The following is a 72,089-nucleotide window of genomic DNA, read 5'->3' on the forward strand; positions in this document are numbered from 1 at the left end:
CCAAAAAGCATCATGACGGACATAGCTGACATGAAAATGGAAGCCTACAAGAAAAGAATACGAGAGGACACCGATCCAGGACTTGTGCAACCCACAATTCCCACTACTACTACCTTCGAGCTTAAGGTACATATCCTTACCGCGCTAAAGGATATTCCATTTTCCAGAAAAGATCATGAAGATGCATACAATCACCTCGATGAAGTCAATGACATAGACGACTATTTCAACATTCCAAATGTCCCTCGAGAGACTGTCTTATTAAGAATGCTTCCGGTTACTTTTAAAGGAGCAGCTAAAGACTGGTTGAAGGCACTTTCACCAGGTTCAATCACCACTTGGGTACAGATGCGTGAAGAATTCCTCTAAAAAATTTTCCCACCATCTAAAGTTTCTAAACTCAAGAAGGCCATTGCTAATTTTGAGCAACAAGTGAGGGAGTCCTTGTATGAGGCTTGGGAAAGATACAAAGGGTTAATAAGAAATTGTCCCCAAAATGATCTAAAGGAGCAACAAGAGGTCTCAATCTTCTACGATGGGGTGAATGTCACGACAAGGCAACTCCTTGATTCTCAAGGACATTTAACAAATAAGAATCTCGTTGAAATTAAAAAATTAATCAAAAAATTTTCAAAGCATTCGCAGGAATATCATAACCCTTGTAATGATGGAGCTAGGGATCGGGAATGGTGCTTCGGAAGATATGGCGACGGTATTGGCAATGTTAAGTAGCATGGATAGAAGAATGACCAAGATGGACCAATCCATACACGTGATACGTGTGGGTTGTGAGAATTGTAATGGTCCACACTTGACGAAAGATTGCCATCTAGACGAAAATGGGAATAGGAAACCTCAAGTGTTCTACTCAAATGGAGACCGCTACGATGAAGATTGGAGAAAGCCGAAAAAGGAATGGTTGCCTTATGATGAGTATAAAAAGCAAAAAGAAGAGAAGTATAGGCAAACAGGCGGGGGCTTTTATCAAAAGGAGCAACCTCAACCCAAGAAAAGAGTGGACATGGAGTCTCTGCTACATAGATTCATGGAAGCTTCTGAAAATGGGCAATTAACTACATTGGTTAACGAGCGGTTACCTCCTATAAATCCCGATAATAAACCGCCGCCAGATGTCATGGCCACCACTACTGAAGAAGACACTATTTTGAGTTCTTAGAAGCCTTGGAAAAAGAGACAAAGCAGCCCGAATCACAACCAAAGCGGATAAAAATCGAAGAGGAAAAAGTTGTTGAGTTATCGACATCACGACGTGGGGATTCAATCCTCACGACGTGGGCTCAGTCTGGGCAGAAAAATTCTTCTGGTGCTCGAGCTTATCAACTTCCTTTACGATTTCCTTCACGAGCCAAAGTTCACCCACCGGAGCAAGAGCATATCAAATTTATGAAGCAAGTAAAGGGTATTCCTACCAATACTCATTCTATTGAATCCTTGGCAAAAGTTCCCGAATATGCCAAATTTCTTCAAGATTTACAAGAAACTTGCCAACAACTGGAAAAGACCTCCAAGGTAGTCCTTACTGAGCAGAGTTTCATGGTTATTATGGAGGGGATACCAAGGAAGATGGGAGATCCTGGATGTCTTACACTTCCATGTGAATTCAGAAACAACATGAAGACACATGCTTTAGCCGATTTTGGACATATTTTCTTTGATTTGCATTTTTAGGATAAAATTTCTTGGTCACTCTCCGTATGTTTTAAAAAATCGAGTGTGGGGTCCTTATCGTATAAGAAAAATATTTTTATGAACAACATTTTTTTAAATAATCATGATTTTCATAAATTAAATACAAGGAAAAAGACTAATTTTTTTATGGAGCATTTTGAATAAATCAATCAAACAATTTAGCCCAACATGCCAACAACCCATAAAGTCGGCCCATACAAGGCCCACGACGTGAGCCCAAAATCACGATGTGAAGTAGTCAAAGTTACGAACTAAGTCAGAACTTCAGCCACTTTCTTTTGAACACATCTTTTTCCAACTTTACGTCGTGAGATAAAGAACTCCCTTCCCCCCCCCCCCCCACACACACACATTGATTTTGGCCAAAAATCTTGTTTTTCTTGCTTCTATATTTTGTTACATCATCAAAGGTATGACTATTAGTTCCATAATCTTTAATTTCCTTCAATTTTTAGGCATTTAGAGTTAGGGTTTGTGTTGAATCCTAAATGTCGAAATTAGTTCAATCTTATGCGATTTAGATGTTTCATGTTACTTGAAAGTACTTAGAATCGAGTCTTAAACAAACCCCAAACTTGGATTTGAGTTCAAATGACTCTGAAAATGACTGATGAACAGATTCATCTCGAACCGACATCATGACGTGGTCTTCGTGACCACGACATGAAAACTGGGTACTTAGTTTCCATAGTTTTCTACTTTTGCTTAACTGTTTGGTGGTTTTGTTGTTTTTCTTGCTGTTAATCTTTTAGGTATCATGGGACCGAGGCGTGCAATTCCGGAAGAACAAGAACACATTGATGTTCCTAGTATACATCCACTATACCGATTCCTACGAAATATTTCACAATCCATGCTCAACAATTATTCAAATAAACTTGGATTGTTATATAATCGAGAGTTCGCATTAGCTCCCATTATCAATTGGTCTTGGTTGAGTAGGGTTGACATGGTGGCGAAATAGGAGCGGTATTGGACAAAGCTATTTATAGGAGACAGTTTTACTTTCCAATGCAATGGGTGGCGTAATTTATTTTCTATTCAAGAACCGGTTTACCAAGAGTTGTCCGTTGAGTTTTTTGCCACAGTTAATTTTGAAGAACGGACAACCGACCTGACTTTCAACCAGACCCTTGCGTTTAGATTGGGAGGTGTTTATTGAGAATGTTTCTTGCGGGAGTTTAGTTGGCGAATGGGGTTATACACGGAAGCGGAAACACAATCACCATACTTTATCGTATTTTTGTAAGGTTGTGTTCAAGACTTCACCACGGGATTGCTTGACGTACAATTTTGGAGAACCATTTCCAACCACGAGAATAGTTCTTGTGACGCTAGCGAAGGACAGATTTGGGCACCTATCTATCGGTTTTTGCACTGCTTGATCACCTTCACCATTAATCACAAACATCATGGTGACAAGGTGCCTTCCTAGAATTTATTCTATCTTTGGAGCATCATCACGTCAGGAGTTTTTTGTGATCTTCCACTCCTACTGGTGGGCCGACATTGTGGCCGTAGACCCACCGCTACTGGAAGGTAACTCGCCTCGCAAGGCTGACTGCTGAAAAGCCGATCGGCAGATGTCTGACTGCTGCTCCGGTGATCCTCCGGCTATAAATCCATAAAACACTTACTCAGACACTGATAACTACTCTTAGGGTAAAATGACTATTTTACCCCTAACCAAGTCAAAGTCAAAGTCAACTTCCAGTTGACCTGACTCGTCGAGTTGGGCCGCCAACTCGTCAAGTCCCTATCCTTTCATCTTCCCTTCTTCACGCCCCTACTCGTCGAGTTTAGCAACGACTCGACGAGTTCTCCTTCTAAAACATCCTCGAATGAACCTTCATCCCACTCGCTGAGTTGTATGAACAACTCGTCGAGTTCATCCCCATCCTATGAACAAGTCTGCCCTTGACTCGCCGAGTTGTATGAACAACTCGTCGAGTTCATCTTCGAACGTTGGGAGATTGCCTTGGACTCGCCGAGTCTGTTCATATACTCGTCGAGTCCTATGTTTCCCAGGTCTATGGCTAAGTCCAATGCGTTGGGTCATTCCCCCGGACCCCTCTAAGACCATTCTAACACTCACTGGGTTCCTTCGAACCATAACAGAAAAGGGAAGTCAAGCCATGGACTCGCCGAGTCCCAAGAACGACTCGCCGAGTCGAGAATGACCAAGTCTTATTTCTCGATTTCTGACGTACAACACTTGACCAAAAGATAGATCTAGGCTTCTAGGATCGATCTAGCACGTAAAGTTGCAAACTTTACGTGCATGCATGGGACTATGAGCTCAAATGGCCCTAAATGAGACTCTTAAGGTGCATGGGGCTCTCTAAGGCTCCAAAATCAATCCCTTTCTGCCTTGTAAACCCTCAAAGACCTTGGATCTGAAGTCTTAGCCCCCAACCATTCTTGCACTCATGATTGGTCACCAAGAATGGCTCCTAAAAGCCCTAAATCACCCCAAAAAGGGATCTAAAACATGAAAGAGCAAGGTATCAGCTTTATACCTCTAAAGAACTGCAGAGGGTGCACAAACGCGAACTCCTCTGGCCTCCTCTTGATTCCTCAAGCCTTTCTCTTCCTTCTTATGTTCCAAAATCACCAAAAACCACCACAAAGGCCTTAGATCTTTACACAAATAATTAGGGTTTGATATGGAGAGTTCTGAGAGCAATAGGGACGAAGGGAGGCTGAATGAGATGCTTAAATAGGGTGCAATCCCTTATATTAGGGTTTTGTCCAGTCAGGGCCTACTCGTCGAGTCTGGCTGCCGACTCGTCGAGTAGGTCATTAAACTCCCAGGTCCAAGTCGCTCCTACTCGTCGAGTTGGCCATCAACTCGCCGAGTTCTAGGCAAAAAAATGAATAATACTTGAACGAAATTCATACCAGGAACCGGGTGCTACAAATCTCCCCCATTTATCTTAGACTTCGTCCTCGAAGTCTACTGCTCGGCCCTGAAAAAAAACTCTGGATAATGCTCCATCATCTCGTCCATCGGCTCCCACGTCCACTCCGAGCCCTTCCGGTGCTGCCATTGCACCTTCACCAGCTCGACCTTCTTGTTCCTCAGATCCTTCGACTTCCGGTCGAGGATCGCCACGGGCCGCTCAATGTAGTTCAGGCTGCCATCAACCTGTATATCCTCCAGGGGCACCACTGCCGAGTCGTCCACCAGACATTTCCGTAGCTGGGAGACGTGGAATGTGTCGTGGATCTGACTGAGTTCTGCTGGCAGATCCAGCTGATATGCCACCTTGCCCACTCGGGCCAAAACCCTGAAAGGCCCGATATACCTGGGGCCCAGCTTGCCCCGCTTCCTGAATCGGATGACGCCTTTCCAAGGCGACACCTTCAGGAGAACCATATCCCCGACCTGAAACTCCAGATCTGAACGACGCTTGTCGGCATAGCTTTTCTGCCGACTCTGTGCAGTCTGAAGCCTGCTCCTGACCTGCTGAATTCTTTCTGTCGTCTTGAGTACCACTTCGGTGCTCCCCATGACTCTCTGGCCAACCTCACCCCAACATATCGGGGTCCTGCACTTCCTCCCGTATAACATCTCAAAGGGAGGACGATCGATACTCGCATGGTAGCTGTTGTTGTAGGAGAATTCAGCCAATGGGAGGTAAGTATCCCACTACCACCGAAATCTAGCACACACGCCCGCAGCATATCTTCCAAAGTCTGGATGGTTCGCTCGCTCTGACCATCCGTCTGCGGGTGAAATGCGATGCTAAAGTGCAGACGAGTACCCAACTCGTCGTGGAATTTCTTCCAGAACCTGGAAGTAAACCGCACATCCCTGTCGGAAATCACGTAGACTGGCACCCCATGCCGAGCCACCACCTCTCGAATGTAAATGTCGGCCAGCTTCTCGGCCGATATACTCTCCTGGATCGGTATAAAATGGGCGCTCTTGGTCAACCGATCCACGATAACCCATATGGAATCCACTCCCCGCGCGGTCCTAGGAAGTTTGGTGATGAAGTCCATGGTAATATCTTGCCATTTCCACATGGGAATATCCAGCGGCTGCATCATGCCGCGTGGCCTCTGGTGCTCGGCCTTGACCTTCCTGCAAGTCAAGCACCGCTCCACATACCATGCTACGTCCCGCTTCATGCAGGGTCACCAATAGTCCAGACGAAGATCCCTATACATCTTCGTCGCCCTGGGATGAATAGAAAACCTGGATTTATGCTCCTCCTCCATCAATATCTGATGCACGCCTCCATGATAGGGGACCCACACCCTACGGTGAAGGGTCAACAACCCTCGGCTATCATAGTCGAAGGAGGAAACTTGTCCCACAATACGCTCGCTCTTCCGGTGTTCCTCCTTCATCGCCTCCTGTTGGGCCTCTCAGATCCGCTCCAACAGCGGAGCCACCATGGTCATCCTCATACAGATACCCCTGATCGGTGCTGCCTTGCGGCTAAGCGCGTCGGCCACAACATTGGCCTTCCCCGGATGGTAGAGGATCTCGCAATCATAATCCTTCACCACATCAAGCCACCGACGTTGCCTCATATTCAGATTCGGCTGGTCCATGAGATACTTCAGGCTCTTGTGGTCCGTGTAGATGGTACAACGAACCCCATAGAGGTAATGACGCCAAATTTTGAGGGCAAAAACAACAGCCCCTAGCTCCAAATCATGTGTCGGATAATTCGCCTCGTGAGGCTTTAGCTGCCTCGAAGCGTAAGCAATAACATGTCCTCTCTGCATCAAAACTGCGCCCAAACCCGAGATGGACGCATCGCAGTATACGACAAAATCCTCCATGCCCTCTGGCAGAGCTAAGATTGGCGCCTCGCACAATCTCTGTCTCAATGTCTCAAATGCAACCTGCTGCTCAGGCCCCCAGCGATAGACCACGGCTTTCCTCGTTAGCCTGGTCAGGGGTACGGCTATCTTGGAGAAATCCTGGATTAATCTCCGATAATAGCCGGCTAATCCTAGGAAACTCCGAATCTCAGATGGAGACCTCGGAACCTCCCATCTCATCACGGCCTCCACTTTGGCCGGGTCAACCGATATCCCGTTCTGGTTGACAAGGTGCCCAATAAACTGCACCTCGCGCAACCAGAACTCACACTTGGAGAACTTAGCATACAAGTTCTCCCTCATCAAAGTATCCAGAACCTCCCGCAAGTGTTCCTCATGCTGCTCTTGCGTCTTGGAATAAACCAAGATGTCATCAATGAAAACTATCACGGACCGATCCAACATCGGTCTGCACACGCGGTTCATGAGATCCATGAACGCGGCAGGAGCATTGGTGAGCCCGAAAGGCATCACCACGAACTCATAGTGACCATAACGCGTCCGAAAGGCAGTCTTCTGTACATCCTCCGCTCTGACCCTCATCTGGTGATAACCTGAACGCAAATCAATCTTTGAGAACCAAGATGCTCCCTGTAGCTGGTCAAAGAGGTCATCGATCCTCGGGAGTGGGTAACGGTTCTTCACCGTTACCTTATTTAGCTCCCGATAATCTATACACATCCGATGCGACCCGTCCTTCTTCTTTACAAACAGAATCGGGGCTCCCCAGGGCGAACTGCTTGGTCTAATGAATCCCTTGTCTAACAGCTCCTGCAGCTGTGTAGACAACTCCTGCATCTCAGGAGGAGCCAACCGATACGGTGCCTTAGCTATCGGAGCCGCACCAGGGACTAGGTCGATCCTGAACTCCACCTGCCTCTTCGGAGGTATCCCAGGCAACTCTTCGGGGAATACATCCGCAAACTCTCGCACTACTGGCACATCACCCACCGTCGCCCTTCCCGTCTCCCGGGTGTCGATAACATAGGCGACGTATGTTGCGCAACCCTACTGAAGGTAGCGCCTAGCCCTCGCTGACGAGCATAAAGCTGGTCCTCGCTGCGGCCTCTCACCCTGAATCACCATCTCTCCCCCACTTGGGGTAGGCCTGGCAATGGAGCGGCTTTTGCCCTGATCCGATCCAAACCCTTAAGAATTATATGGGTTTGGAGCATAGTTTTTAATTCGTTTACCCATTAACGACCCGTACCCGCTAACCCTTTCATTAAAAGGGTTGGGTATGGATCATCACTGATCCGATCCATTTATAACCCGCCCCGTATAAATTTTAGAATTACACGTTTATATTTTATCATGTCTAAAGTTTAACTTTAATTCTAATCGAAAGTCCAAAGGGAAAAAAGCCAAAGACCAAACTATTTTTACATAGGACTCGAGGAGTCAACTTCTAGATGGTCTATTAACAAGAATCATGGTATCATTTCATTAATATTTCATCAAGCAATCACTAATTTCGTTAATAAATCAATAAAGTCATTATCAACCGAAAGAAAGTTTGCAATTGCTACTCTCTATCACCGCATTCAACATTCAAAAATCAATCGGAAGTTACTACAATAGTGAATTTAATTACAACCGAAAGTTATCGAGTATGTAATGCGTTTTCTAAATAAACATTTTTGTTTGGTTATTCAAAAAATCTACGGGTTATGGGGCGGGTTTGGATATCTGTTGATTCGGTGGATGAGGGTATGGGTTTGATTATTCAAAACCCTGCGGGTTACGGAGCGGGTTTGGATTGGATTTTGATATTTTTTAAACGGGTTTGGATCAAGGTCGATTCGCTTCAAACCCGCCCCATTGCCAGGTCTAAATCGGGGTCCTGATCCTAACCAACCGATGCACGCAGTCAATCACTGCCCCATTGGGGCTTAGCCAATCCATACCAATAATAACCTTGTTCCCCCTCAACGGTATGGGAACCAAATCCACTAGATAACGCTCTTCAAACAACCTTAAAACACAATCCCAGAAGACCTCTGATGCTCGCACAGACCGGTCGTCCGCAATCTCGAATAAATCATGGAGAAAGAATCATACCCGTCACCACATCGTTCACATGGCCTCCTCTTGATTCCTAGAGGCTTTTTTCTTCCTTCTTATGTTCCAAAATCACCAAAAACCACCACAAATGCCTTAGATCTTTACACAAACGATTAGGGTTTGATATGGAGAGTTCTGAGAGCAAGAGGGACGAAGGGAGGCTGAATGAGATGCTTAAATAGGGTGCAATCCCTTAGATTAGGGTTTTGTCCAGTCAGGGCCTACTCGTCGAGTCTGGCTGCCGACTCGTCGAGTAGGTCATTAAACTCCCGGGTCCAAGTCGCTCCTACTCGTCGAGTTGGCCATCAACTCGCCGAGTTCTAGGCAAAAAAATGAATAATACTTGAACGAAATTCATACCAGGAACCGGGTGCTACATCAGAAGTCAATTTACATCGACACCACAACATGACTTTTCTTACCATGTCGTGATTTAGTAAAAATGGCATTTTTATTCTACTCTTTCAACCTTTCAATGTGGCGTATTCTTTCCCACATTGACATAGTATACTTTAAAGATCTTATGCTCCACACTTTTTGAAGATGCAAGTTTCTGATTCACATTTTGCCGGCACATTTACATGTCTCGGAAGATCCAAGTTTTAGTCACATACTCAAGGTGTTCAAGTTTTCCACACGCATGCAGAATTCGATCTCGCCACTACTACCCCAGGGGAGTCTGTTCCTTTTTCTCCCTTTTATTGCTTTTAAATTATTTTATGCATACAATTGTATGAAATAAGTGTGGGGTAGGGGGTCAACAAAGTAAATTGCTAGAAAATTCAAAATTTAAAAAATTAAAAATAGATTTGAAATAATAATCTAAAATTTGAATCTAGTGATATTTAAAACTTAAGTTGCTAGTGTTGTGTGTGATGATCCAATGCGAGCTCAAATGTTTAATTGAGCCAACATATGTTATAGTATATTTGTGGCTTCCCAAGTTTTAGTGAAAAGTCATGAGATATGAAAGATAATCTGGTAGTTTATATGGCATAATAAGTTTTGCAACCTGTACCTGAAATCTATCCAGGAGGGCTTATGTAGTCATTGCAGTTAGACTAACACCTCTAACCAATAAATGTTGAAGTTAAGCTCCCTTGCTTAAGCATGTAGGATTTGAGCGAAAAAAGTGAGTTATATATATATATATATATATATATATATATATATATATATATATATATATATATATATATATATATATATATATATATATATATATAACATCCTTAATACTATATGTATAAGAAAAGTCAGTCGAATTAATAGTAGGCCTCATTCATGAAGTCATGATATAAGAGGGGTATAAAGAAATAGCTTATAAAATAATTGTTTAATAGGTGTCCTTTTCACCCACCGCTCCTTTGTGTGGTGGAGGGTCGTTATCCTAATAGATTTGATAGGACAATAAAATTAAAATTATAATAATAAAGCACTAGAACATTTTTCAAAAATTCTCACTCTAGCTACTTTAGGATAAAATGTGAAATGTATCCTAATCCATGAAAACTTACATTATTTCTTTGCAAAGTCGTTAATGGAGCATGCATGGTTAAATAGCACACTAATGAGGGACTACAAAGTGGAAACGATGGCACATAATCGATTTTATGATTATTGATGGAGCGTATGTGGTTCACCAACATGTCAGTGAGAGATCATAAATGACTTCGAGTACGTGATGCGTGGTTGCATGGTTCTCACATCTTGTTTGTGATCCTCGGTATCACAGTCACAAATGGAAGAGCATAATCTGATATTAAACATGCCATTGAAAAGATTCAATAAATCTCAAAATATCTAGGAGTTTCATATTAGATTGAAATTGGAATTGTACCTACCTAAATAAATTCGTAATTAGATTACAATATCCCTCTTCTTATTTTGAAATATATTAGGATCCTAGCCTTGAATATCAATTTGGGTTCAAATATTAAAGGAAATATATCAACTAACTAAAAATATCTCTCTCAACAGATGTATGGAAACAGTGAATATTTTGCTACTCAAAATTCTACTCCAAATTCAAACTTTGCTCTCTTATCAATTATGTTTATGGAAAAGCTCACTGGTCCAAACTATATGGACTGGATGAGAAACTTGAAGATAACTCTTTGTTATGAGAACAAAGAGTATGTTCTCGAGAACCCATTCCTGAGATTAGTGAATTGACTGCTACTCCTGAAGAATTAGCTAGCCATAAACAACATACCAACAACACCACTAAGGTCGCTTGGATAAGGGCTGCAACTATGGTTCCTGAACTACGAAAGTTATATGAGGACTACTAGCGATTAGAGGTGCACAAATACAAGATCTGATCTGATCCGATCTGGTTTTGATTACATCATACAAAATCCGATTCGGTCAAAATCTGATCTGGATCCAGTCAAAATCCGATCTGATTCCAACTCAAATCCGAATCCGATTTCAAACTGGCTTAAACTAATTTTTAGTGGATTTTAGCAAGTTTTGGGGCAGATTTGGATCCATTTTTTAGCAAATACGGTTTACGATTCGGTATCAGATCTGATTTTTTCCATAAGATTAGGATCTGGTTTCAATCTGGTGGATTGGATCCAATCCGATACAGCTTGGTCAAATACGGTTTTGACCAAAACCGGTTTTCAGATCAGATCAGTTTCAAATCGAGGATCCGGTTTTGGTGTGCATCTCTACTACCCATACGAAATGAGCTTGGATCTTGCTGAAAAGTTTCACAAGAAAGCAAGACAGGAAAGGTATGAAGTCGTCAAGTCCCTAATGGCATGTAAGCTAAAGGAAGGAGAGATTGTATGCGCTCATGTGCAAAAAAATGCAGATATATGTAGAGAGATTGGAAAAACTCAATGTCACATTCGACAAGGAGCTAGCCATTGACATGGTCCTTAACTCCACACCTGTTAGTTATGATCATTTTATTTTGACCTATCATTTGAACAACACCGAGACATCATTGAACCAACTCCACAACTTGTTGCAAACTGATGAATCAGGAATAAAGAAGACTCGTGTACCTATCGCGACAAGTGTTCATGTCCCGGCCATTAATCATGGCAGAGGAAAGAAATGGAATGTAAACGCCCAACCCAATTGGAAGCCCAAGCTGGAGCGTCTAGTGGTGGGTCAAAGGGAAAAGCTCATCCTAATATTCTAGATGTTAGTGATCTAAAGGAGGTCACTTGCTTTCACTACAATGAAAAAGGGCATTGGAATAGAAGTTGTTTGAAGTCTCTTCAAGAGTTGAATGAAGGAAAGATCAATCCTTCTTCAGGTATTTATACTATCCAAATCAATAACACACAACTTTCTAATTCTTGGATCCTTGATATAGGATGTGGTTACCAAATTAGTTCTGATTTGAACGTTTACAAGAAAGTGAGGAAGTGGAGCATGGAAGCTTGAACCTAGTCACGGGGAATATATGAACTTCCCCTATCAACAAGATTATGATTTATGAACTTATGCTTGATAGTGGTGTTATAGTAGATTTAGATAATTGTTGTTATGCTTCAGATATGACTAGAAATTTTATTTCGTTTCATGCATTGTTTAGATAAGTATATCGTTTTTCATTTGAAAATGACAATGGTTCTATTTTAGTTTACAAAAATGATGCTTTTATTTTCAAAGATTTTCCTTGTAATGGAGTGTATAAAACTATCGTATGTGTTAATAACTTAGGCAATAGTGTATTCAATATTGATTCGTCTGATGGTGTAGACAAAGCATTATTGTGGCATTTTCGTCTTGAGTACATTAACAAGAAACACATCACCCAACTCCAAAAGGATGGAGTGTTGGAATTATTTGATTTAAGGTCAAATGATGAATGTGAGTCTTGCTTATTGGGCAATGTGACAAAATCACCTTTCACTGGAACATGTGAAAGAGGCGAAGGACTATTAGGTCTAGTCTGTATAGGCGTATGTGGGCCCTTCAGATCTTCTACAAGGGATGCTAATCGATACTACGTGAAATTTATGGACAATTATAGCATATATAGGTATATCTACTTAATCAAACATAAATCAGAAACTTTTGAAAGGTTCAAAGAGTTTAAGAATTATGTCGAGAATAAATTGGGAAAGAAGATAAAGATGCTTCGATTTGATATAGGTGGAGAGTATATTAGTATCGAGTTCAATGAACACCTCAAGGAATGTGGAATTGTTTCATAATTGACACCTCCTAGGACACCACAACTTAATGGTGTGGCTAAGAGGCGTAATTGAACTTTATTGGAAATGGTTCATTCCATGATGAGTCGAGCCCCTCTTCTTATATCATAATGGGGGTATGCCTTATAGAGGCCTCCCATATCCTAAATCTTGTTCCCACAAAGAAGGTTTCCAAAACACCTCGTGAAATGTGGACAAGGAAAGCTCCCTTACTCGCACATATCAAGGTATGGGGTTGTGAGACTCTCGTAAGACGATAAACTCATGACAAGCTTGAAACCAGAGTTGAGAAGTGTATTTTCATTGGTTACCCACAAAAATCCTTTGGATACTTGTTCTATATACCTAGTGAGAACGTGGTCTTTGTAGCTCGAAGATGAGTCTTTCGTGAGAGAGAGCTTGCATTCAAAGAGTATAATGGGAGTGCTATTGACTTGAAGAAATTCCAGAGTCATCCAACAAAGGAACCTTCGATTACCTCATTGTCGATCCGGTACAGTTAGCATGTCACCTGAGTTTTAGGGTTTTCATATGACTACAGATAGAGACACGTTCATATGTGATAATACATTGGTGAATTTGGATGAACCTGCTAACTACAAGGAAGCGATGGCAGGCCCTGAGATTTCCAAATGGAAGGAGGCAATGGATAGTAAGATTCAGTCCATATATGATAATCAAGTATGGATCTTGGTCGATCATGTACCTGGTCGAAAGACAGTGGGATACAAATGGATCTTCAAGAAGAAGACCAACATGGATGGGAACGTACACACTTTCAAAGCTAAGTTGATTGTGAATGGCTTTACTCAAACCCAATGGATTGACTATGATGAGACCTTCTGACCAGTAGCTAAAATAAAATCTATTAGGATAATGCTTGCGATTGCAACCTTTAATAATTATGAAATATGTAAAATTGATTTTAAAACTAATTTCCTAAATGGGAAGTTAACTAAGGACGTCTATATAAGTCAGCCAGAAGGTTTTATACATGAAAAAGTTCTTGATAAAGTGTGTAAGCTTTAGAAATCCATTTATGGATTGAAACAATAATTTTGCAGTTGGAATCTTTGTTTCCATGAGAAAGTCAAAGGGTTTGGATTTTCTAGAAGTGAAGACGAGTCTTGTGTATATGTCAAAGCTAGTGGGAGTGTAGTGACTTACCTAGTGTTGTATGTGGATGACATACTACGTATAGGAAACGACGTCCTAACCTTACAAGAAGTGAAATTTTCGCTTGGGAATGGTTTCGCTTTGAAGGATCTAGGGGAAGCAACATACATTCTTGGGGATAAGGATTTATAGGGATAGAAAGAAACGTCTTATTGGACTTAGTCATAGTACATACCTGGATAAAATATTGAAACATTTCAGTGTGGAAAATTCCAAGAAAGGGGATTTGCCCATTCATCATACTGTTAAATTAAGTAAGACTCAATGTCCCGGTACCGGTGAAGAAATAGATGACATGAGTCGAGTCCCATATGTATCTACTATAGGATCAATCATGTATGTTATGAAATGTACTCGTCCATATGTGTCTTATGCTTTGAGCATGGTTAGTCGATTTCAGGATAATCCAGGCAGAGCCCAATGGACAACAATCAAGAATATTCTAAAGTATTTGCGAAGACCTAAAGAAATGTTGTTAGTTCTTGGTGGCAATGATACATTAAGAGTGAAGCGTTATAGTGACGCTAACTTCCAAATGGATATAGATAACTTTTGTTCACAATCTGGCTGGTTGTTCCTATTGAATGGTGGAGCAGTGACATGGAAGAGTTCCAAGCAGAATATGATGGTTGATTCTACTTGTGAATCAGAGTAAATAGCAGTGAGTGAAGCGTCAAAGGAAGCAGTCTGGTTGAAGAATTTCATTGGGGATCTTGGAAACGTTTCGACTATTGAGGAACCAATGGAAATCTTTTGTGATAACAAAGGCATGGTTGCTTTAACCAAAGAACCAAAAGATCATGGAAGGTCCAAGCACAATGACAGTAAATATCATTACATCAGACACATAGTTGAAGATGGGCATCTCCTGGTGAAGCGAGTGTCATCAGAAGATAATCTTGTAGATCCTTTCACAAAGGCTCCGAGCAAGGCTAAGCACATCCAACATTCTAGGAGCATTGGTTTGAGAGACAACATTAGTTTTAATAATTAGTTGATAGGTTGAAACTTTTAAACTTTTAAACAAGAATAAATTGTAATTTTTTTTGGTGATTAAATAATGGAGATTTATTTATGACTAATTGTACTGCCTTATTCAATTATGTATTAGTGTGTTTCAAAATTCTTAATTCATTCATACTTTTGGAAGTAAGTAGTGAATCAAGGTTGTCATGAACTGTTTGTAGATTTTCTATGGAGATTAGACATTGCATGAGGATTGCTACAATATTCATGAGTTCTTGAAAATGAGGATCTTAAGTATCGGATAAAACCACACTTAGAGATTACTTCATGGACTTTATCATGAGTAATTCTAAGACGATAATATCTTATATTCTTAAAGCGAGATAAATAGTTCCTAGTTTACGAATCAGTTGTGCATTGGTTTACCCAAACACATTTCGAAATTGGATGTTATAAAGAGTAATTTCATGCATGATTTAGTAAGTACAGTGTATGACTATATAGTCAAAGTAATTTTTTCCTTTTTCCTAACACAAAAAGCGATATCATTGGGCCCTCGATGATTTGATGTTGAAATTATAGTGTTCGGCCCAGCCGAGACTTTATTGTTGTGTTCAATAGATAGTCTGATGACGTCATAAAAAATCGGAAATCGGGAAACAGAATCTTGGAAAATGAGATTTATTATAATCCATGTCTCATGTCCATACGATATCATGAAGAAAAAGTAGTAGTTGATCACTTATCTTAGGGCCAATGTTTGATTTGAGTCAGAGTTCGGTAGTGGCTTTAGAAAGCACTCTTTGTTGTTCAAGGATTATAGTAGCAATTGTAGTTATAGACTTATCCAAATGGGAAATTGTTGGATTAAAGTGTTTAATCTCATAACTAAATTGGTATAAACTTGTAATTAGAAGCAAAGTCATTTTTAGGTTGCACTCATAACTAGAAACTGATTAGAATAACATTTGTAGAAAAAGGAAATAATTTATTAGTTTATTATATGATTAATAAATTAACTAGAAATAGATTAAATTAATTAATAACCGGTCATAATTAATTTGGGGTCAATTGGAATTAGTTAGAAGTGCAAGGGCTACTTTATTATTGCTTAATAGTTGAGCAATAGAGAGGTTCTAGAAACCTCATACTATGCACAGTTTTAGAGTGTCTTCCAAGGCAATCTAGAATGCTCCAGCTACTTAAAGGAAATCAGATAATTATCAAGATTTGAAATAATATTATTTTATGTTCAAGTCTGGTTTTTTGGGTTTTCCTAGCAGCTATATAAAGGGGTATTTGGCTTGCAAATTTCGTCCACTCTTCTTAAAGATATTCCAGCCGAACATTTGATCCCTCTCATTTGTCCTTACTTGTGTTCTAGTTTCTAGCTTTGGGTGTGACTCATTAGAGGCATCATCCTTTTGGTGCTAGCTTTCCAAAGGTCTACAAAGGAAGGAATCAAATGTATTGTTTACAATAACAATTTAAAAGGTATGTAACCCTTAACATATAGATTTCGATTATTGTAGGTTTATTCTATGGCTTGTAGTTCATAGTATGTTGCCTTAATGTGAAGACATAGATCCTTAATAGGTTTCATGTACCCTTAATTGTTAAGTGTAATTTTCCGCATTGTACGTGAATTTTATAGCCTAAGAAACCCATCACGAACGACCTTAGTTGTTGTCGACAAATAGAATAACCAATGATAAAAAATGGGTCAACAAACTAAACTCAATGATGTCACACACTACTAAGAAAGGCCAACGCGAAAATACACACATCGACCTCTGAAGTTGATTGACAAATGAACAACTGCCCATCCTTGACCATACATAGCAATATGTACTGCGAGCTAACCAATCTCTCTATATCTGGTACATGACATGCACGACTCAAACATCCTTCATCCATAAGGAACGAGCAAGTTCCTTGACTGACAGCTTCCGATGTGAGTACAACCCACACATCCCTGAACACATAAATCTGATGGCAACTAACTCTATGCTCACAGTCTGACCAAACCTTAATTACGTCGTAACCATGTAGAATTCTGAAGAATCCTTGAGAACGCAACAAGAAACTTCCAAACTCTTAGCACTTTGATGGTAGCCCACCTTCCGTCTCTTATGCCGCAATAATCCTGAACCAAAAATTTAGTATACCTACATAGCAAATTCCTCAGACCCATTGTGATGAAACCATAAAATCAAACCGGCTGATGATCCTCCAAGCAGAATACCCAGTTCTCCCCCACTTACGGTTCGAACCATCATCTACTGGCGTCTACCACATCAAAGCCTCAGACCGGCTCAACCAGATACATACCAACCTTGACTCTCGGAATGCAACATATCATATTACGATCCTTCAAATAATGACCAAACAATCATAAAGAAAACCCTGAACCTCAGATGGATACCTCATAAACTTTCCCCAACATCGTCGCCTCATTGTTAATGAAATCGATCATAATACCATTGGATTAATGAGGCACCTTACAAACTGAACTTCTTGCGACCGAAACTTGCATTAGAAGAATTTATCCACAACTTTATCCTCCTATGAAGCTTCAAGAATCCCTTACAGATGCTCAAATAATAGCTCCGTTAAACTCAACATATCAATAGAACTCTCCTTTCCAAATCAGAAACATCTCGATCCTCCTCAGATACGCCGGATCTTCTCAAAACTGCATCACATATCCGACTCACGACATTGTCTTAACCTAGGCCACCGAACCAAAAGAACCGTCGAGTCTCAAAATATTCCCTTGCTGAAAGACAAAAACGATTCATGGCTGCTTCTCGTCTTGTCATGGCGTTGGTGGTCTTGTATTGAAAGATTTTCAGACTTGAATTCCATACTTATCAGCCATGGCTGCAGCTGCTACTATTGCGAGGTGTTCCTTACTTAGAAATAAATGGGATAGAGTAAAAAAACAATGATATAACAGTTGAAAAAACAGACAAAAAAACATTTTTTAATCAATTAATGTACAGGAAAAACGTAGAGTAAAAAAATAATGATATAACATATCAAAAATCTGTATTTGGCATTTTAACAAAAACTTGGTGGGCATAATTCAGTTAAGGTTTTACTGAGCTTCATAATCGAGAATCAAAAAACCAACTAAATCAAATAAGAAAATAACATACAGAACAACATTCATGATGAGGTCATGCTTCAATACTTTTACCCCATCAATATCTCCAACCTATAATTGCAAATACCAAGGCTTTATATAGCACTTGAAACAGTATATGATGAGACCATATTACTTCTAATGGAATCTGCATATGAGAAATCTTCAACTGAAGTTTTTTTCTCTGAAGCTCCTGCAATAAATGACCAATCAGTATAGACATGGTTGGTAAACATCTTCAAAATATTTCGACACATTTACCTATGAATGGGTTGATTTTTGTATATTCAACACATAGACGCCCAAATCAACCAAACGAACCACATAAATAAACGAGAAGAAGAACTTGATGTCTTTTGGTGATGATTTGAAGCGTAACCAAGAAAAAAGAGAAGAGAAATATGAAGAAATTGAAAAAGAAAACATAATCATCGAAAGTATTTTGGAAAATTGGAGCCTTTTAAGGAGATACAGGAGAGAGTTTGGGAAACAAATCGAAGAGCACACACCCAAATCCGGAGTCGATGAATACTATGACAGAGTAAGAAAATGTAGCCACCAAATGCTTTAGAAGACCATCTGATCGGTTCTAAAGTGCAAATTAGGGCCTAAAAGGGTAGGTTTTTCAAACAGAAAAGCAAAATTGAGCATAGAATGAAAAAAAAAATCAAACCTGGACAAAATGAAATCGACAAATTTTTGACCGATAGAAGTAATATAACTCCATCGGCAAGAGAATCTATGAAGCAAGTTGGAGGAGTCAAAATCCATGCGACGCGTGTATTGAAGATTGACTAATCTGAAAAGAAGGTCGGTCTATTGGAATAAACATTGGGCGTACAGGAGGCGAGCAGGTGGGTTCGTATATTTCCAAGGAATGAAGAACCATTTGATATGCAGATACGAAGATGAGATGGAATTGGGGTGATTTTAGGGATTTTTGCTCATAATAGAGAGAAAGAAGATTAACAAAGATCAATAGTGGGTTCGTATTATTCCAAGGAATGAAGCGGTGGATACGCACACTAATCCCATGGTTATTGGTTAAATTGGCGGTGAAATCAGACAGAGAACACGTTGTTGTTACTGTCAACCACTCTACTGTCCTTAATTAATAAAAAAGAAAAAAATGGACCATTAGGAACAAGTATTGTTCCTAAGGGAAAATCAAATTTATATATATATAAGAAATGGCATATATATGCTATAAAAGTTATTAAGATATGATATGAAAATGCTTTAATTTCAAACATATTTAATTTCTCTTTGAACATATTTGTATTGATTTTCAAATATGTTGACACGTTTTCATTTGAGTTAAATTTACGCATTTCATTTACTTAGATAAGTTAAAAGCATCGTTGAATTATCATCTTAATTTTAACTAGTAAAAACCCTCACACTATGCAGTTTAGTGTGTCGGGAAACTCAAACATGCAAGTTTTATGATTGATGACTTGTCTTTTTGCTAAATATTGGTTGTTTTGTAAAACTTTTGGGTAATAAGGAAAAAAAGATTTTTTTATTTTTATTTTAGGGATTAAAACTGTCAAACCATGCAAAGAAATGTGAGCAAAAGTGGCTAAAAGTAGATGACTAAGAAAATTGAGGTAAAAAAACGGAAAAGACGGATGAATCAGCCATGTAGTCGGAAGTTTATAAATAGAGAAAATACCGGCAATAGTAAAAAAATGGGGGGTATTTTCAAAATTTAGACATGAAAATGGACATTTCCGGGTATAGACATGCATTCCGCGGAGGTAGCTCCGCAGAATCTATTGTAACTCCGCGGAATGGCAAAATCGTAAATAAATTAGTGTATTTAAAAAAAACTCAAGATCCATTCTGCGGAGCAACAGTGGATTCCGCGGAGCTCCGCGGAGGTAGCTCGGAGGAATGGATCTTCAGTTTTTTTTTTTTCAAATCGATTCTTCGAGGTTTATATTCATTCCCCCTAACTAATTATTTTCAAGAAAAGATTATGATAATGTTTGGAATGAATGTGAGGTGGAAAAAAAAATTGGTCTTTTAATTAGAGATCATTACATAAAAGAATCATTTGAGGAGATTTTTTTTTCCTAAAGATCCATTCGTCGGAGCTACCTCCGCGGAATCCACTGTAGCTCCGCGAAATGGATCTTGAGTTTTTTTTTTTTAATTTCCTCATTTATATACGATTTTGCCATTCCGCGGAGCTACAGTGGATTCCGCGGAGCTACCTCCGCAGAATCCATGTCTATATCCGGAAATTCAATTTTTTGTGTCTATATTTTGAAATTCAGCCTCAAATAATGTCTGTACCCAGTATTTTCCCTTATAAATATGGGGGCAAAAAGACAAAAAGAAAATTTTATTATTTGAAGTACTAATTATATATATATATATATATATATATATATATATATATATATATATATATATATATATATATATAATGAAATGAGTGATGGTTAAAAAGTGAAATTGTAATGATATTTATCGGAAAAGTAAATAAAAAGTTACAAATACAAAAATAATTCTTTCAAATGAAGACAAGCTTTAGACATAATGAAAATGTCAAATATTAGTAAGAGATGAATATAAATTCAAAGACGTACCAAGATGAAATATTGAATTTTTTTTTAATTAACTTGAACTGTAACTAAAAGGTGTTTGTGTTTATTTTTTGAAAGTGATATGATCATATTTGAATTTATTTTTTGAAATAGAGGTAACTCTAAAATTTTGTAAATAATCAGGCAAGTTAGGTAATTATGTTTTGTTTCTCAGACCTTCAACTTCGTTATTATTAATTTAAAGTTGATTATTCAAAACTAACTATTTAATGTTAGAATAAAAAAAAAAAAAAAAAACTATGCAAATTTCAAAAAGTTATTATTAAAAATCCAATTAAGCAAACCATAAAGTAGTGCCAAATCCAAATACCATCAACAACTAGGCCCGCCAACGGCCCGATCTAACTTTGGGTTTGGTTTTGGGTACTTTTTAAAAGCGAATTTAATGATAAAATATTTTACGGAATTTGTTTTAAAACTCATAAATGTACTCCAAGTGGGCTCATTGAAAGTTGCTCCATTTCAAAAGGATCTTTTAAACTAGACTAAACTGCATAAATAGTCCCTGTGGTTTGCTCAAAATTATCAGGTCCAAAAAAGTTTGGACTAGCAGCAGAGGTCCAAAACTTTCATGTTGTTGCGTTTTTGGTCCAATCTATTATGTCTTTTTTCAAAATGACAGTATTACCCCTATTAATATGATTTTCTTTTTTTTCTTATTTGCTTTTCTGATTTTCAGATTAAAAAAATTAAAAATAAATATACAGCTAATAACTCTCTCTCTCTCTCTCTCTCTCTCTCTCTCTCTCTCTCTCTCTCTCTCTCTCTCTCTCTCTCGTCAAACCCGTCAGAACAGGAAAGCAAAAGTAGCAGGGCTGCCATTGCCGCCCTCCGTCGCCGCTGTGGAATCCCATCGGACACCACCAACCTCTTGACACCACATGAAGATCCCACATCGATGCATGTTCATACCTCAGCTCGTCGGAACCCTAGTTGTAGGGATGATGAATCTCGCGGGGCTTCATCCCGAAATTCCATGGACATCCCCCAAATTTAAAGTTACATTTGATACTTTTGTGATTTGGGGAGTCATCGGACCTGAGCGAATCTTTGGTTCCCGAGATTTGTATAAAAATTTGATATGGCTTTTTCTAATCGACGGCGTTGGATGCAGGGACGACGTTCATGGGTGTGCTGTTGTTCTTCGCCTTGCAAAACGAAGGGGTTAATTTGAAGTGCCCTACACCCTTCTGTATCTGGTCGGAATCGGCGATGAGCAGCAAGGCGGCGGCGATGAGCAACAAGGCGGCAGCGGCGATCTACTGTGGTGGTCGGATTCTGTTCCAGCGGCTCCGGTTACTATGTATCGGGTCGGAATCGGCGGAGAAAGTGAATGGGTGTGGAGAGGGGCCCGGTGATGGCCGAAATCTATGGTTGCGGGTTGTCTTCGTTGTCGGAAAGTCTCTACCTTCATTGGTGGTTTTCTCAATTCAGAAAAAAACGAAGAAGGGGGAAATAGATTAGAGGTCAGGGGATATTTGATAGTGGTGGGTCACGGTGGCAGTGGGTGGTCGAGGGTGGTAGCCCTTGACTGCCATTGATTCCCTCTTCGATCCTTGACAATAATTCAGTGAGAGGGAGGGAAAAGGAGGCAAGATGGTGAGGTTTTTTCCAACAATGGTGAGAGAGAGAGAGAGAGAGAGATTTATTTTCTTGTTTTAGAGAGAGATTTATTTTTATTTATTTATTTATTTTTTTAAATTAGAAATCAGAAAAACAAATAAGAAAAAAGAGAAAATCATATTGACAGGGGTAGATCTGTCATTTTGAAAATAATCAGAACAGATTGGACCAAAGAAGCAACAAAATGAAAGTTTTGGACCATTGGCGCTAGTCCAAACCTTTTTGGACCAAAGTGGCATTTTTCGACATACCACAGGGACCATTTGTGCAGTTTTGTCTTTAAACTAATGTTTGATGGACTTTAAAGTATAAACGTATAAAGTATGAGCTGGCCCAACTGATTGAACAGCGAGTTTCGTTCAAATCAGATGGAAAAACCGCACATCCCGCGAAAATAGCATCTCCGTCGTCGTTACAAAATTGTTGCGATTCAGAAGGCGGAAAGTTTTACTGATTCATGATTACAAATCTCAAACCTTTTAATCGTTTTCAATGGTTTAACAGGTATGATTTCCTTTTGTTCTTATATCGAATTTACTGTTTTTAGACTGAGGTTATCGACTGTAGATGATATATCGTTAGGAAATGTCATCTACAATTTTATAATGGATCTTATTCTAAATATTGCGTTCATCATGATCGCTGCATTCTATTTAACAGTATAAACTTATGGTTAAATCTATAACAAATTTCGAAAGTAACGGTCCTTTCAGTTGCTTCTGTGCTCGATTTCGTCAAATGATTATAATACTTTGAATTTTATAAACTAGTTGGTAGTGATCACGAATTCATGCACTGAAATATCGAATTAATAGAACATGTATATATTGTTGCATCTTTGAATCTCTGATGACTGATGACTTTGTATTTCTCTCACAATTAGTGTTTATCCCTGATACGTTACTCTAATTATCAAAAAAAAGCGTAAATTTTAGATAGGAGTTAAAAGAACTCTCCTGTGACCTGAAATTGTCATTATCTGAAGTCTTGTTTGGATTAGAGTTATTCATTGTATTGTAGTAGCCAAATTTTGGACCATTTTATTTAATCTTGTGGCACTACCATGTGCATTCATGTTTGCAAGGACAAATCTGTGAAAGCAGGACAATCTCACACTGTCAATTTTGTGTGCAGTCTATGATACTCATGTATGTAATGTATATGTATGAGAGCTTGAGAAGCACTTGAATATGAATAATACTTTTATGGCTCCTATACTATGAGGTAAGTTTATGTTTTCCCATCAAGTTTAGGGCAATATACATAAAAGGCCACTATTTTTTGGCCTTTTGGGACTTTAACCACTGTTTTATTTCGGTCGATGAAATTCTAAAAAGAAAATTTTACTCGATTCCATATTTCTGGTTTAGGTTTAACATGTGTTGAAATTGACAGGGTGAAAAATTAAATATCCTCCTAATAACATGTGAGATTCATTAATTCTCTCTCTTAATCTCCTCTCTTAATTTTGATACTTGTCATGATCTAATGAGTAGAAAGATAGATATGAACAAAAGGTAGGAAGATATTTGATTTCTCTTTTCTCATTTACCTACATGACATCATATGTACTTCATTAAATAGCATCTTACTTCCTAAAAATGCTTTCTTATTTGTTGTTTTAGTAAATTATACACATACCATGTAGATAATTAGAAGTCATTTTAGAAAGTTAGATGTTATTTTAGGATATAAATATGATGTCATGTAAATAAATAAGAAGTCATATCATTCTTAACACCCGCTAAACTTGAAATTAGGGTCATAATTAACTTATGTAAAATATTACGATTAAACCGTAAAAATTAGCAAAATATAATAATTTTTGGGGTAAATTAAATCAGTTGTCCCTGTGGTTTGGGGTAGTCTGCGTGCTTGATCCCTAATACTATTTTTTTAACTCGGACGATCCCTATGATTGAAATTTGTTTCGGTTTTGGTCCCTAAACAAGTTAAAAGACTAAGGTCCCTTTTGATATACATCTTTCCAGGTCCAAACAAATCTTTCTGGTTGAATGGGCTGGAAAGACTGTTTGATTTGAAGAAAAATGGGTCTTTCCCAGTAAGATGTCACAAAGTCCCAAAACCATGTCTTTATGGGTTGAATGAAACTTTGGACAATTGTGTCCTAACAAAAAAGGCACGCTTTTCCCTTTGGAACTGGAAGTACCTGAAAATGTTCAAACCATAAAACCGTAAGCACAAAACTTAGTGAGTTCCCCAAAATACCACATAACATACATATATTGCCATGGGCTACCCTCATGGTCTTGCATACAAGTGCTATGAGCTACCCCTTTGGTCTTTCATACCATTGTCATGGACTACCCCGATGGTTTTTCTTCACATTGTCTTAGCTACCCCATGGCCTTATATACAAGCGTCATGGGCTACCCCATGGTCTTTCATACAAGTGTTATGGGCTACCCCATGGTCTTTCATATAAATGCCTCGGGATATCCCTGGGGTCTTCCATGCAAGTATCACAAAGACAACTAGCATCCAACACAATATAGTAAGAATACTCACCTGTCTCACGATGTCAAATATACCACAACTAACTGCCATGTAACTGGTGCTACAACACACCCATCAATCAAACTAGGTCCAAATTTAGTATATACCTTAGAACTAGCACTTTGACCGAAAGTCAACCCCTGTCAAAAAGACAACGGTCAAAGTCAACTGTCCAAGTTAACTTTAGAGAGTCGCCACATCGTGACCTCCTATTGGTCACGTCGTGGCATAATAAAGACAAAATAGTCGTGTGCCCCTCCCCAGTCACCACGTTGTGACAGTCAAAACGTCACATCGTGAAAACTAGTTTAACGACTTAATGGATTAAGCCATTTTCCATCGATTCCATGAGCTCCAAAGCTCAGATCTGATTCTGACCAATGTCTTAATTGATAAAGTTTCCAACCTTTTCCATTGAGACATCCCTCTAAGCCAAGATCTCAAATCCAAGGTCCTTAATGGCAACTTAATGCATGGTATCAACCATTAAGCACTTAATTTTTAAAGTCTTCAATCTAAAACTTCTAGAAGGATTTTAGGGACCCTAATGATCCCTAAAAATGCAAAGTTTATGGACAAGCATGCCCCATACATGTCGTTTCCCAAATCTAGGTCAAAAGATGTAATATGACCTAAATCCATGCAAAGTCCCCAAATCACAACCACATCCTAGATCTATGAGATATAATGTTCTTCGGACTCAGAGAGATCATAAAGTTGCAAACTTTATCCCATTTACTCATCCCATCTTCACAAATGGGGCAAAATATAACATAAAACCTAGATCTAAGAGGCATACAACAAAAAGATGAGAGTTTGAGGACTTACAAGAAGTCTAGAAGCTACACACAAAGATGATGAGCGGTTGCTTTGAGGAACTAAGCACCAATTCTTCTTCTCCTTCTTTCGAAACCACTACAAACTTGCAAAAGTGAGATCAAAAGCCTCAAGAGGGCTAGGGTTTGGCCAAAGGGGCGTTTGGAGGTGATGGAGGCTGAGGGTGAAGGAAACCTTAGCCCCTAACTTCCTTTAAATAGGGTCCAAGTCTGAAATTAGGGTTTTGCATCTGATTAGATGTCACGTCATAACCCATAAAGGGTCACGTCGTGACACACAACCGAACCATCCTGATTAATACGGCCATGTCACGACGTGACGGTGCTTCCCTCACGTCGTGACCCTCCCATAACTCACATAATACTTCACATTTTTATACCTCAAGGATTTGAGTGTTACAACCAGCACCACACACTCTTCCCTTAAACCCACATATCTATTCTTCCCCCAACCACTAATCTGATCGAAAAAACTCAGTCAACAAACATGCAACATCAATAAGACCTAAATCTGGCATATAAGACTGGGTTTTTAACCTTATTGGCAAAAATGCTTTTGAATCAACACTACAACCCAGAAAAGCCCCAATGAACTAAAACCCCCAAAAATTAAGCAAATTCAAGTGTAATTCAATGAAATTTCTTTTTCTTTGAGCAAATTCAAACATAAACCAAGAAAATATAAGGCTTATGGATTCAAAATCTCCTTTTTACATCACTCTTTGTCGTCGGGGTCTCCTTATTTAGCTTTTAATATGTAGATCAGAGAATAGAGGTATAAGTATGGCATGTCGGAGGCGGTAGTTGGTTTCTGGTGATGATTTTTCTTTACAAAGGGGAAGATAAGATTGAATTATTTTCCCTCGTATTTTTGTATCCTCGTTCAAAAATTTGATCTGAAACTCGAATAAACAAGAAACCTAAATTTGTAGATGGCCACTATACCCTGGTTTAGCCCATCAACATATATGAAGAGAGAGAGAGAGAGAGAGAGAGAGAGAGAGAGAGAATGAGAGTTGTAGATCCGACGAACCTGGTTTTTTCAGTAAGAGGCGGTGTCGATGTTCTTCTAGTAACCCTCATATTCTCCAGCGAACATGGTTTTCCTCTGGCGACTTCTAGTTTCCATTTTAAATTTTGTTGGCGTATTCATGCGTAATCTTAACGGTGGTTGATAGAGTTGGTTTAGTTAATTTTCCCTTTTTACCCTTCTTACCCTTTGTATATAAACTATATTTTTTCTATATTGTAACTTAACTTTTCCATAATCAAAGAATTACTTTTCCCTCTTTTGTTCTTGTAATGATTAACTCCAGATTTGACAGTCATTGATGCGAATTATGATAAGAAGTGAGATGAAGAGTGTACCTCTCGTTGTTTTTCATCCTGAATCAGAAGAGCATAAGCTTGAGCAACAGAAGGAAGAGGTTTCATTAGAACCTTCCCCTGGTTGATCCATAATAGACATTCAATCCCATAAGAAACTTAATCAGCCTTTGATTTTGCTGACTTTCTTGAATTGCGTGTGCAGCACCATAAGTAAAACTTGGAATCAAGGATAGGGCGTTTAATTCGGCCTATTGTTTCTTCAATTTGGTGAAATAGGTGGGCAGATCATCAGATCCCTAAGTTAGGTCGGAAAATTCCTTTTGAAGATGATACAATTTTTCTCCGTTTGATTGTCTGAATCTGTCATCGAGATCTTCCCAAATAGCCTTCCTGGAGTCCCTCGAAGTCGGTGGACCATCTTATTTTAATATATACATTTTATAAAATACTAGATAAACAATATAAATAAAGTTAAAAGAAATTAGAAAATGGTAAATTAGTCTTTTTAACTCATTTAGGGAGCAAATCTGAAACAAATCTGAATCATAAGGACCATCTGAGTTAAACAAAATTAAGGACCAAGTATGCAGATTACACTAAATCGTAGGGATCATTCATGTAATTTTTGTTATAATGCCCTAAAGTTTATGTGGTGAGAGTCATGTGGAGCCAAGATTTATCGAGGACTATGTAGTCGGTAAAGTTTCTTTCACAAATATTTACAATGAAAAATTAAATATTTTTATATTTTTTATTTATGTTCATCTTCCTGTTCATATAAAATAATGACGTGTGGAATCCACCAATTTTCTGTTTTAATCTTCACTTTTGATTTTAATCGCTTACATTGATCTATAAGTAAGAAAATTAATATAAACAAAAGAAAGAAGGATATTTGATTTCTTATTTACAAATAAACATAATTGTAGCTTAATATAAACAAAAGAAAGAAGGATATTTGATTTCTTATTTACAAATAAACATAATTGTAGCTTAATATGGGAAACCTATTTTTCCTACAAATATTTTATTAATTCCTACAGGTAGGGAAACCGGACAGGAACCGGAACCGTTAGAACCAGAATATATAGAACTGTTCCAGTTCCGAGTTTAAAAATTGGTTTTATTCGGGTTCCGAGTAATCCGGGTTTGGGTTCATCGGGTCCGAACAAAGCGGGTCTAAGAACTGGAACCGGTGTTAGGAACCGGAACAACTTTTAGGGGTCGGAACCGGTTTCTGTGAAACATTTAAAACATGCATATCACATTCGTTTCAAGTCGGATTAACATATATTTTTTTTCCAACGTGTAGTTTAGAATTTGTACATGATTGGGTGACATGATTACGTGTTTATCTTTAATTTTGTGCTTTATAAATTTATCTGGTTTATCATGGTTTTGTGGGCCTATGTGAGGGTGAGAGTATATACCTTTTTAAGATGTTTGTTTTTAAAAACAATTATTCTTTTAATGAGATTCCAAACATGAATCCTAAGGCAATTTCTAATCATGACATAAAATAAATTAAAATGGTAGCTAGATTTTTTAGAATCAAATCTCCTTTTCAATTCAAACCAAACATTAAATATAATATATATTAACTTCTTTGTTTTATTTTGATACAATTATATTTAGACATAAGAATAATGAATTTTTGCTAACTATTTTTGCATGACATAATGTACGATTTTGCTAGACTTTTAAAGAAAACAAATCAGTTTAAGAATATTTAATAGAATAAATTATACAACTAAATTAACTTATGTTGTTAATTTATTTATAGAAAACAAACTATATAAATCATTTACCTATGTAGAATACATAATATAAAAATTTTAATTTTATTTTGTTATGTTCTTCAAAAATTTAAAATTCAAATATACTAATTATACGTTTTTAAAATAAATGAATTCAATATTCATTAATATTTTATTGTTTCTTTTGCGGTTTTGTGAAGTGGTACAACAAATGGAGGTCCATAGGTATCAAAACCACACCACACATAGGATTTACAGAAATTCTAGAAATCCCTAGTGCTTTTCCTTCAATCTTCCTCAAATTCTTGCCTTGTATTCTATTTACGTGATTTTCAAGATCTTTGCAAACCCCTATATGCTAAGCCTTGGCAATAAAGTATCATTTGGTGAGGGTTGTAGACATGTCATATTCTTCCCATTCCTTAGCAGCTTTCCATGTGCAAGATGCCAAAGCACTACTAATGAATTAGCAAGGCATTTGATTTGGTCTCTGTAAAAGTTTTCTACCTTCCTTGTAGAATGAAATAACCACCTACATGTAATTTACATCTTATATGATGCCTTTTGGATATAATGATGTATCGTCATTTTAATAATTTGTCATATAGTGGATTTTTCTAAAAAATCAGGATTCCCATGGTTTTTCCCCGGTTTCGGATTTTCCATGAAAATTCTTGTAATTCGTAATCAACATCTAAAGCAAGAGTGTATGTTGATAGCATATATCGGTGTACATCTAAAGCAAGAGTGCATGTGGAAGGTAACTTTCCAAATTGAAGGTAGCATTGCCTTCCTTGTAAGTATAAAGAAGAAAGAGTAATTGATTTGGTTTCCCACAAGCTCAGTACAACCCTGAATTATGACAAAATGGACCACAATCTTCAAAACTTCCAAAAGACTTTAAAGGCATTCATTCATTCATATATGATAGTAAATTACCCTGCATCATTGAATACCACCTGTCAACATATCTCCATTATCGTCCCCAATGTAGTAAAGTGAAGGTAGAAATCTTTCATTATCTCAGTGTACGTGCCATAGATGTCCACGCATAATCTTCAACCAACCAAAACAAGAAAAGTTGTTAATTAATCATAATATAGTATAATCAAATTCTACAAATGGGTGATTGATTATTTTACAATAAAATGAGGGGATGGAACACCTATCAGATTTCTTATCTAAGTTAACCTATCTTTACCTTAAATCATGTCAATCTTATTCTGTAAATTCTTAGCATCCAAGTTTTCATAAAAGCAACTAAAGATTCAAACTGATTTCTTTATCTGGCAAAAGTGCACCTAAACATAATCATATATGAATTCACATGATGTTTTAACTGATCCGCACTTATTTATTTATTAAAAATTAATAAAACATAACATTTTTCCCCCAAAGAACAAAACAATAATAGAAACATAAAGTGATATTTATTAGTATATAATATAAAAGATATACCCGCTTATTTGTAAAGGGAATGACCCCAAAAAGAAACATAAAAACTCTAGGTACAGCAAAGAATAGACGACAATAGATGCCATATCAAAAGAAACACTTTCACAATTCACACACTATTAAAGATATACTATAATTCTTTTCTTTATAAAAAAAAAAAAAAAAAAAAAAAACTAATTTAAAGTAAATCCCAGCTGAACTTGGGATGATGTATTGTATTGCTGGATGATGACGGTGGCGCTGCCGTCGGCATCGAATCAAAAGTCTCCCATTGTGTAGTCACCACAACCTCCCCAGAGTTCCTCGGCGGTTGTGGTGGTGGTTGCTGTTTAGGCGCCACCGGTATAGGTGGAAAATGCCCAACCGACCGTCTGGATTTAGGAAATGGGTGGCTTGGTGAGGCGGCGCTACCATGCCCGTTTGAATGTTTCTGTTCTACCGGCGGCTGCTCCGGCATTGAGTTTTTAATCTTCAAAACATCGAGAGCTTCCACGTACTTTTGAACCCTTTTCACCTGCATTTTCCGTTGCAATTTCACATCTCCTTCCGCCATAATTCCATCCAATTTAAGCAGTTGGTTCATCAGTAACTCGATCAGATTCAACATCGTCTTCTCCGCCACTTTCCCGCCTTTTGAGATCACCGATTCAAGCGCCGACACCTGACCACCGACCAAATCGTAATGATTAAGCTTTTAGTTTAACATACTAATCGAATCATCGAATTGTGAAAGCCGATTGATTAGGTACCTGGCCAGCGAGTCTATCGACCTCTAAGCTAATTTCAGATATCGATTTCGCCGCCTTCTCCATTTTTGCGTTCTTTCGCATCTCGATGTATCTTTTCTCTTGGCTAATCGGATCTTCCAACACCACCATTTTCGATCGATCCTTCACGCCGACAACATCGAGAAAAGTTTTGGAGCTTCTTTCTTTATCTTTGTACATAATTTTTTGATCTTCATGGTGTAGTCCTGTTGGTCCGGTTAACATCTTCTTCAATTCACCTGTAACACGACCCAAGGATTATAATCTGAATCTTTCAAATTTCCAGAAATGGTTATTACATCGAAAATTGAAATTCATAAGCTACTTACCAAAAGTGGCTTGAGAATTGATACGGATTTCATGGTAAATGGACCCGTATTTGACACGAACTCTTATAGTAGGTGGAGGTATACGGGTCTGTTCTTCATTCGGATCTCGCTTCTGGACTAGCATTCCTCCTGGCCGGACCTCCCATTCATTATCAACACCGGCGGCGGCGGCGGCCATAGTCGGCTCCGGTGCTTTGGTTCTCATGTGCATCATGTTTGGGTGAGAGAGATTGAAGACTGAGGTCAGATTTCAAGATTTCAGACCTTTTGCCGATTAAAAAGGAGATAAGTCTCTCAAGATCAAACCATTGACCTGGCAAGGATCCGCGTCGGTGATATCATCATAAACCAGAGACTCACGCGTGTCTAGAGAGAGAAAGAAGTAAATGGTTAGAAACTGAAACACGCACTTCCCAACTCCTCCACAGATCCCACCGGCCACCGGTGACGGAAATCAAGAATTATAGTCAAAACTTAAAAATATGTCGTCTCTTTTTGTCAATTTTTGACAAAGAGAGTTGAGATCTCTTCAGAAAATGCCACACAGAATCTAAATGTAGCAGGCGACACCGCCAAAAATATGTTTGACGCCTGCAATTTTTGGCTCTTTCAATTGGAGGAAGGAATCAATGCAGATGAAAATAGGAAATTAGGTATGACACTAAATAAGATGGAATTCTTTCAACGATTTGATCTTTTTCCCTCTCTCTAGTGGAGAAATTTGGAAGGCAAGTGGAGAAAGAAAGAGAGATATGGAAACTAAATTAAAACGAATGGACGGCGAATACAATAAGACTTGAAATACTATATAAACGAATCTTCCTCAATTATATATATATATATATATATATATATATATATATATAGAGAGAGAGAGAAAGAAAGAGAGAGAAAAAAAAAAAAGAGAAAAAGTTTAATAAATAACCATAATTATTGGTTCTCTAAGGAATCAAATTTTTTTCCAAGTTTTAAAACTTATTGTTTATCGAAAAAAAAAAAACCAAAAATTTTTAAATTAATAACTTCACATTATGAATGCTAAAAAATAAATTATATATTTTTCGAGTTTACCGTATGAATTCAGATTCACACTGTGAATTTGACGAATTTTTTTATCGAATTTAATATCATTGGAAAAATGATAAAAAATTTTAAATTTCTATATTTTTAGTTTTTTTTTATAAAAACAAGCTCTAAATGTTGAAAAAAGATTGGTTCATTAGTTAATTATGGTTCTCTATTGAACCACACTATATATATATATATATATATATATATATATATATATATATATATATATATATATATATATATATATATGAAAAAGCATCATAAATGGTCTCTATGCTTTCAAAACTTTTGATGATTAGTCTTTATTGTAAACTTCGTTGAATTTTGTCTGTTAACTGAAGGACATTTTCGTCATTTCACTACCACAAGGATCATTTATGATGTTTTTCTTAATTTTTTTTAAATTAAATATAATTATTTAATATATAAAAGGTCTCTCTCTCTCTCTCTCTCTCTCGTCAAAAGAACTTCTTTCCTTTTCTCTTAATCTGATCAAGATCGAGACCTCCATATGTATCTCCACCCACGGTCACCGCTGAATCACCCACCTCCGTCAATGAAACGAAACCTACTGTTGCCGGCTATATCTCTTCTTCCTATCCGAAAGCTCTATTTCCAAAACTAAAGAAACCCGATTTAACATATTGGCTTAGAGTAAATTCGGTTCCTATTTGCCAACTTCAGTTCTTCTTGGGTTTTAGTTTGATTTCATATGGAAAGCACCATTAAAGAACACATCATCATATCATGAACTGTTGCAACTCAATGATTCTCCACCTTGCACCTAGCACCATCCAACCATCACCTTCATGTCACCACTGTGACACTGAGCATCATCTTCTACCAACCTGTAATTCAAAGAGAGAAAAAGGGATAATAGACAAGCTTCGATTCAGAAGATAAGGAAAAAAAAAAGGTTTTGATTTTCACAGACATACAAGAAATAGGTTGAGGTTTTAGGGAAACCATTTTTTATGGGTTTCCAAACACACAAAAAACATACATGGGAGTCAAATAACCTCAAATTCCCATCTACAATCGATTTTTGGAGCTAATATATGATTTTATTGTGTTTATTGTCATCTAATATGAGCCCTAACAATTGAATTCAATAGTTTTTCTTTTTGCCTGCCATGTGTTTGTTAAAATGTCAATTTAGAATTTCTTATGAACTTTGATACTTATGTTGGGTGGCGTCCCAGTTCCTCCCGATCACATATGGTATATGCCCTGGTTCTTGATTTAAAAACATTTGTGAGATAGATAGAACCATACAGGCAGTGGTCAAATCAAAAGGTGGAGGAGAAGATAGATTGTTTGGTCTATTAGTTCCGGTGAATCGGCCTTAAATCTCGACGCATATATAACGAAATAAGAGTGGTGGTGATCGTTACCTGTTGTATTATCGAAGTGGTGTTCGATGGATGGCAAGAGGTGGTGTGAGGAGGTGCTACGCAGATTGAACATAGGCATAACGCGCTTCCCCGTTACCCATACTCATAGGTCTAAGCAAACACATAAATGTTGCAAAGTTAACCGTATGTAACAACATCATCAAGATAAGAAAGACAACAATATATATATATATATATATATATATATATATATATATATATATATATATAGCATGGGTTTTCTCCTAGTTAGATTTTCTTATAATGCACAAAACAAATATCACAATATTAATCAATTTTAATAGAATTAATCATTTTAACATGATAGAAGTTGAGAAAAAAAAAATAAGTAAAATATTAAAGTGTTAATATATTAACTCATGTATTTTGACTTAATCAATAAAGTCATTACGTCCATATTACGTAAAAAAAATGGCCATATACTATTAAACATAGTAAATACTTAAGTCCTAAAGTTCATTAAGTGAAAAGCAAACATCATTTTGTGCTGGGTTTGAATTTCAAATAAATGATGTTTAGACAAATGCTTATGAAAAAAATCAACATAAACGATATGTGCTATGTTTGTTATTTGGAAGCATATGAAACAATATTACTATTGAATAACTATCATATGAAAAAAAATAACATATATAAACATGGATCATTTCCGGTATGACCTATATGATAAGGGAGAATTTCATATGTATCATTCTTAATCATCAAAATATCATATTTATCCAACTTAATTTCTTAATATTATATTTATCTTTTATAAATATTCAAAATATCATGTGTCCAATTTTTTTTACAATATTTTTTGATAGTTTATAATCTTTTTTTATATCTTAGAATTATTATAATAATTGAAAGTTTTAACCGTATTATCCATACGTTTATAATAATACAACGTCTAATTCTAAATTGTTGTAATGTCGTTCTCTTGACAAACAACACGCTTCATATGTAGTCATCTCCATGGAATGTATACATTGATTGTTTAGTTTTTTTTTTTTTGTTGAATATTGTGTTGTTATAGATAAACGATATTTTATATATTATCATTGATATTTTGATGTTTAAAAATGACATATATGATATTTTGATATTTAAAAATGATACATATAATATTTTAATGTTTAAAACGGGTATATATGATAATTTAAAATTTTAGGGTAAATATGATTTAGAAATTAAGTTGGAAAAATATGATATTTTGATGTTTAATAAGGATATATACCAAATTTAAATTTTGATGTTTAAGAATAGCATATGTGATATTTTAATGTTTAAAAAGGACATATACAACATTTTAAAATTTGATTAAGAGTAAATATGATATTTAGAAATTAAGTTGGATAAATATAACATTTTAATATTTTACTAGGGTATATACCAAATTCTTTCTTTTTAAATAAAAATTACTTACGCATGTTTTTTTTAAACGTAATACATTTGTATTTATGAATTCTATGATTTTTTTTTTCTATTTAGTGAGTGTAATAAGATAAGTAATGTGATTAGGTTATGTTGTCCATTAAAAAAAAAACTGATGGGAATTATAATTTGTTATGTTTAGAAATTAATATCACGTTTGCCTTGCTATATTAAAAAAAACAAGGGTAACGACTTTGATATAACAATGCAAATCTTTCATAATATTATAATGAAAATGACTATTGACTATTAATAAATAAATAATTATATTTGTAAAAATCTTTTGAAAACCGCTGTATTTTATAAATCCCCTATCATGATAAAAGAGTACAAAATTGTCAAGTGGCAATTGCTCAGCCCCTCCCCAAGCTTTTTTCCCGCTCAAAATGTCTAACTGAAATACCAAAACTGTCCTTATGTTACCATTAAACTCTATAGCTATTAAATACAACTTATTCATCTCCCTAAATCTCGCCGCTCTCTCCTTCAATTCCCACTTTTCTCGCACCCTAATCCCTATCACCGACGTTTTCTGTTATATCTTCCCAAAATCATCGCTCAAATTAAGTTGATTCTATCTTGAAAAAAATCAGAAAACATATTTGAATTCATCTTAATAGCAAGAAATCAGGAATTGTGATCGACCCTTCATTGTCATTCTGCTCTATCGAGCGGTTGATTACGAAAAATGTGTAACTATGTCTCAAGGACTCATGCTCCACCATGCTTCTGATCTCTCAATTTAGGTAGGTTGATTTAGGTTTTACTCTTTCTTTTCTACTCGACGTTTATGGTTCGCCAATGTGTATGTGGTGTAAAAACTCGAAGGGAAATGTTTATTCAATCTCACTTTTACAGGTATGAACTTCTTGATTCATTGTGCGTTGAGTCACATCATCAAGCTTGGATATCTGACGTTGTTTAAGATAGGAGACTTCGCTTAGGGTTTCTCTACTTTGAATATCGCTTCCAAGGGTTCCTCCCTTCAACTTCAAATTCAAGGTTCTCTTCGTCACATCATGTTTTAATGTTTCTCATTGTTTGTGATACCTCTTGCTATTAATATTGAAGAACATGGCAATCTTATCTCATCCTCTATATCTGGTTCGCTTTCTTTCCTATCTGCCTAATTACTTTCCTTGCTAAAAACCCCAATCTTCCTTTTTTTTGTTAATTTGGATTATCATCTGAATTTTCTATGATTAAGGTTTGGCCCGAGAATATATATTTAATTGTAATCTCTAATTATTTACTCAATACATACTCTATTCCATCGGTCGTTCCTACGTAAGACCTTCTATCATGTTGTAAAATAATTTTGAAGTTTCTCCTTTAAAATTAAACTAATTGATAGTGCTTCATAGGGGAAGCATTCAAATAATCATGTGGCTTTATTCAAACCAAAACCATGAATGGTTTACCTCAAATTAGAAGGACAAGCCATGCAAACCTTTGTTTATTGATCATATCTATGGTTTTTATTCTAATAAAATGGGCCTTGTTGTTAACATCTTTTGTTTCAGATTTTATATATAATAATATCATCAAATGGATGTTATAGGATTCCATGGGCTCAATACAAGGGTCGTCAAGGTAATTTTTACATTCTGGTGAGTTTTGACTTTGAAATTTGTTATACTTTTTTAGTCTTTAGTAGAAAATTTCTATCTTTATGTAGTATAGTGAGAGCTTATGAATTTTTTTAGGCCATGGACATTCTTGGAGTGAGTCTTTGACTTTTGAATTTGTTGATTTCCCAAATGAAATGAGGCTTTTGTTCTTCAAGGGAGTATCCATTTTCTGCTTTATTTCTTCTATCTGTTTTCACTGTTTTCTGTATCGACACAGTTTTCACTATTTTCTGTATCCACATAATAAATAAAAATAAGTTTAATAAATAAATTTAGTGTCTCGTTTTTTTTCTTACTTTAGGAAGAGATGAAGTATTTGATAATGATAAATTGATAATTATGTTTAGGGATAAAGACTTAAAAGGGTAACATATTCTTTGATTTGTACACATTAAGTCACCGAGTTTTTTTTGTCCACATTTTCCCATTGAACTTGTTGAACTGTTCAAAAAACATCCTTATGACCTACTATTGGAGGTTTAGCCGGTTTCCGGCGTATTTGACAGCTCCAGTCATCTTCTCCGACGTTCCTGATTTTTCTGGTGAACTCAAAAACTTCGACATTCATGATTTTCGATCAGATCACTGTTCATCATATTCAACCTCCGGCCATAGTGTTCTTAAGCAACCTGAAACAATTTCTTGAGCCTAAGATCGTGTTCTGATCTAACCCACATATACACACACACAAATCTGAATAAATCATTTATAGAAAATCTATCAAAAAAACGAAATCATACATACATCCAGATATGGGTTTGTGTTCTGAACAAACACACACACTCAAATATGAAGAAGCTCTCAAGAACACGAACAACCATGATGAACTAGATAAAGATCTGAAACATACAATGAACAAATCCATCCGAAAAACTCCAGATTTCGAGTTTATTTTAGAAGAATCCATCTTCAATTCGAATTCTTTCCACATTATGCTCACAAACTCAGACTTGGGGTAAGTTTTTTTTTTCTTCCAGAAATCGAACATAGATGAAGATGAATACACACACTTGATGAACACACATGCACACACCTTCGATTTGTTTGAAACTTACAAACTCGAGGATTGATATGGTATTCCAGAAACACATAAAGACGAAAAATCAAACTCAAGAACAACCCTTAGTCGAGTTAGGGTTTTCAAACCCATAAATCGATTTCCAAGAACAAAGAAGAAATCGAGTTTGTGTGTTTTAGGTTCCTTGAAGATGAACACACTCACATGTGGAGGTTTTCTCAAAATCGAGCTTGAAGATCTGACGAGTTCTTGAAGGTCTGACGAGCTTTGAAGATGAACTCGAGTTAGGGTTTTCAAACCCAAAACTCGAGCTTGAAGATGAACTTGAATCTGGAATATATATGATTTGTGTTAATACCCCAGAAACAATTTCATGTTCGATTTTTAAAGATCTTGGTTCGTGTTCTGATCTAACATACACACACCTCAAAAATCGTTTTTAGAGTGAAAAATTGTGATGTGTGTTCTTGAGTTTGAACAGAAGAAGATGAAGATGAAGATGAAGAATTGATTTCCAGGGTTGAGTTGAGTTTGAAAATCGAACACCCACATGGGTTTATGTTCAAAATTTGTTTAGATCTAACAAAGAGACATAAGAAGAGAACAAACCCGAGTTCTTGAGTTTGCCGGAAAAATCATGTTCGCCGGAGAATGTGACCGGAGCTTTGCCGGAGCAATAAAATATGCCGAAAACTGGCTAAACCTGCTATTGCAAGTTATAAGGATGTTTTTTGAACGGTTCAACAAGTTTAATGGTAAAATATGGACAAAAAAAATCAGTGACTAAATATGTATAAAACGAATAATAGATTACCCTTTTAAATCATTATCTTTAGTGTTTATGTAAAGTAAAGACAGAGTGCATAAAAGTTGATAGGTGTCAATTAGATAAAGGAAAGGCGGATGGATAGTAGTTAGGCGATTGATAACAATGCATGTCGTACTCTTCTAGTCTTCTCTCTACTCCCAATAGTTATCAACTACAACTCTCTTCTACTTACCCTGTCCCTACCCACCATTTAGTTCTAGGATTTCTTTTTCTTTTTGTTTTCTGCATAGGTTTCCCTTTTTCTATTTTCCATCTTTTTGGCATGCTATTTAACTGTTAATAATAAAACAATCTTTATACTAATAAACCAGATATCTCATTAGTTGTAAGAGACGGATTGTCAGATTAACCTGGAACATTCAAATTAGATGGTTTATTATTATTATTATTATTATTATAACGACACAGATTGTAACACTAACATGACATTTCTTCATCATATCGTACCAATAATGTTAGAGCAATGACAATGTATTTAATTTGTTCCCACATAGGTACTTTTTGTTTTCTAGACGACATAAATAATAACTTGTGGTATAGTGGAATTCCAAAAATCAATTGAATATAGTCTTTGTTACAATTTAACAAGATATGCTACATTTAAATAAATTATCGCCTAAAAGTATAGGTAAAACAAAGTGATAGGAACTAAAAACACAACACAATGCCTATCTAAGTAACATGTCGTCTTCGCCACCTACCGCCATCAAATGTCGTTTAAAACCATCACGACTCTCCAACATTGCAAAAAGCTCTCAAATGTAACAACCTCATTGAAGACCGGTTGAAAAGACATCATTAAATAAATAAAGCTCAAATCAAAGGCCTTGACGAATGAGATAGATTGTTGGCAAGAGTAGATGTTGTCAATACAAGAATATTGTAATGTTCCAAATTTTCAACTAAGTTTTTTTCAATTTTAAAATAAAAGTAATCAACCAAAACCATTTTTTCAAAATATAATAAAACAAATATTTGTTCGAAAACATACCTAACTGTGTTCAAAAATCATAGTAATAATAATAAGTGTAAAAATCATATGAACGAAAGTCTCATAAAACAAACTCCATGGATGCGATACAGTCAGCAACATCCTTCCCATTGCTATCAGAACAACCTCAAAACATTTAAATTAAATCGAGTAAGTACAAATATTAATGAGTTTCTCAAGATACCATATATACTATGAATGTTATGGTCCAACCATAGTTTTGTATTCTCATTTGATTGTTACAGTCCAATTATAGTCTTGTTATGGTCCAACTGTAGTATTGACGATTATAGTCCAACCATAGTTTTTCAAGCAACTGTTATAGTCCAATGATAGTCTTTCATACAAAAGTTACAAAGACAACCTATTGATCAAGGCCATCTAATATCATACATATAGTATAATGAGAAACTTACCTAATGCTAACAACAACATTCTCACAAATCTCTAAGCAATAAACAACTAGCAAGATTCACCCATAAACCAATAGAGATTCAACCTTAGTCTAAAGCTCATAAACAACAAGTTTGATCAAATTCATGTCGGTCAAAAAGTCAATGGTCAAAGGTCAATTGGTCAAAAGGCAAGTGGCGGTGCAACCCATCTCCTAGTCGCGTTGCAACCACTAAATGAAAAAAAAATAGTTACAATTCCCTTTCAACCTACTCGTCGTGACCCATCCTTGGGCGGGTTGCGTTTTTTTGGCATCCACGGCCAGAAAAGACCGATTTAGTTATGCTTATTTCAATTTAGAGTATCCTTTTTAAAGAATTATAATGCATAATTTGTTCCCAATAATGTGATAATATTATTACTGTAACACCCGAGTCCTGAGGTACTTCACATTTTCAATTTTGGCATTTTAGGATCTGCCAAGGCGTGGTGGAGGCACCACGAGGTGGCAAGTCAAGATAAGATCGCAGGTTCATTTAAGCCGCCACGGCGTGGTAGTATAAGGTCACGGTGTGGCAGCTGGCAAATGACAAACCATATTTTACGGGTTTTTCTCTCTATTTAAAGGAATGAGGAGGCTAGGGTTTACTCATCCTTAGCCTTCATCAACCTCCTTGAGATCTGGGAAACCCTAACCCCCTTCCTCCTTTCATTAAGCCCCTTTTTGGTGTCCTTTGAAGCCATTGAAGGGAGAAAGAAGAAGAAATGAGCTAAGATTCAACAAGAAAGTCCTCATCCTTTGTCATAGCACTCTTCTGGACCTTTGTAAGTGTTCAAGACTCGATTCTTATCATGATAGGTTGTTAGATCTTAAGTTTTGTCCCTAAATATCCATGTTCTTATTGGTTGGAGTGGTGAGATCTCATAAAGTTTGCAACTTTCTGAATCTTCATGCCATCTAGGGTATTTGGTGCTTTGGATCTAGATTAGTAATGAGTTTTGGTGTCATGCATGGATTTTTGGCCATAAACCCTCATTTTGAACTAATGGGAGTTCAATACATGCATTGGACATACATGTCTAGAAAGCAAGGATTTTTATGTTATTTATGATGATAAAATCCTTTTTGGAAGTTTTGGACTAGAGGTCTTCAAGATTAAGTGCTTATTGATTTAAGCCAAGTTGTGTTTTTGTAACACCAGTTTACAGGTATTTGCATTGTTGGCCTTGCTTTGTATTAACCTTACATTTTGGTCCCAAACGACAGGCATTGGGAATGGAACGATAGGCGTGGAACACCAGTCGTAAGTTTGTGGATGTCAGGCGTTCGCACACAGAGGAAAAACCCTAATTTTAGGGTTTGTGCCCTATTAAAAGGCCATTATAGACTCAAAACGTTTCTTATCTCCATCCTCCGTCCCTTATATCCCTCATTACGAAACCCTAAGTGTGTGTGGGTGTTTTGAAGCCTCGAAGTAACATTATGGTATCATTTTAGTGTTCTTGGTGGAGAAAGAAGATCTTTGGAGTGTTGGTATTGCTCTCTAGCTTTTGGATCTGGACTCTTGGCATCTTGGAGCACCTTTTGGAGGTATAAAGTTCAGATCTTGATGACTTATTTATTAGATCTTGGTTAAGTGTAGTTTTATGTTCTTTTTGGTCCCAAGAACTTGACTTTTGTGACTTTAGAATGCTCTAGAGGTTTGGGCTGTCCTTTCAAGCATTTTGGAGGGTTTAGAATCATAAAAATGCAAGCTTGGACCTTGATACTCTTCCATGCAAGAGTTTTAGAAGTTTAGAGTGTGATTAAGTTAGATTTTGGTGTTGGGCTCTTTGTAGCCATGCAAAGTTATAAAGGTTGCAACTTTATGGCTTTAGACGTTCTTTTAGCATTGGATCTGAAGTTTGAACGTTAGGTCTTAAGCCATTAAGAACGTGGTTAAGGATTTGGGATTTTGTGGTTACGCCAGGTGTTTGGGTTAGAACGTTGGGTGTTCGGACGTCAGGCGTCATTGAGTGGACGAGAGGTGTTCTCTCTGAATCCCATTGGATCGATTTTGGGCCTTAGGCCATTTAAGGTTTTGGGATTGTATTAGTTGGGTCCTATAGGGAAAGGGGAAAAATGGTCTTTTTCCCTTAATATGATGAAGGATGAGTGGATCATTGGTATGGGATAAAACCTTATTTATTGATCGGATTCATTTCTAGATTATGTTTAGTGTGAGGAGCAGTTTTTGCAGCAGACTGACTGTTGATTCAACTATCTTCTGTTAGAGGTGAGTCTCCCCACTGTACTTGGCGGTCGAAGGCACCAATGTCGGCTAATAATTTATTATGATTAGGATGCTAGTTGTCTGTATGACTCTTGCATGTGTAGTATGTTATATGTATATCGGGCGGGGTCTGATGCTAGGCGAGGCCTGATGGGTGCATTGTATGTTATTTATCTTAGTGATTCATGCATGTGTTTATGTGTTTGTATGAATGTCGGTCGGGGCCTGGTGAATGTGATGGGTAGGGACTATCTCATGTTCGGACAGATCTGTTTCGAGCGGGGCTCGATGTTGGGCGGGGCCTGATGAATGTGATGGGCGGGGCCCATCTCATGTTCTGGCAGATCTGTTCTGAGCGGGGCCCGATGGTTTGTGGGCATGGCCCATTGTATGTTTTATATGAATGGTATGAGGTATCTTAGGTAACTCACTAAGCTTTGTGTTTACGGTCTCATATTTATGGTTTTAGGTACTTTCGGTTCAAAAGGGAAGGGCCCGACGTGACTGCACAACATCCCCCAGAGTTTTCCGCATTGACATATAATGATATTACTCTGATATTTAAATAATATATTCACTTTGATCGGTTTTGAAATAACTCGTTGTATGATTTATTGTTTTAAAAATGAAAATTTAACTTGGATTTCGGGACGTTACAAGTTGGTATCAGAGCCTTGGTTTGAGGGATTTGGGCACACTCTCGAGTATGTCTGAACTCAAACTGAGTAATTGGTAATCTTATGAGTGAAAAAAAGTTTCTAAAAAGATTTTTCTAAAGAAAATAAGTTTCTAAAAAAATTTTATAAAGAAAAAGGAGGTGTGATTCGTACAATCAGTCGAGCTCAAGTAAGTGATTCCCAGAATACCCGTACATGTTTGTTATGATTTTATGTTATGAGAATTGCATGCTAGATTAGGGCTAAGGATCTGCTTAGGATTTCATGCTAAGAGAGATGCCTTTATATGCCTGATTGTTTGAGCTTATGGAATTACATGCTAGAATGGATTTTCAGATGATTGGATGGATTGGCTTGATATGTGAATCCTCGTAGCCTAGGAGGATCGGATGTTATGCTAGATTTGGAAATTTGTATTGGTAGAAGTAATTGCTAACTGTATGCTTTAAAAATTGTATACGGTTATGTGACAACCCGAAACTTTTTATCCTGTACAATTGATCTTTATATCAACATTTAACTTGATTTCCGTTACCTTTTAACTCTGTTTAAGAGTTAGTTTAAGCGTTCTAAGCTTGAGTACAGCCGGGAATGAGATTGGAAATGAGTCAACAAGTCGTATAGAGACAAAACCGGGCCATACACCCTCTTGAGAGGTGTGTACGGCCGCACATATGGGTGTGCGGCCGCACACCCATCTTCCATCCGCACACTCACCCTTATATATATAAGGTGACCCCCCTTCACTCATTCCTTTCTTTTGGCTGCACTCTACTTTCTCTCTCTACTTTCTCTCTCTAAAAACTTCATCCAAGAACACTCTAAGGGCCTCAAAAACGTGAATTACTCCATCTTTCAGCTTGTATACTGGTAATACACCTTGATCTAAGCCTAAAACTCTTCATGTTCTTCGTGTTTTTCATCACTTGAAGGTGTACGGCCGCACACCTTCATAAGGTGGCCGTACACACCTTAAAGACTCTCCAAGGTGAAAGTTTGGCCTTCATTTGCTAGTTGGACTTGGTATTGGCCTTGAAACACCCGAAAATCGACATTTTGGGCATGAATGAAGAGTGTACGGCCGCACACCCCTGTGTACGGCCGCACACACACTCTGTACGGTTGCACACTCCCATGTACGACCTCACACACATGCTGACCACACACCCTGGCCGCACACACACTCTTTTGGCCGTACACATCCCTCGTTTGATCATATAGGGTCCCGACAAGCATTTCCAAGTCTTTAGGGTGGTTTCCCGTCATGTTTTAGTCATGAAACACCCTAATTCTAACACACATATGTGTTACCATATGTTAATAGGATCCACTTGTGTACGAAACACCAGTTGACACTCAGCATCCGCACCGATCATACGCTCGAATCCTACGTCAAACGGTGAGTTCATACCCCTACGCTTTTCCGAGTTTTCATGTTTTCAAGGGGAGGATTCAAGCAAAAGTACAAGGAAACTTGTGCTCAAGTTATCTTATTTTGCATCAAATAATTATATGTTCAGCATGCTTTTAACACAGAAAACCGTTTTACCAAACGATTAAGAAATCAACTCGTAGAAACAGTTTTCAAAACTAAAGCAAGGAACTTGTAAATCTTGTCATAAAATGTGATATTTTATAAAGGATTTATACAAAACATAAACAGGATTTTTGGTATTATTACTTGTAAATTTGTTATTTTAAGTTGGAGACACGTCCTTGGTAACACTCCACCGGATTCGAGAGTGTAGGACTAACCCTTGATTCTATAATCTCTTGGAGGGAGAGCGTGACTATTGTGTATAGATCTATACGGGACTGACTATCCCGCACCTCGCTGCTAGCTACAGTTGGACCGTCAGGTCTACGGGTGACAAAGTCATAAAAGATACTGGCCCCCGTTACGTGCCATATCAAGTTTAATGTATGGTTATAAAACTCGCAACCTAGATAACAGAGATTTACTTTTGTAATAATGAAACAAGTGAACTAACCTCAAAGTAATAACCGATTTGATTACTAGAGGGCATTAGTAATACCCTTAGGATCTAGTTCACTACTTATTTATTAGTTTTATTTATGTAATAAGGCTAATACATCTCACTGAGAGCAAACATGGTTTTTCAAGGAAACTACATCTAATGATACGAGTATGGTAGATACTTGTACACTTCAGACAAGAACAGATAACCAACTATCAACTTTTAAGGAAAATATAGGATTTTCCTGGGATAACTCAACCTTACATAAACAGGCTGTTTAACATACAACTAATGGATAACCTGTAACATCCGGATTCCCAGGTATCTTATTTTAGTGATTTATTTTGGGTTTTATGGAGGGACTCGGCGAGTAGACGCTCAGACTCGCCGAGTAGGATCGCGAATTCTTGACTGGATTAATGACCGGACTCGACGAGTAGATACGTGGACTCGGCGAGTCCGCGCTGTAAAGTGAAACCCTAAATCCCCGGGCTTGTGCCTTATTTAAAGGCCTTTATGGCCTCCATTTGCAGCCAATGCACCCCAGAGAAACCCTAGAGAGAGCAGTGAGAGAGTTGATAGCAAGAAGAAGCTAATACATCAGTTTTGGTGTAGTTTTGCTAGAAGGAAGAAGGAAACACCCATCTAGAACGTGAAGGGAGCTTGGATCTGGGCTAATCATCTTGAGAGTTCATCTCTGGAGGTATAATCCCTTCTATTTCGTGTTGATATGATAGATTTCATGATTTTAGGGTTTTTACCTTCATTTTATGTAAGATCTAGTGAGTATGAGGCCCCCTTTGTGTTAATTGTTGGATATAGTGTCTAAGTCCATAACTATATTTGGTATGTACTTGACCCGACCCGGCATGGTCCATTTGGGTTGCACTTCACCCGAACAAGTTATGGATAATCGTTTGAGAATAGTATAAGTTATGATTTATTAATATATTATAAGTCCTAATATATTAATATAAAATCATATTATTTAATTAGTATTGATCTATAATTAATCTAGAATTAATTTAGAGATCAAAAGTATGACTAATTAAATATGGGCTCTTGTATTTATATAGTGTGGGCTAGGCTTGCATGGAAAGTCCATGGATACTCCATGGAGCTTTAACCCATGGATCTCATGGAAATGAAAAGACATGGGTATTAGGGTTTACATGAATGTAACCCTAATCCACCACACTATATAAAGGAGGCTTTGGTTCTTGAAATCACACGAGTTGTGGTGAGTAAAGTAAGAGGGCCGATTTCAAGAAGGTGATTACTATTCTCTCAAAGTTCCAAGTTTGTGGTGATTTGTGATTTCCATTTGAGGCATCCACACTATTGGTGCTAGGCTCTAAAACTCCAAGCAATCAACTACAACTACAAGGTAAGTAATTCTACTAGCTTGATTTGATTCAAGTTCCCCATGCCATGCTAGATAGGATAAGAACCTTGGAAAAATAATTATTTGCATGTATCATAGTCAAACATAGATCCAAGGTTTCTAGGGTTGCATGTACACCATAGGAGTGTTAGAATGCTCAAAAACCCATCAGTGGTATCAAAGCCTGGTTTGTTTATTTGATACCTGATGCAAAAAAAAAAAAAAAAAAAAAAAAAAAAAAAAAACTTGAAAATCGAAGTTTTGTTCAAAAGCTCGTATCAAAATTTCAAGTTTTGTATATGTACTTACGATTCTTGAAATTTTTTGATATGAACATTCATAAACATATGAGTTTAGAAGATCATAGAAATTATATGCTAATAATTGATTAGATTAATTCTTGATATTTATGTGTTTTAATGGAGTCCATAACTAGTTCTTAAGTTATGGATAACCAAAAGTCACATTTATAAATAACCATTAAAAGAACACATAGGTTACAAAAAATGAAGAGTCTTCATTTTTAATAATCATTAACTCATAAGTTATGAGAAATGAAAAGTCTTGAAAGTTTACAAAACTTGCCCTCAAGTTTTGGAACATGTAAAGTCATATTAAAAACTTTAGTTCCAACCCCTAGAATTTTAAAAGTTAAAATTCAACCCTTATACTTTATAATATTATAAGTTTAATAATATTTATATATGTATAAGATCAAGTCGTCTTACCGCTAGTACGCCTCATTCACGAAGCCGGTCTATAAGGGGGGTATAAGGTTGTTGCCTATAAAATGGCAACTTAATGGGTGTCCACTCTCACCCACCGCTTCCTTGATCGGTAGAGGGTCGTTAGCCGAACGGGTAGGACAAGGACTTATAAATTCTCATTAAAAGTATAATGATAATACTAAAGTAACTAAACTTTATTGAATTCCCAATCTTAGTTATTTTAGGAAAATGTGAATAAGGTGCTAATCCATGAAATTACACTTTACACTTTGTTTAAGTCGTTAATGGAGCGTGTGTGGTTAACCGACACACTAACTTGAACTTAACAAGGCAGGTAAAGGGTGACTTAATGTTTATCATAGTATCGATGGAGCATGTGTGGTTAACCGGCACATCGATTGAGGGGTAATACATTAAGGGTACCAAGTAATTTGCATGGTTACTTCACACCTTGTTTTGTGATCCTCGGCATCCCAGTCACAAAACTTGAAGGGCACACTCGAGATTGAAACATGCAATTGAAGAAAGTTCAATGAATCTCAAAGAATCTAGGAGTTTCTAAACCAATTAAAACCTAATTAAATATTTCGTTTTTCATGGTGGAAATTGGTGAATCGTCATTCACCTACCTTCAAATATCTTATAGCTTAGATTACGGCATCCCTCTTCTAAGTTATAAAATATTGTGTTGGGTCCTAGCCTTAATATTACATTTGGGTGTTTTGTTAAGGACTATCTCTATATCTAATCTAATCTATTCCCTCTTCTTTTCAGATGTCTTCCAATAACAATGCTTCTGGCTCAAACCCTACTAGCTCCTTCTCTCTCATGAATCTTTGTAGGAGAGTCATCTTTGATGGGTCCAACTTTACAGATTGGATCAGAAACATCAGGATGGTCACTCGGTATGAGAACAAAGAATATGTTCTCGACAAGGAGCTGAAGGTACCCGAGCCAACTGCTACTCCTGAAGAGCTTGCTGAATATGAGGTACATGAAAGAGATGCTACAAAAGTGGCATGCATCATGATGGCCACCATGACAGCCGAGCTCCAAAAGTCCTATGAGGACTATTATCCTTTTTAGATGCACCAGGACTTGATGGACCGCTACCATCAAAGTGCTCGTCAAGAGCGATATGAATTAATCTCCTCCATGATAATAACCCGAATGAAGGATGGTGAACCCATCACGGGCCACATACAGAAAATGCAAAGGTATGTGGATCGTTTACTGAAGCTGAATGTGAACTTCCCTGAGGAGTTAGCAATAGACATCATTTTGCACTCCTTGCCATCGTGTTATGATCAATTCCGCATGACATATCACATGAACAAGGAAGAAGTCACCCTCAGCAAACTTCAAGGACTCTTGAAGACCGCCAAAAGTGGTCTAAAGGGTAAGTCGGTTGTTACTACTCTTACTCCTACTCCAACTGCGGCCAATGTCTTGGCAATCGGGCATGGCAAAGGGAAGAAGAGAAAGAACCCTTCTAAGGGTACCAAGGGTAAGACCCTTGAAGGCTCCTCTTCAAGCAAAACCAAGAAAGGTTTTGTCACTCCTTCTGCTAACCCTAATGAGGCTGAATGCTTCTATTGCCATGAAAAGTCGCACTGGAAGTGAAACTGCCCAAAGTACCAGCAAGATTTGAAGGATGGGAAAGTAAAACCCAACCATGCAGGTATATACACTATATTGTCTAATAACTCACCTCATTCTAAGTCTTGGGTCCTTGATACAGGTTGTGGTATTCACATATGTTGTGATTTGCAGGGACTAAAAAGAAGTGAGAATGTGGAGCAGGGAAAGATAAACTTGATCATGGGAAACAGGAAAGCTACACCTGTCACCAAGATAGGAGTTTATTCCTTAGTGCTAAATAGTGGGTTTACATTAGATTTGAATAAATGTTATTATTCGCCAGAAATGGCAAGAAATGTTATTTCCTTTCATGCATTGTATAAACAAGGTTTTACCTTTTATTTTGATAATAATAATGGTAGTATTGATGCTTTCTTTAATAATGTTCTTTATTTTAAAGCATTACCTTGTGATGGCGTGTATGAAACTGTATCTGTTGTAGATAATCTAGGAAATAATGCATTGTGTATTAACTCTTCCACTAGCTTAGATAAAGCATCCTTATGGCATTGTCGTCTTGGACATGTAAGCAAGAAACGCATAGGCCAAATCCAAAAGGATGGAGTCTTGGAGTCATTTGACCTAAAGTCAGATGATAGTTGTGAATCTTGTTTGCTTGGTAAAATGACAAAGTCACCTTTTACTGGCACTTGTGCTAGGGTTGAAGGTTTATTGGACCTCATACACACGGATGTGTGTGGACCCTTCAGAACCGCCACAAGAGATGCTAATCGGTTCTATGTGACTTTTACTGATGATTTTAGTAGATATGGATATGTCTACCTAATCAAGCATAAGTCAGAAACCTTTGAGAAATTCAAAGAGTTTAAGCAAGAAGTGGAGAATCAGTTGGGCAGGAACATTAAGATGCTTCGATCCGATCGTGGTGGTGAGTATCTTAGTACTGAGTTCCTTGACTATCTTAAGGAATGTGGGATTATCTCACAATTGACACCTCCTAGGACACCACAGTTGAATGGTGTAGCTGAGAGGCGCAATCGGACCTTGTTGGACATGGTTCGTTCCATGATGAGTCGAGCTTCGCTACCAATCTCATTTTGGGGGTATGCCTTAGAGACTGCCGCCCATATCCTTAATCTAGTCCCTACAAAGAAGGTTGCCAAAACACCTCACAAGGTGTGGACTGGAAAAGTTCCCAATCTAGACCACATCAAGATTTGGGGTTGCGAGGCTTTCCTGAGACACGAGACTCACGATAAGCTCGAACCCCAAAGCGAAAGGTGTATTTTCATCGGCTACCCACAGAAATCCTTTGGTTAGATCTTCTACAGACCCAGTGATAATGTGGTCTTTGTAGCAAGAAGAGGATTCTTTCGAGAGAGAGAATTCATGAGCCAAGGAGACAGTGGGAGGCAAATTGACCTTGAGGAAATTCAAGAGTCAAGTGGTGAAGGAACCTCAAACCCTAGCCCTCAACCTGAGGAGGAAACTCCTGTTAAGCCGACTGAAGAATCTATACCTCTGAGGCGTTCCACCAGAGTTAGGAATGCACCTGAGCATTATTATGGTTTTCATATTACTGCAGAAGGTGAGATACTTATCAGTGATAACACACTGGTAAATCTGGATGAGCCTAACAGCTACACGGAAGCCATGGCAGGCCCTGAGGCTGCTAAATGGAAAGAGGCTATGGATAGCGAGAGACAGTCCATGTATGACAATCAAGTTTGGAACTTGGTTGACAATGTACCTGATCGTAAGATAGTTGGGTGCAAATGGATCTTCAAGAAGAAGATCGACATGGATGGTAATGTACACACTTATAAGGCACGACTGGTTGCAAAGGGTTATTCTCAAACTCCGGGAGTTGATTATGATGAGACCTTTTCACCAGTGGCCAAGATTAAGTCTATTAGGGTTCTGTTAGCCATTGCTGCATTTCATGATTATGAAATATGGCAAATGGATGTCAAACCGCTTTCCTTAATGGAAAGTTGGCTGAAGATGTTTACATGGTTCGGCCAGAGGGTTTTGTCAGTACAGAGTACCCCACTAGAGTGTGTAAGCTCGAGAAATCCATTTATGGATTAAAACAGGCACCTCGCAGATGGAATCTTTGCTTTGATGAGAAAATCAAAGTATTTGGCTTTTCAAGGAGTGAAGATGAATCTTGTGTCTATATCAAGGCTAGTGGGAGTATAGTCAGCTTTTTGGTACTGTATGTTGATGACATACTACTCATAGGAAATGACATCCCAACCCTGCAGGAAGTAAAGTCCTGGCTTGGGAAGTGTTTCGCTATGAAGGACCTTGGAGAAGCTGCCTATATCCTAGGGATAAGGATTTTGAGAAACAGGAGTAAAAGACTAATTGGACTTAGTCAAAGCACCTATGTGGACAAAGTGTTGAAAAGGTTCAACATGCATAACTCCAAGAAAGGAGAGTTACCCATCCAGAGTAACGCCAGATTGAGTAAGACACAAAGCCCTAGTACTGAGGCTGAGATAGCAGGAATGAGTCGAATACCTTATGCTTCAGCTGTAGGATCGATCATGTATGCTATGACGTGTACTCGACCTGATGTAGCCTTTGCTTTGAGCATGGTTAGCAGGTATCAGGGGAACCCTGGCAAGGCACACTGGACTGCGCTAAAGAATATCCTCAAGTACCTACGGAGGACTAAGGACTGGGTCCTTACCCTCGGTGGCAGTGAGGACTTGAGAGTTGTAGGGTACAGTGATGCTAGCTTTTAGACTGACAGAGATAATTTCCGCTCTCAGTCGGGCTGGGTCTTTACTCTAAACGGAGGGGCAATTACTTGGAAAAGTTCCAAGCAGGAGACAGTGGCTGATTCCACTTGTGAATCAGAGTATATAGCAGCAAGCGAGGCAGCAAAGGAGGCTATATGGCTAAAGAACTTCATCGGAGACCTTGGAGTTGTACCAGCTATAAAGGAGCCAATGGAGATCTTCTGTGACAACAATAGTGCGGTTGCCTTAGCCAAGGAACCAAGAGATCATGGGAGATCTAGACACATTGACAGAAAATATCACTTCATTAGACATCGAATAGAAGAAGGAATCCTCGTGGCAAAGAGGGTATCATCGGATGAGAACCCAACAGATCCCCTCACGAAGGGACTGACTCGGGAAAAGCATCTCCAGCATGCTCGGAGCATAGGGCTGAAGGATGATATTAGTTTTAGTAGTTAGATAATCTTGAAATTTGTAAAATGTAATTGACATTTGATGATAAATAAAAGCTGTAATTTATGAGTAAAGTGTTGCTATCTCTTGTCAAGCGTTTACTATTATTTCTTTTTGCATGTTTTGACTTCCAGAATAATTATGTTATGGTTTATATCATATTATTCAAACTCTCCACAGTCGGTCATATGTTGGAAGTAGATATGAATCAAGACTGTCATGGGTTGGCTTGTAGAGATCTAAGATGTTAGACAAAGCGGGGCTACAACACTCATGAGTGCTCATAAGTTCTGAGTATTGGATTCAACCCACGCTCACTTGTATCACTTCATGGAATTTATCTCGAGTGATCGTGAGACGGTAATATCATATAAGTCTTCAAACCTAGAGATATGATTTGTTGCCTATGAGTTGGTTATGCATTGATTGCACGAAAACGTATTGGTAACTCGATGTTATAAACTGTGCTTTTGTGTGTAATTCAACAAGTAGTAGAGCAAACATATGAGTCGAAGTTTATCTGTTCCTTCTAGGATTAGAAGCGATATCTGGGCCCCTCGATGATTTTGTTTTGACCTATGTACCGGGCCCGGTCAGAACTAAATTGATGTGTTCAGTTAAGTTCTATGTCAAACAAATTGGAAATCGGGAAACAAATGCTGGACAATAAGCAAGACCATGTTCCATGTATTTGTCCGGCTGATATCTAGAACAGAGGATTATATGATCACTTATCTAAAATGGCGCTTCATAGTTCAACAGAGTTTAAAGAGCTACGATTGCTGATCGGTTCCTGAAGTCATACTTGCAACAATAGTTATTAGACTTATCCAAGTGGGAGACTGTTGGATATAGTGTCTAAGTCCATAACTATATTTGGTATGTACTTGACCTGACCCGGCATGGTCCATTTGGGTTGCACTTCACCCGAACAATTTATGGATAATCGTTTGAGAATAGTATAAGTTATGATTTATTAATATATTATAAGTCCTAATATATTAATATAAAATCATATTATTTAATTAGTATTGATCTATAATTAATCTAGAATTAATTTAGAGATCAAAAGTATGACTAATTAAATATGGGCTCTTGTATTTATATAGTGTGGGCTAGGCTTGCATGGAAAGTCCATGGATACTCCATGGAGCTTTAACCCATGGATCTCATGGAAATGAAAAGACATGGGTATTAGGGTTTACATGAATGTAACCCTAATCCACCACACTATATAAAGGAGGCTTTGGTTCTTGAAATCACACGAGTTGTGGTGAGTAAATTAAGAGGGCCGATTTCAAGAAGGTGATTACTATTCTCTCAAAGTTCCAAGTTTGTGGTGATTTGTGATTTCCATTTGAGGCATCCACACTATTGGTGCTAGGCTCTAAAACTCCAAGCAATCAACTACAACTACAAGGTAAGTAATTCTACTAGCTTGATTTGATTCAAGTTCCCCATGCCATGCTAGATAGGATAAGAACATTGGAAAAATAATTATTTGCATGTATCATAGTCAAACATAGATCCAAGGTTTCTAGGGTTGCATGTACACCATAGGAGTGTTAGAATGCTCAAAAACCCATCATTAATAGCATCAGATCTGGACCATGAGAGGTCCATACAGTCACTATCCCTCAGCTTTATGCAAGCAAATGAAAGATTGGGGACTAGGTTGCCATTTTTAGAGTTATTTCCCCATTTATGACTTGTTGTGGGTTGCTTGCACGTAAAGGTTGCACCTTTACGTGATATTTGAACATTTGAAGGGTAGATCTGATAGTTAGGGAAGCAGATCTGACCTTAGGAGGTCATTTGAGGATGAACATGGAGGCAACTCGCCGAGTCCATAAGTGGACTCGACGAGTCGAGTCGGGGTTGCCCCGCGATTCATGACAGGTGTAACCCGTCAAGTGGAAGGATGACTCGACGAGCCAAGAGAGGCTGAAAGGATTCAGAGGACCCGCATGGACTCGCCGATTCGCCCTTGTGCACTCGACGAGTCGGGTCAAAGTTGACCATTGACTTTCGTTGACTATAGGGTTCTGGTCAAGACTAAGTCAGGAGAGTTCAAGGAAGGGTAGAATGGCCTTCTACCCAATCTGTAGAGATGAGATCATGAGTGAATATTGATCGGGGATGTTATCTGAATAATAGGAGGAGGCTAAGTCAGGACGTTGAGCACGAGAGTTTATCCGACTTCATTGAGGTGAGTCTTCTCACTATACATTACCTAGAGTGGTATTTATGTGTAGACCAGAGGGTCTTGTATGCTATGTGTATATATATGAGTTATGTGTATTGTGTTGTATGTATGCTATGTGTTGAACAGACCGGGCCGGAGGGCCCAACAATATAGACCGGACCGAAGGGTTCAACGACACAGACTTGACCGAAGGGTCCGACGAGCTATGACCGGACCAGAGGGTCCAACGAGCTACGGGACTGGAGGGTCCCGCTGAGACACATCGAACGGAGGGTCGTATTGTAGCCTCGAGTGGCGTATGTGTTGCATGTGGTATTTTGGGGAACTCACTAAGCATTTATGCTTACAGTTGTTGTGTTATGTGTTTCAGGTACTAGCGAGGATCGCGGGAAGGCGTCGGCATGATCCGTACACACTGAGAGGATTCATTATTTTAAGAATCTTGGGATTTGTTTATTGAGATAACATGTGTTACATTGGATTACTATGATATTTTATGAATGAGAGTATGTTTTTTTAAAATGAAAAATTGTTTTGGAAATTTACGTCGTTACAAGTTGGTATCAGAGCCTTGGTTTGAGAGACTCGGATACACCTCTGGGCGTATCTGAACTCAAACTGAGGATTTGAGAGAATTTTTCATAAAAGAAACAATTTTTCCAAAAGAGTAAAGGACTTTTGAGAAAAGCGGAACGGAGCAGTGTGTACGATCAGCCAGCGCCCGAACGGTGATTTCCCAAAATACCCTTACATTATGTGTTATGAGATATTATGTGATATGTTATGCATGCTAGAGTAGGCTAGGTATTCATGGTTAGGACTAGAGTGGGCCTGATTTGTGATGCCTTAGCCTAGGAGTTACTGCTACTATGAGATACTTCGAGAGTAAGTAGGTAGCAGCGAGGAACTTATGAGTGGTCTACCAGAGAGTAGCCTGAGTTTAGTGAGATATAGAGTACTTGTGATCTGGGACCCTAGGAGGAGGACTTGGGGTGAATATCGATGCGTTGTAGAAGGTAGTATAAGGGCCCGTACTACTGGAAACACCGGATCGGTGAGCAGTCCAAGTAAGAATCCTCAGGGTACTAAAGAACAAGTAGGGTTGAGTATCGAGTGCGAGTATACTCGAACGAGTCTCTGATTCTTTTGTGTTGTATTTCAGAGACATCATGGTTGGGACGCGCCACCACCCAGGAGGCAGTGGTACCAGTGGTACCAGCGATGAGGAGATTCGTAGATTGATTCACGAGGAGGTGGCTACGGCCATTCGAGCTGAGATACCAGAGATGTTCGGGTCTATCAAGACCACGCTGATAGAGACTTTTGATGAGCGGTACGCTGCTCTTACTGAGGCTGCTGTTGCTGCGGCCACCGCAGCTGTCGCTGCTGCCAGGCCCCAGGGAGGTGACTCGTTGCTGTACCGAGAGTTCAGCAACACGAAGCCACCAGAGTTTGATGGGATGCAGGATCCGATTTATGCGATGAGGTGGATTTCTAACATCGAAGGATGCTTCTACACCTGCTCGTGTCCGGAGCATCTGAGGGTTAGGTTTGCGCTTAACCAGCTTCGCTTGGGAGCGAAGGATTAGTGGAAGTTTGTGACGGCAGACTTCACTACGGCAGAGCTTACTGCGGTGACCTGGGAGAGGTTCACCACGATGTTTCGAGATGAGTATGTTCCCCCTGTGGAGAGGGAACGTCTAGCCCAGGAGTTCTTATCCCTCAAGCAGGGAACTGAGTCTGTGACGGTGATTACGAGGATGTTTCACGAGAGGGCGTTGTTTTGCCCTGAGCACGTGTCGACTGAGTAGGCACGTATGAGCCGGTACTTGAGCATACTGAGGAGGGATATCCGTGAGTTCGTGGCGAACTCATCATACCGGACATTTGCCGAGCTTCAAGCAAATGCCCGGAAGAGAGAGATTGAGCTGGAGACTCAGGTCAGGGAGGAGGCCGAGTCTCAGAGGAGGGACAGGCGACCGACACAGGCGCAGCCGGCAGCCAAGCGGGCAAAGCCCGCTGATTCGAGATCTGGGGGTCCGAAGGGCCGCACTTGTGGGAAGTGCGGCAAGAGTCACGAGGGGGTGTGCAGAGCTGGGGTGTGTTACAAGTGTGGGAAGGAGGGGCATTTCGCGAGGGATTTCCCCAAAGGATTCTCGGTTTGCTTTCATTGCAACCAGACCGGCCATCGGAAGGCCGAGTGCCCTCAGCTACTACAGGGATCAGCACAGGGGTCTACACCTGCTGCTAGAGCTATCGAGGTCCGGCCAGCGAAGGCCGAGGCACCGAAGGCTCGCGGGAGAGCCTTCTGGTTGACAGCAGAGGAGGTCCGCGCAGCGCCCGATGTCGTGGCCGGTATGTATTCCTTTACTTACCTATTTTGAGTTTGAGATTTTGTGCTTATATTGTGTTATGCTTAGGTACTTTTCTTGTGAGTTCTGTACCTGCGTTGGTGTTATTCGACTCGGGTGCGAATCGATCTTTCGTGTCATTAGCATTTAGTCAGCACATCAGTGTTCAGCGAGAGGCGTTGAGTCGGCCTCTACGAGTTTCTATAGCCGACGAGCGAGCGTTGTATGCTACTGATGTGATCCGAGGATGTGTACTCAAGATCTTCGGCCTTGAGTTTCCGATTGATTTGGTCCCGATTACGATGGGAGATGTCTGTGTCATCGTGGGCATGGACTGGTTGAGCAGGTTTGGAGCGGTTATCGACTGCGAGCGACAATTGGTGACCATACGAGACCCTAGTGGGGGAGTTCTTACGGTGTACGGCGAGGGTACCCGTTCAGGGTCAGCATTCTGTTCGGCTGCTAGAGCGAGGCAGAGTCTACAGCAGGGCTGTAGTGGGTTTGTGGCCTACATGATGGACACACGAGTAGCAGCGGAGAGCCCTAGTTCTGTTGATCATGTGCCGATAGCGCGTGAGTTCCCGGAAGTTTTCCCCGAGGAGTTGTCGGGTGTGCCTCCCGAGAGGCAGGTGGAGTTTCGCATCAATTTGGTTCCGGGACCGGCGCCTATCGCCAAGGCGCCCTATCGCCTTGCGCCACCAGAGATGCAGGAGTTATCCTCACAGCTTCAGGAGTTGTTGGGGAAGGGATTTATCAGACCGAGTAGCTCGCCGTGGGGAGCGCCGATCCTTTTTGTCAAAAAAAAAGATGGTTCACACCGGATGTGCATTGATTACCGGGAGTTGAACAAGTTAACGGTCAAGAACCGTTACCCACTGCCGAGGATTGATGATCTGTTTAATCAGTTGCAGGGAGCGTCTTGGTTCTCCAAGATTGATCTGAGGTCTGGATATCATTAGATGAGAGTGCGTGATGAGGATGTCCAGAAGACGGCGTTCAGGACTCGTTACGGGCATTACGAGTTCGTGGTGATGCCTTTCGGGCTCACCAATGCACCGGCAGCGTTCATGGATCTCATGAACAGGGTGTGTAGGCCGATGTTGGATCGATCGGTGATCGTGTTCATCGATGACATATTGGTGTATTCGAGATCCAGAGAGCAGCATGAGGAGCATTTGAGGGAGATCCTCGGAGTTCTGAGATCGGAGAGGCTTTACGCCAAATTCTCCAAGTGTGATTTCTGGTTACGAGAGGTCCAGTTCCTGGGACATCTCGTTAATCAGAATGGGATATTGGTCGATCCGGCCAAGATTGAGGCGGTGATGAGTTGGGAGGTGCCGAGATCCCCCACCGAGATCAGGAGTTTTCTGAGGTTGGCAGGCTATTATAGGAGATTTATTAAAGATTTCTCCAAGATCTTCGTGCCTCTCACCAGGTTGACCCGGAAGGGTGTTACTTTTTCGTGGGGTCCTGAGCAGCAGGCCTCGTTTGAGACTCTTCGCCAGAGGTTGTGCGAAGCCCCGGTGTTATCCCTTCCAGAGGGAATGGAGGATTTTGTGGTGTACTGCGATGCATCGATATCAGGGTTGGGTGCGGTGCTTATGCAGAGAGGGCATGTGATAGCGTATGCATCGAGGCAGCTGAAGCCTCATGAGACGAGGTATCCCACCCACGATCTGGAGTTGGGGGCAGTGGTGTTCGCCCTCAAGATCTGGCGCCATTACCTGTATGGGGTTCGGTGTACCATATACACGGACCACAAGAGTTTGAAGTATCTGATGGATCAGCCCAACCTAAATATGCGCCAGAGGAGATGGTTGGATGTGGTAAAGGATTACGATTGTGAGATCCTGTACCACCCGGGCAAAGCTAATGTTGTAGCTGATGCGCTGAGTCGTAGGGCGGAGAGTGCCCCGATTCGAGACACTTGTATGCGATTGACAGTGATGACTCCGGTGTTGGACACCATTCGGGAGGCCCAGGTAGAGGCCGTGAGACCGGAGAACCACAAGAGAGAGCGGGTGATTGGGCAGGTACCTGAGTTTGTTACCGATAGTCGTGGGCTGATGACCTTTCAGGGTCGGATTTGGGTGCCGTATGCAGGCGGGACGCGCACCACTTTGATGGAGGAGGCGCACTAATCGAGGTTCTCGATCCATCCCGGGGCCACTAAGATGTATTTGGACCTGAAGAGGGACTATTGGTGGCCCTGTATGAAGAAGGATGTAGCATGGTTTGTTGAGAGGTGCTTGACCTGTCGCAGGGTTAAGGCCGAGCACCAGCGTCCGCATGGCAAGTTGCAGCCACTTGAGGTTCCCCAATGGAAGTGGGAACAGATTTCTATGGATTTCATCACCAAATTGCCGAGGACCGCACGGGGTGTCGATGCAATTTGGGTGATAGTCGACCGGCTGACGAAGAGCGTGTATTTTCTTGCTATCAGTGAGAGCTCTTCTACTGAGAGGCTGGCAGAGTTGTATGTGAGGGAGGTGGTATCGCGACATGGGGTGCCGATCTCGATTGTGTCAGATCGAGATGTACGTTTCAATTCTAGGTTCTGGAAGAAGTTCCACGAGGAGTTGGGTACGAGGTTGCATTTCAGTACCGCCTACCACCCCCAGACGGACGGACAGAGTGAGCGGACTATTCAGACACTCGAGGACATGCTTCGAGCATGTGTGTTGGACTTCGGGGGAAGTTGGGACACGTACTTGCCGTTGGCTGAGTTTTCCTACAACAACAGCCACCATTCGAGTATTGGTATACCTCCCTTCGAGTTGTTGTATGTGAGGAGGTGTCGGACTCCCATTTGCTGGGGAGAGGTAGGGCAGCATGTGATGGATAGCACCGAGATAGTGCTTCAGACGACAGAGCAGATACAGCAGGTTAAACAGAGGTTATTGACGGCTCAGAGTCGTCAGAAGAGTTATGCGGATAGGCGACGATCCGAGCTTGAGTTCCAGGTGGGAGACTTCGTACTCCTGAAGGTGTCTCCTTGGAAAGGAGTGATTCGGTTCAGGAAGAGGGGCAAGCTGGGGCCCCGGTACATCTGTCCGTTCAGAGTGACCACGAGAGTAAGCAGGGTAGCGTATCGTTTGGAGCTACCTGCGGAGTTGAGCCAGATTCATGATACCTTCCATGTGTCTCAGTTGAGGAAGTGTATAGCCGATGAGTCAGCGGTAGTGCCGCTGGAGGACCTTCAGGTAGATGCGAGGTTGAATTATGTTGAGAAACCGATCGCAATTTTGGATCGGAAGATCAAGGTTCTGAGGAACAAGGAGGTGCCCCTGGTTCAGGTCCAGTGGAAACATCGGAGAGGGTCCGAGCTGACTTGGGAGCCGTAGTTGGAGATGCGGGAGCAGCATCCAGAGTTGTTTGCGGGGCAAGACTTCGAGGGCGAAGTCTGATTCTAGTGGGGGAGAATTGTAACATCCGGATTCCCAGGTATCTTATTTTAGTGATTTATTTTGGGTTTTATGGAGGGACTCGGCGAGTAGACGCTCAGACTCGCCGAGTAGGATTGCGAATTCTTGACTGGATTAATGACCGGACTCGACGAGTAGATACGTGGACTTGGCGAGTCCGCGCTGTAAAGTGAAACCCTAAATCCCCGGGCCTGTCCCCTATTTAAAGGCCTTTATGGCCTCCATTTGCGGCCAATGCACCCCAGAGAAACCCTAGAGAGAGCAGTGAGAGAGTTGAGAGCAAGAAGAGGCTAATACATCACTTTTTGTGTAGTTTTGCTAGAAGGAAGAAGGAAACACCGATCTAGAGCGTGAAGGGAGCTTGGATCTGGGCTAATCATCTTGAGAGTTCATCTCTGGAGGTATAATCCCTTCTATTTCGTGTTGATATGATAGATTTCATGATTTTAAAGTTTTTACCTCCATTTTATGTAAGCTCTAGTGAGTATGAGGCCCCCTTTGTGTTAATAGCATCAGATGTGGACCATGAGAGGTCCATAGAGTCACTATCCCTCAGCTTTATGCAAGCAAATGAAAGATTGGGGACTAGGTTGCCATTTTTAGAGTTATTTCCCCATTTATGACTTGTTGTGGGTTGCATGCACGTAAAGGTTGCACCTTTACGTGACATTTGAACATTTGAAAGGTAGATCTGATAGTTAGGGAAGCAGATTTGACCTTAGGAGGTCATTTGAGGATGAACATGGAGGCAACTCGCCGAGTCCATAAGTGGACTCGACGAGTCGAGTCGGGGTTGCCCCGCGATTCGTGACAGGTGTAACCCGTCGAGTGGAAGGATGACTCGACGAGCCAAGAGAGGCTGAAAGGATTCAGAGGACCCGCATGGACTCGCCGAGTCGCCCTTGTGCACTCGACGAGTCAGGTCAAAGTTGACCGTTGACTTTCGTTGACTTTAGGGTTCTGGTCAAGACTGATTCAGGAGAGTTCAGGGAAGGGTAGAATGGCATTCTACCCAATCTGTAGAGATGAGATCATTAGTGAATATTGATCGGGGATGTTATCTGAATAATAGGAGGAGGCTAAGTCGGGACGTTGAGCACGAGAGTTTATCCGACTTAATTGAGGTGAGTCTTCTCACTATACATTACCTAGAGTGGTATTTATGTGTAGACCAGAGGGTCTTGTATGCTATGTGTATATATATGAGTTATGTGCATTGTGTTGTATGTATGCTATGTGTTGAACAGACCGGGCCGGAGGGCCCAACGATATAGACCGGACCGAAGGGTCCAACGACACAGACTGGACCGAAGGGTCCGACGAGCTATGACCGGACCAGAGGGTCCAACGAGCTACGGCACTGGAGGGTCCCGCTGAGACACATCGATCGGAGGGTCGTATTGTAGCCTCGAGTGGCGTATGTGTTGCATGTGGTATTTTGGGGAACTCACTAAGCATTTATGCTTACAGTTGTTGTGTTATGTGTTTCAGGTACTAGCGAGGATCGCGGGAAGGCGCCGGCATGATCCATACACACTGAGAGGATTCATGTATTTGAGGATCTTGGGATTTGTTTATTGAGATAACATGTGTTACATTGGATTACTATGATATTTTATGAATGAGAGTATATTTTTTTAAAATGAAAAATTGTTTTGGAAATTTACGTCGTTACATAACCAAACATCTTTCATAAGAAAATATAGGATTTTCTTGGGAAACACTTTTCAAAGGATCTAAGAAACATTTCTTTCACCAGAACTAAACGCTTATGAACTCACCAGCTTTATGTTGATATTTTAAAACTGCTTGTATTCTCAGGGTAACAATAGACAGGTACTTTTGTCAACTTTTGGAGAAGACGGAGCATTTTGGAGTCACGTGTTTTACTTTTTTCATATACTGTTATGAACAAACTATGTTTTCAAACAATGTAAATATTCTTATTATAATGTAATGGTTGTGTTTACTTCGCTTACTATGATACAACTGTTGTGATACTACGCATGACGTCCTCCGCCCCAGAACGTTTCCGCCGTTCCGGTTTTGGGGTGTGATAGATTGGTATCAGAGCTATTGTTTATAGTGAACTAAGTATACCGAACCTTACATGGTATACAACTATAAACACAAAGGGGCTGAAGTGCTCTGAACTAAAAGTATACTTTTAAAAATATAAGTATTTTTACAAAAAGTATACAAGTATACCTACATACCAGAAACAATATCATGAGTAGAACAAAACAAAAGTATTTTGGATGTTGAACACTGCGGTTAAACCTGGGCAGTTATGTAATCATGTCTAGGGTCAATATAGCCTGATCAACTATATTTATTCGAGACATGACCAACATGTGCTTGGGAGTGACTTTGGTGTTGCAACATGCCTAAAACTTACCCAGTATCTATACAACAAAGTATCAAAAGAACAAAACATGCAACTTATAATACTGTAGGAGTATTTTAGCCAGAGCCGAATACATTGTAGAAATTCATTCCTAGTGTTGCTACCTATTCGTTTCTTAGCGATAACTTACTTGTATTAGTAACCTTTCTTTGCTTATCGCTTGGTAGAACACTTTATTATCAGGATGGGATATATTTTGTTTCATATATCTTGAGGACTTACCATCCTCTTCTTCCTGATTGTTTCTAGAACAAGATGCCTCCCCGAAAAAGACCCATCAGAAGAAATGACGACACTCCACCACCACCACCACCGCCCCCTCAGTTCGATCCCATTATGTTCCAGGCAGCTGTTACTGCTGCTGTGGCTGCCGCGATGTCACAGATCAATCCTGGCGGATCTAGTGGACAAGGAAGTGGTACTCAACCCCAAAATCATGAAGGTGGTCAGGGACACCAAAAGGAGTGCTCCTATAAGGACTTCATGAACGCGAAACCCACATCTTTCAACGGCAAAGGAGGTGTTATTGCCCTGACTCAATGGTTCGAGAAAATCGAGTCCATCTTCGAAATTTGTTCCTGTTCAGAGGCCAACAAAGTAAAATTCGCCGCTTGCACTTTCGCCAACAGAGCACTGACCTGGTGGAATGGTCGAATCAAATCCCTAACCCTGCTAGTGGCGAATGCTATGGGTTGGGAAAGTTTAAAAGAACTCATGCTAGCTGAGTACTGCCCACGGGGCGAGATGCAGAAACTAGAGCACGAACTCTGGAACCTTAAGATGAAGGAATCCGACATTGCTGTCTACACTTCTAGGTTTGAAGACCTAGCGCTTCTTTGCCCGAGAATGGTCACCCCGGAAAGCAAGAAGATAGAGAGATACATTTGGGGACTGACACAACCCACCAAAGGAAATGTCTTGGCTGCTAGGCCAAACACCTTTGACAGCGCTAAGTGTCTGGCGCAGACTCTCATAGATCACGGAGTTGATCTTGATAAAGTGGCAACCACTCCTGAGCCAGCAAAAGGGAGTGGTGAGAAAAGAAAGTTCTGGAAGCAGCGGAAGGGCCAGTCTTCACAGGAGCCCTCAAAGAAACAAAAAACGGTGGCAGTCCACGCTGCTACTACTCCTGTCGCTGCTCCTGCCATTCAAGCACCTACCAGTAAATATGCTGGTACCCTTCCTCGGTGCGACAAGTGTAACTATCATCATAATCCCGGCCCATGCCAAGAAATGTCACGCACCAGCTGTGGCAAAAAGGGGCACACAGCTCGAGTTTGCAAAACACCAGTACAAACAACCAATCAGGCATCTGGAGCAGGCGTCGGTCAAGCCTGTTATGGTTGTGGAGAAGTCGGGCACTATAAAAGAAACTGCCCCAAGGCAACAACAGCAGGTGGCACGAGGAGAGTGCTAACGATGGGTCAAGAAGAGGCAGTTGCAGATCCCACAGTTGTTTCGGGTACGTTCCTCCTCGACAACTCTTATGTATGCATTCTTTTCGATTCTGGTGTAGAGAGAAGTTTTGTTAGTCATGCATTCAAACATCTTCTCAAACATAAACCCCAACCACTAACTGAAACATTTACCATCGAGATGGATAAAGGTGAGAAAGAGAGCACTAATGATATATACGTAGGCTGTACCCTTACCTTGAACGATCATTCTTTTCCTATCGACCTTATGTCAGTTTCCATAAAAAGCTTCGATGTCATCATCGGCATGGATTGGTTGAGCCCCAATCATGCTGATATTATTTGTTACGAAAAAGCGATCCGTCTCAATCTTTCCTTTGATGAAACTCTCGTAATTTACGGCCATAAACTTAGTTCAAACCTCTGTATCGTTTCGTGCATCAAAGCCCATAAACTTCTGTGAAAGGAGTGTTATGCATTCCTAGCCCATGTCATTAACGAGAAGCAGGAAGTTAAAGACCTCGAGAGCATCCCCTAAGTCTGCAACTTTCCCGATGTTTTTCCCGAAGATCTCCCGGGAATCCCTCCCGAACGCCAAGTCGAGTTTCGCATCGACTTAGTCCCCGGAGCTACCCCCGTAGCTAAATCCCCATACCGATTAGCGCCGGCAGAAATGCAAGAGTTATCCAGTCAGCTCAATGAGCTGCTCAGCAAAGGATTCATCAGACCGAGTTCCGCACCCTGGGGAGCCCCGATCTTGTTCGTGAAAAAGAAGGATGGATCCTTTCGGATGTGCATTGACTATCGCGAACTGAACAAGCTTACAGTAAAAAACCGTTACCCTCTTCCTCGAATCGACGACCTCTTCGATCAACTTCAAGGAGCCAGTTACTTCTCCAAAATAGACCTAAGATCAGGGTACCATCAGCTCCGAGTCCATGAGAGTGATGTTCCTAAGACAGCATTTCGGACTCGGTATGGTCACTATGAATTTGTAGTGATGCCCTTCGGTCTAACCAACGCACCGGCGGTATTCATGGACCTGATGAATCGGGTGTGCCGTTCTTTCCTGGACAAGTTCGTAATCGTGTTCATCGACGATATACTTGTCTACTCCAGAAGTGAGGAGGATCATCGACAGCACTTGAGATCGGTGTTGGAAACCCTAATAACGGAGAAGCTGTACGCGAAATTCTCCAAGTGCGAATTCTGGATTCGAAAAGTAACCTTCCTAGGTCACGTTGTAAGCGAGGAAGGCATACACGTGGACCCCTTCAAAATCAAAGCGATAGAGAACTGGTCAACACCGAAGACGCCCATAGAAATCCGTCAATTCTTGGGTCTCGCTGGCTACTATCGCAGATTTATCCAGAATTTCTCCAGAATTGCCAAACCCTTAACCACTCTGACTCATAAAGGGTTACCCTTTTGTTGGAGTGAAAAACAAGACATTGTGTTCCAAACGCTGAAGCGGGCCCTATGCAGCGCACCTATCTTGTCTCTACCCGAAGGGACGGAGGACTTCGTTGACTACTGTGATATATCCAATCAGGGCCTAGGCTGTGTGCTCATGCAACGAGGAAAAGTCATTGCTTATGCCTCAAGACAGCTGAAAGCACACAAAGTCAACTACACAACGCACGACCTGGAATTGGGAGCAGTGGTCTTCGCATTAAAGATATGGAGACATTATCTCTACGGAACCAAGTGCACTATCTTCACTGACCATAAAAGTCTGCAGCATATCTTCGACCAGAAAGAGCTGAACATGAGACAACGGCGATGGGTTGAGCTACTCAGCGATTACGAGTGTGAAATCCGCTATCATCTCGGCAAGGCCAATGTGGTGGCAGATGCCCTCAGCCAGAAGGAATACTCAGGTCGTAGAGTGAAGGCACTGACCATGACTATCCATTCCCATTTATCCACGCAAATCATGGAGGCTCAGCTGGAAGCCTTGAAACCAGAGAACATGCCGGGTGAAGCCTTGAGACGAATGGAAAAGAACCTAGAGATCAAGGGAGACGGAGTCTATTATTTCATGGACCGGATCTGGACCCCAAAGTTCGGTGGTTACAGAGAGGTTGTAATGAACGAAGCTCACAAGACCAGATACTCCGTTCATCCAGGCTCGGACAAGATGTACCTCGATCTCAAGAAACTATATTGGTGGCCGAACATGAAAGCGGAGATCGCTACCTTCGTGGGCAAGTGCCTGACTTGCGCCAAGGTGAAGGTCGAATATCAGAAGCCCTCAGGTCTACTCCACCAGCCGGAGATACCTGAGTGGAAGTGGGAGAGAATTACTATGGATTTTATCACCAAATTACCCAAGTCTCCGAGTGGGCACGACGCCATTTGGGTAATTGTCGACCGGCTGACTAAATCCGCCCACTTCCTGCCGATCAAGGAAAACTTCAAAATGGAGAGACTCACGAGAATCTACATCCGAGAGATAGTTCGACTGCATGGTGTGCCTGTGTCCATTATCTCCGATCGAGATAGCAGGTTCACTTCGAGGTTCTGGCAGTCACTACAGAAGGCTCTTGGAACTAAGCTGGATATGAGCACAGCTTACCATCCTCAGACAGATGGGCAGAGTGAGAGAACCATCCAAACCTTGGAAGACATGTTGAGAGCTTGTGTCATTGACTTCGGTGAGTCGTGGGACACCCATTTGCCCTTGGCCGAGTTTTCCTACAACAACAGTTACCACACAAGCATCAAGGCTGCACCTTTTGAAGCTCTCTATGGCCGAAAGTGTAGATCCCCTCTGTGCTGGGCTGAGGTGGGCGACACGCAGCTAGCCAAGGGGCAAGTCCCTGACAGCACTCTCACTAGCCCAGAAATCATCCGCGAAACCACATAAAAGATCGTACAAATCCGAGAACGACTGAAAGCCTCACGAGATAGACAAAAGAGCTACGCCGATAAACGACGAAAACCCTTGGAGTTCCAGGTTGGAGACCGTGTTCTGTTGAAGGTCTCACCCTGGAATGGCATGATACGCTTCGGAAAGCGTGGAAAGCTAAACCCAAGGTACATAGGACCATTCGAGATCCTCGCTAGGATCGGTCCCGTAGCCTACAAACTTCGTTTACCGCAAGAACTTAGCAACATTCATCCTGTCTTTCACATTTCGAATCTTAAGAAATGCGTATCCGACGAAACCCTTACGATTCCTCTTGACGAGATTGAGATCAACGAGAACCTGAACTTCATAGAAGAACCAGTCGAAATCATGGACAGAGAGATCAAACGAACAAAACAAAGTCGCATCCCAATAGTGAAGGTTCGCTGGAATGCCAAGCGGGGACCTGAATTCACTTGGGAGCGCGAAGATCAGATGAAACAGAAGCATCCACATCTCTTTTCTATTCCATGATTTGTATTCTATGTTCGAATTTCGGGACGAAATTCCCTCTAGGGGGGGGATGATGTGACAACCCGGAACTTTTTATCCTGTATAATTGATCTTTATATCAACATTTAACTTAATTTCCGTTACCTTTTAACTCCGTTTAAGAGTTAGTTTAAGTGTTCTAAGCTTGAGTACAGCCGGGAATGAGATTGGAAATGAGTCAACAAGTCGTATAGAGACAAAACCGGGCCATACACCCTCTTGAGAGGTGTGTACGGCCGCACACATGGGTGTGCGGCCGCACACCCATCTTCCAGCCGCACACTCACCCTTATATATATATATATATATATATATATATATATATATATATATATAAGGTGACCCCCCTTCACTCATTCCTTTCTTTTGGCTGCACTCTACTTTCTATCTCTACTTTCTCTCTCTAAAAACTTCATCCAAGAACACTCTAAGGGCCTCAAAAACGTGAATTACTCCATCTTTCAGCTTGTATACTGGTAAGACACCTTGATCTAAGCCTAAAACTCTTCATGTTCTTCGTGTTGTTCATCACTTGAAGGTGTACGGTCGCACACCTTCATAAGGTCGCCGTACACACCTTAAAGACTGTCCAAGGTGAGAGTTTGGCCTTCATTTGCTAGTTGGACTTGGTATTGGCCTTGAAACACCCGAAAATCGACATTTTGGGCATGAATGAAGAGTGTACGGCCGCACACCCCTGTATACGGCCGCACACACACTCTGTACGGCTGCACACTCCCATGTACGACCACACACCCTGGCCGCACACACACTCTTTTGGCCGTACACCTCCCTCGTTTGATCATATAGGGTCCCGACAAGCATTTCCAAGTCTTTAGGGTGGTTTCCCGTCATGTTTTAGTCATGAAACACCCTAATTCTAACACACATATGTGTTACCATATGTTAATAGGATCAACTTGTGTACGAAACACCAGTTGACACTCAGCATCCGCACCGATCATACGCTCGAATCCTACGTCAAACGGTGAGTTCATACCCCTACGCTTTTCCGAGTTTTCATGTTTTCAAGGGGAGGATTCAAGCAAAAGTACAAGGAAACTTGTGCTCAATTTATCTTATTTTGCATCAAATAATTATATGTTCAGCATGCTTTTAACACAGAAAACCATTTTACCAAACGATTAAGAAATCAACTCGTAGAAACAGTTTTCAAAACTAAAGCAAGGAACTTGTAAATCTTGTCATAAAATGTGATATTTTATAAAGGATTTATACAAAACATAAACAGGATTTTCGGTATTATTACTTGTAAATTTGTTATTTTAAGTTGGAGACACGTCCTTGGTAACACTCCACCGGATTCGAGAGTGCAGGACTAACCCTTGATTCTATAATCTCTTGGAGGGAGAGCGTGACTATTGTGTATAGATCTATACAGGACTGACTATCCCGCACCTCACTGCTAGCTACAGTTGGACCGTCAGGTCTACGGGTGACAAAGTCATAAAAGATACTGGCCCCCGTTACGTTCCATATCAAGTTTAATGTATGGTTATAAAACTCGCAACTTAGATAACAGAGATTTACTTTTGTAATAATGAAACAAGTGAACTAACCTCAAAGTAATAACCGATTTGATTACTAGAGGGCATTAGTAATACCCTTAGGATCTAGTTCACTACTTATTTATTAGTTTTATTTATGTAATAAGGCTAATACATCTCACTGAGAGCAAACATGGTTTTTCAAGGAAACTACATCTAACGATACGAGTATGGTAGATACTTGTACACTTCAGACAAGAACAGATAACCAATTATCAACTTTTAAGGAAAATATAGGATTTTCCTGGGATAACTCAACCTTACATAAACAGGCTGTTTAACATCAACTAACGGATAACCAAACATCTTTCATAAGAAAATACAGGATTTTCTTGGGAAACACTTTTCAAAGGATCAAAGAAACATTTCTTTCACCAGAACTAAACGCTTATGAACTCACCAGCTTTATGCTCATATTTTAAAACTGCTTGTATTCTCAGGGCAACAATAGACATATACTCTTGTCAACTTTTGGAGAAGACGGAGCATTTTGGAGTCACGTCTTTTACTTTTGTCATATACTGTTATGAACAAACTATGTTTTCAAACAATGTAAATATTGTTATTATAATGTAATGGTTGTTTTTACTTCGCTTACTATGATACAACTGTTGTGATACTACGCATGACGTCCTCCGCCCCAGAACGTTTCCGCCGTTCCGGTTTTGGGGTGTGACAGGTTAGGATCATATAACCCTAGAATGATTGATGTGGCCTTACTTCCTGTTCCTCGTTTGGTTGTGGTCCTAGGGTAGAGTCTTTTATTCGACAATCTATTTGATCATGTATTGTGTAAAATTTGCATGCATAAGGCAACCGGTGATGAGAGTGGAAGTTCCTAGCATGGGTTGTAGTAAGTGAGCTTTAGAGGTTCTTTGTTTGTTCTATGGCTTGGAGTGTTACTGTACGCATGTTGTTTGCTTTGTGCTTTGTGGGACTCTTAGTGATATGAGTTAACTATTAAGTGAATGTGTCAAGTCACATGTTGTAAAGGTTAAATAATCTCAAAGTGATGGATTTAACTCTATTGCGCAACTCTTGTTTGAGTCTAACTATTGTAGGATTGAGTCTGTTACTTGAAGGATTATCTAAGCTTTATGGCATGTGATAATATTCATGACGTAGTTATCTGATTTTAGTGGGAGTTCTTCAGCAGTTGATGGAATGGTAAGGTCGGGAACCTAGGAGAGCCTAGGATGTGTTGTAGTGAGTTGACTGCGTTGTTTAGCAGATATTTGGAGTATCAGTTTGAGAAGGTGACTTGGAGGATTCGGGATAATTCTTGAGGAAAGTATGGATAGGTGTGGAAGGTAGTATTGGGGCCGTACTACTAAAAGCACAGGATCCGTACTCGAATCGAGGAGATTTAGGGAGAATCTAGGAAGCCTATGGATGAGGATTCTTTGGGTATGTTTTGATCATGTGTATGGTTGCTTTTAAGTATGGTGATGAGAACTCGTGGAAGAGGATCTGATTCAGGCTCAGGTGCTGGTGTTGAGCCGATGGATGAGCGGATGCAGGAGTTCATCTCGTCGGATATCATCTGCGGTATTTTGGAGCAGACACCTTTAATCTTCGGTTCGGTCAAAGAGGGGATCATGGAGATTTTTGGATGAGCGTATGGGTACGTTCCGCATTGAGATTATGGATATTGTGGGGGGTCGCACTATTTCCTTCTGCGAGTTCCGTACTTGTGGAGCTCCTGAGTTCTTTGGAGAGAAGGACCCCATTGCTAGTAGGAGGTGGTTAGCGGATATGGTGAATGCTTTCCGGTTGAGTTTCTTCCCCAAGGGGTCGAAGGTCAGATTTTCTTCTTGTCTTTTGAAAGGCAGAGCTCGAGATTGGTGGGAGGAGGTAGATTTCGCTTTGGGAGGCGAAGCCATTGAGATGATGACTTGGGATGAGGTTGTTAACTGGTTTAGGGCGGAGTTTGCCTCATCCATTGAGGTGCAACAGATGGCAAGGGAGTTTTAGGATCTTCGCCAGACGACTGATACTGTAGCAGAGATCACTGCCAAGTTTAGGGAGAGGACTCGTATGGTTCTGCAGTATGCCGCAGACATGGAAATGAAGAAGATAAGGTACCATGATATGCTGCGAGACGATATCCGGGAATTTGTTAGCTTTTCAGCTTGTCATACTTTGGAGGACATGGTAGCTAGAGCCCGAGAGCGGGAGATTGATTTGGAGCACCTCGGAAAGTGAAACTCAGAGCAGATTCAGATCGCAGTGGGTCAGGCGAAGAGGCCTAAGACTCAGGATTCGCGTTTGGTAGGCCATCAGGCTCGGGGTCGTCGTGCCAAGTGTGGGAGGACCCATGAGGATGGTTGTTGGGATACAGGAAGAGGATGTTTCAGTTGTGGTCAGATGGGTCATTTCAGCAGGGATTGGCCCCGTGGATTGGTTCCGATGTGTTTTCACTGCAACCAGGTAGGCCACAAGAAGGCCGATTGTCCGATGTTGTGAGGTGGAGCAGTGTGTGTGCCTGCTCCAGTTACTATAAGGATCACTGATGGTCACGAGGCAGAGTGGATGTTCCCATGGTGAGGATTGAGCATTGCATTCACATGCTGAGGAGATCCGAGTTCCACTAGTTGACGTCGTTGGTATGTGCTACTTTCCTTTCTTCATGCTATTGTTGTTTGTGTTGGTGATGATATGATGTGTGTGAGACGCTATGTGTGGGTTATCTAAGTCTCCACCTAGAAATTAAAATTTTACTCATGATGGTCTAGACATTTTATTTTGAGAATCTTCATATGCCATTTTGCATATCGAGAGCCATGCTTAGAGGATATTCGGGTGAGCCAGTTTTGGATTTTGATGTGGGAGGCATTGACCACCGTCAGAGCAAGCTGTAAGTGAGAGAAGCCCAACATCCGGTTCGACCTTTGGTGGTATCAGCAAGGAACTCAAGGAATCCACAATGTGGGCATGTTGGGTTTGAATGCAGGATTTGTAAGGGTCTTTCGGGGATACGAGGCAATGAGCAATTGGTTTGATCATGGGTGTAGGATCGGTAACTGTAAAGTTCATACCTTCAAAGTGTGGTCTATTGCAGGTTTGCATGGGAATTACTCTAATGCATGTAGGTCGTTGAATTGGTTGGGTACCAGTTAGATGGCTGAGATTTTGTTCTTTGTCATCCGATAAAGTCGTTGAGTACTTATAGAGGATTCAATGGAAAGTGCTCGGGAATATTAAGCTTGTTGAGATTTCAGGGAGTATTCATTCAGTTTTGGCAGGTGTGTGTTCGCTAGGATTGGCTAGTAGTAGAACGCTAGTACTTGTGAACTCAGGTTGTTGACAGCTTCGAGTAGTCAGGTTGCGAGATAGATTGGAAATCTATCAATTTTATGGTTGAAAGAGCGTAGTTTAATCTA

General features: G+C 39.9%; 1 protein-coding gene and 1 non-coding gene across 2 annotated transcripts; both read right to left on the reverse strand.

The window, feature by feature from the left end:
* Positions 1-396: 396 nt before the first annotated feature.
* LOC145161969 (small nucleolar RNA R71) lies at positions 397-503 on the reverse strand. The gene has a single exon (XR_013738824.1). It is a non-coding gene; the product is annotated as a small nucleolar RNA R71 (small nucleolar RNA).
* A 29,672-nt stretch (positions 504-30,175) lies between these two features.
* Positions 30,176-32,119, reverse strand: LOC145161595 (BAG family molecular chaperone regulator 2-like). The gene is made up of 3 exons (XM_079081148.1): positions 31,319-32,119; positions 30,972-31,228; positions 30,176-30,883 (listed from the first exon to the last, which is right to left on the reverse strand). Exons 1-3 carry the CDS (start codon positions 31,530-31,532, stop codon positions 30,401-30,403), a joined length of 954 nt encoding a protein of 317 aa, XP_078937274.1. The 5' UTR covers positions 31,533-32,119; the 3' UTR covers positions 30,176-30,400.
* Between the last annotated feature and the right edge of the window lie 39,970 nt (positions 32,120-72,089).

This window comes from Lactuca virosa, chromosome 2 (genome assembly GCF_052849685.1).
Source record: "Lactuca virosa cultivar CGN04683 chromosome 2, Lactuca_virosa_CGN04683_v6, whole genome shotgun sequence".
Taxonomy (NCBI): domain Eukaryota; kingdom Viridiplantae; phylum Streptophyta; class Magnoliopsida; order Asterales; family Asteraceae; genus Lactuca; species Lactuca virosa.

Bases quoted from the DNA above. Each gene is read 5' to 3' on its own strand.
- LOC145161595 (XM_079081148.1), bottom strand. From the start codon at position 31,532: ATGATGCACATGAGAACCAAAGCACCGGAGCCGACTATGGCCGCCGCC. The intron at 31,229-31,318 runs GTAAGTAGCTTA...GTCGTGTTACAG, and splicing joins CAATTCTCAAGCCACTTTTG to GTGAATTGAAGAAGATGTTA. The intron at 30,884-30,971 runs GTACCTAATCAA...GTCGGTGGTCAG, and splicing joins TCGATAGACTCGCTGGCCAG to GTGTCGGCGCTTGAATCGGT.